This window comes from Zosterops lateralis (genome assembly GCF_965231275.1).
Source record: "Zosterops lateralis genome assembly, chromosome: 3".
Taxonomy (NCBI): Eukaryota; Metazoa; Chordata; class Aves; order Passeriformes; family Zosteropidae; genus Zosterops; species Zosterops lateralis.
This window is the reverse complement of record NC_139764.1, coordinates 12,040,507-12,111,639: the sequence shown is the minus strand read 5'-3', so window position 1 is coordinate 12,111,639 and position 71,133 is coordinate 12,040,507. Positions and strand designations below refer to the sequence as shown.

Sequence of the window (71,133 nt, the reverse complement as noted above, 5' to 3'; positions counted from 1 at the left end):
TGCACTGCTGTGCCAGTGCCTCACTGTCTCTTGCACTCGATTTTTTCATGGTTTGTGTTAGGACTGATCCTGAATACCAAAAACCCAGTGTTCATCTGATCCTTTGCAGCTGTCATCCTGAGGCAGCCTCTCACTGCTACCCCTACTTTGCCCACCTGGATGGCTTTTTAGTAGCTCTAACCCTCTGCAGCTTCCCTAAGGGTTACTTTCCAATGTGATAAGGCCAATTTAACCAGGATGGCCTTCAAAGAGGAGCCCAGACAGCTGACTGAGTCTATGCTTCTGAGCATCCGGGCTTTTCAGTTGGAGAGGGAAGGGATGGGAGGTTTTTCATGCCAAAATAAATAAAATAGCCACAAGGTAAAACATGGAGGGGTCTTCACATATGTCACAGCACCCTGCAGTGCAATCCATAAGCCATCTCTCACAGCAGCTGACAGTGCTGCTGGCAGATAAACTAAATAATGATACTATTGTTTCCCCTACCCCTGCCTCAGCTAAGTTTTTTCTGCTTCACATCTCTCCTCTAGAAATGTATGGTAACCAGATTATCCTCAAGCCTCCCAGACTGCTTTCATATTGGATAGATATTCAGAAGTTATTGCAGGTAGGAAAACAAAAAAAGAAGCAACTACATGAGCCTCAATCCCTTTGAAAATTCACAGTTCCTTATTCGGTGGAGGCACAGGGGGGTGTGGGTGAGCTGGCAGGAGAGGTAAGTAGACAAATTCTCTGGTTGGAGGTCAACCCACCAATTTCTCCCATGCATCCTCTTGTTACTGAGTACATGGACACATCTTCCCAAATGTGGCCACCACCGCTGACTGTGTGCTCCTTTCTCTTTTACCTCACCAAACTTACTCAGCCACACCCCTGCTCAGAAGGGTATCAAGTATCCTGTGGCTTGTCCACTATCCTGTGGTTTTCCACTAACGAAAGCTGAGCTGGTGATGTGTTCCTGCTGTAGGAAGGTAGAATGGCAGCTGAGTCCTCAACTGAATTCTTTATTCTGGTTTTTTTTCTTTAAACTATCCTTTCTCTGGACCTCAACATATATTACCCTTGCAAAATGCAGATCTCCAGTATGGATTTTCTTGCTCAGACCCTTCATTAAGGCAACACCAACTAAATTAGCTGCCCTAGAGATCTGGTGAAAGCCTGGAAAATGTTAAAAAGATTTAAAGGGGAAAAAACCCCGCAACTATTGACAGTGGTAAATGTGTCTTAATTAAAACCTTGGAATGCATAATTCAAACATGCTCCAGTCATCCTCCAACTCCCTGCTTGTTAATGAAAATTAACAAAGTTAATGAAATTAGTTTTTCTTGCAGTCCTCCACTGATCCACAAAGTACAAAAAGGGAGTCAGAACTGAAAATTAAATATTGTGGGTGCAGGGATAGATGCTGATTGCATTTACAGGACTATAATTGCAACAGGATCCCTTGCAGATCCTGCTGACATTATTCCAGGAAGCATGGTAGCAACTGCTGGGTTGTGCTGCAGGGACAAATGTCTAGCCCTAAATAAGTGAAGCAAAAACTGGTGATGAAGAAGTCCACCTCATGTTCCAAATGAAATTCAACTATCAGGTACAGTGGCTTTTCTGCTTCTTCAGTCCAAAAGAGGATATTATTACCCACTGCTGATACTCCAGGCTGGCAGATCAAGAAGAGGAGTGTCAAGGCAATTAAAAGGGAATTTAGGGCATTGGGTCATGTGGTTGATAAGACAGGGACCCAGGTAGTGTTCTGCTCAGTCCCTCCAGTGGCAGGGAAAAATGATGGAAGAAATAGGAGAACTCACATCATTAACAAGTGGCTTAAAAGTTGGTGTCATCGACAAAATTTCGGATTCTTTGATCATGGTGCAACTTTCACGGCACCTGCTCTGTTGGAACCAGATGGGATACATCTCTCTGTTAAGGGTAGAAGGTTCTTGGCTCAGGAGCTGGCAGACCTCGTTGAGAGGGCTTTAAACTAGGTTTGAAGGGGGAAGGGGATGCAGCTAGGCTTCCCAGAAGCAGGCCCAAGGATGCTACGCCTGAGTTAGGGGTGAAGTCAGTAGCCCAGCTGAAGGGCATGTACACCAATGCACGTAGCATGGGTAACAAACAAGAAGAGCTGGAGGTCATGGTGCAACAGCAAAGCTGTGATGTAGTCGCCATCACAGAAACGTGGTGGGATGACTCACACAGCTGGAGCACTGCACTCCATGGCTACAAGCTCTTCAGAAGAGACAGGAAAGGGAGAAGAGGTGGAGGGGTGGCCCTTTATATTAAGAAGGTTTTTGACTCCATAGGTATTGAAACTAATGAAGATGGAGTTGAATGCCTATGGGTGAGAATTAAGGGGAGAGCCAACAAGGCTGACATCCTACTGGGAGTCTGTTATCATCCACCCCACCAGGAGGAAGAGGTGGACAACTTATTCTACAAGCAGCTGGAGACTGTTTCAGGATCATCAGCCCTTGTTCTTGTGGGTGACTTCAACCTGCCAGACATCTGCTGGGAACTTAACACAGCAGAAAAGAGACAGTCCAGGAAATTTTTAGAGTGCGTGGATGATAACTTTTTGTCACAGCTGGTAGGTGAGCCCACCAGGGGAGAGACTATGTTGGATCTGTTGTTCACAAATAGAGATGGGCTGGTGGGAGAAGTGGTGGTTGGAGGACGACTGGGGCAGAGTGATCATGAAATTATAGAGTTCTCGATAATTGGTGAAATCAGGAGGTACATCAATAGGACTTTTACATTGGACTTCTGGAGGGCAGACTTTGGCCTTTTTAAAAGACTTATTCAGAGAGTTCCTTGGGAAGAAGCCCTTAAAAACAAAGGAGTTCAAGAAAGCTGGGTGCTCTTCAAAACAAGAGTTTTTGAGGGCACAGGAACAGACTGTCCCTGTGTGACGGAAGACCAGTCGACGAGGCAAACACCCAGCCTGGATAAGCAAGGAGGTTTTGGATGAACTCGGGAATAAAAAGAGGATGTATCGTTTTTGGAAGGAGGGCCAGGTCCCTCGGGAAGTATTTAAGGGGGCTGCTAGAGAATGTAGGAAAAAAATTAGGGAGGCCAAAGCTCAATTTGAACTCCAAATGGCGATTTCTGTAAAGGACAATAAAAAGTGTTTCTATAAATACATTAATGGTAAAAGGAAAGGTAAGGCTAACCTTTGCTCTCTATTGGATAAGGAAGGGAACGTAGTAACTGCAGATGAGGAGAAGGCAGAAGTGCTTAATGCCTTCTTTGCCTCAGTTTTCAGTGGGAAGACGACTTGTCTACAGGACAACTGTCCTCCTGGGCTGGTAGATGGTGTCAGGGAACAGAATGGTTTCCCCATTATCCAAGAGGAGGCAATCAGGGAACAGCTGAGATGCTTGGGCACTCATAAATCTATGGGCCCAGATGGGATCCATCCCAGGGTGATGAGGGAGCTGGCAGATGAGCTTGCAAAGCCACTTTCCATCATTTACAATCAGTCCTGGCTCACTGGTGAGGTTCCAGAAGATTGGAAACTAGCCAATGTGACACCCATTCACAAGAAGGGTGGGAAGGAGGATCCCAGTAATTATAGACCAGCCAGTCTGACCTCAGTACCTGGCAAGATAATGGAACAGTTTATACTGAGTGTCATCACACAGCACCTACAGGCTGGCCAGGGTCTCAGGCCCAGCCAGCACGGGTTTAGGAGAGGTAGGTCATGTTTGACCAACCTGATCTCCTTTTATGACCAGGTGACCTGCCTGGTGGATGCAGGAAGGGCTGTGGATGTTGTCTATTTGGACTTTAGCAAGCCTTTTGACAGTGTCTCCCACAGCACACTCCTGGACGAGCTGGCAGCCCGGGGCTTGGACAGGAGCACTCTTTGCTGGGTTATGAACTGGCTGAATGGCCAGGCCCAGAGAGTGGTGGTGAATGGTGCTGCATCCAGCTGGGGACAGTCACCAGTGGTGTCCCTCAGGGGTCTGTGCTGGGACCAGCTCTGTTCAATATTTTCATTGATGACATGGATGAGGGTATTGAATCTTTCATTAGTAAATTTGCGGATGACACAAAGCTGGGAGCGTGTGTCGACCGCTTGGAAGATAGGAGGGCTCTGCAGGGAGATCTGGAATGGTTGGGTCGATGGGCAGAGCTCAGCAAAATGAAGTTTAATGAGTCCAAGTGTCGAGTCCTGCACTTTGGCCACAATAACCCCCTACAGCGTTATAGGCTGGGAATGGTGTGGCTGGACAGTGCCCAGGAGGAAAGGGACCTGTGGGTTCTGGTCAGCAGCAGCTGAATGTGAGCCAGCAGTGTGCCCAGGTGGCCAAGAGGGCCAATGGCATTCTGGCCTGTATCAGGAATGGTGTGGCCAGCAGGAGCAGGGAGATCATTCTTCCCCTGTACTCGGCACTGGTCAGGCCACACCTTGAGTATTATGTTCAGTTCTGGGCCCTCAGTTTAGGAAGGATGTTGAGATGCTTGAACGTGTCCAGAGGAGGGCAACAAAGCTGGTGAAGGGATTGGAAAACAAGCCATATGAAGAACGACTGAGGGAGCTGGGGTCGTTCAGGCTGGAGAAAAGGAGACTCAGACTCTCTACAACTTCCTGAAGGGTAGTTGTAGACAACTGGGGGTTGGTCTCTTTCTCCAGGCAGCAACTGACAGAACGAGAGGACACAGTCTTAAGCTGCATCAAGGGAAATATAGGTTGGATATTAGGAAGAAGTTTTTCACAGAAAGAGTGATTGAATATTGGAATAGTCTGCCCAGGGAGGTGGTGGAGTCACCATCCCTGGATGTGTTTAAAAGGAAACTGGATGTGGTACTTGATACCATGACCTAGTTGAGGTGTTAAGGCTGGGTTTGACTCGATGATCTTGAAGGTCTCTTCCAACCTACACATTCTGTGATTCTGTGATGCTGTGATTCTGTGATATAATTACATACCTGATTTATGAATAATAGAAGTTTGGTTGGGCTTTTTTATTTTAATCTAAAGAGTCCCGGGAATTGCACTATTGCCAAAGCTTCTTGTAACTCAGGCCAACAGCGAGAGAGAGAATGTAACAACACAGCAAACTCCCTTGTAGAAAACAGAGCAAACTTGGTATCCCAAGGCTTGCAATAAACATCCCCTACTCACACCAAACAAGAACAAACACAAGGGTTCTTCATGTATGCAAGTCTTTCAAGATCTATATAATCCATCTTAATGCAGAAAGAGCACAAGTTTGATTTAGTCTGGGTCAGGGCTAGCTATTTGCTTAAAGCAAATGCTCTGTTTACCCTGGGATAATCTGTGACTCTTTTTGTGTCCACTTAGGCTCATCCTCTCCCTGTTCAAGATGCCTGAACACACTGAGAAATTCAGTGAGTGAAATCTACTCCATAAAATGCCCTACATGCCTTGGGCTGGTATAGAGGAGATCTGCACACGCTTTCCAGGGAAAGGGGATGAAACTTCTATCAGTGACTCTCAGAGATCTTCAATGATAAGAGTATCTGACTCATTTTCTGGGGTTGTATGTCAAACAAAACATCACACTGCTCCACTTCTGCAGATGGATTTGGGGCACAGAGCAGTATCCCAGGAAGTGACACCTGCTTGGAATAAGACCTTGCAAAGGGACAACTGTCACAGTCTCCAGCCACCAGTTTATTCCACAGCACAAAATTCCCAGGGAAAAATAACAGGTGTATGTACATTGTGACTTTAGAGGAGTTTGATACTGTTTGGTTCCTATTAGGGAAAGGTGAGAGGCAGGGTTTGCTGGGATTTTTGGCATTATTTCTTTGTGTTTTTTAACATAATACCACTTAGCACCATTAATTGTACTGCTCATTAGTGAGTACTCTGTTACTTCCTAGGAATAAAGAACTAGAGAAACTTCCTCAACAAAACCATAAAAGGGGCACTAGAAAAAGGAAAAGTTGCTATGGAAAAGTGTAAATGATCATTTGTTATGGAAAGAAGGAGCAAGAGAAGAAGACAGGAAAAAAATGTGCCACCTGAAGACACATGCTGCTTTTTTGAAATTGTTGTTTGGCTTATTATAGAATCAGAACGGTTTGGGATGAAAGCGACTTTAAAGGTCACCCAGTTCCAACCCCCCTGCCATAGGCAGGGACACATTCTACCAGGACAGGTTGCTCAAAGCCCCATCCAATCTGGTCTTGAACACTTCCAGGGATGGTGCATTCACAATGCCCCTGGGCAACCTGTGCCAGTCCTCACCAGGATCACAGGAAAGAATTTCTTCCCCATATCAAATTCTAATCTAATCTCATCTAATCTAATCTGCCTTCTGTCAGTTTAAAACCATTTCCTGTTGATCTGTCACTATATCAAAAATCTGTCTCCCAGCTCTCTTTTAGGCCCACTTTAAGTACATGAAGGCTGCTATAGGGTACTCTAAACATTTTGCCAAAGTACACTGATTTTCTAAAGATGTCAGTAAAGGGGTTTTTAGTGGTTTTGACCCCTTGAGAATATCCTTTAGTATTTCTCCCATACCTCTATCTTGGAGGGAATGAAAACCCATAAGCTCTTTTAAGTGTCTCATCAAGGAGTTTTGGTGCCTTACAGGATCCCAACCACCTCTTTCTTGCATGTTAGAGGACCTGACTATAGCTTAGAAAGATATTCGCCAGGACCTGTCAGTGAGATAGCAAATGTAGAGAACAATTTTCAGGAGAAAGGGGGGAGATGAAGACACTGATGGAGTCCCTACCTGTGTCACAGCCATGGGTCAGGCTACCATGAGAGCTCAAAAAAATACCCAAATGTAGGGAGAGTAATTAAAATCCCCTCAATGTAATCCTTCTCATTCTATGTCAATGTTTTCCATAGGCTTTAGGAGTCTGATTCAGCAGTCTATGCAAGAAGGACTGATGACTGATGTGTCACACCAGACTTGCCACATTCTTTCTCTGTGGGATATTTCAAAAGGGGATTTGTGCCCTGCATTAGGACTTTACCTCAGGCTGTAAGATGTCTCTGCTCAAAAAGGGGCATTGCTGAGGCAAGTGAAAGGCAGCCATTGCCTTTCTGCTCACCTGAAACAAAAGCACACATACACAGAGTGACATAACCCCTCTCAGCCCTTCAGTGAGACAGCACTTCATCTCCCAGGCTCTTGAAGCTGTCAGCTGGTCATTTCAGCTGCACCACAAAGTCTAGAAAATAAGCCCTTTCCCTGGTCTTTCAAACTGCTCAGCATGGGCCAGCACTGCCTAGAGAGGATCTTCTGGAAACCAAGAACTTACACTGGAGAATCCAACTACAGAGTTGAAAAGCTCTGCAAGCCACAGAGAGACAAAATACCCCTGTCCTCCATTTCTCGTCTTTCTGGATATCACCTAGAAAAAACTCATCTTCTCTAATGCAGCCCTTTCCTGTTGTCATTACACCTTTTTTTAGATGTAGGGTGTGATGTTCTCCTCTACCACCAAACCCAAAATATTTTCCCTACTGGTTTTGTTTCATAGAGTCCCCCTGGGGAGGTGCCCATAAAACTTCTCTGTCTCCCTCACCCAAACTCCACATCTCCACATCAGGGTAAGCAAGACACTGGACTCATCATCTCTGCCAAGCGTCCACACAGAGATGCACATACGCAAGCCAAGAGCCACATCCCCAGGGTTCATTACCTGTTTCTTAGGTATGAAGTTTCCCCATGATCCTTAAACCACATGACTGTAATTCTACTCACCCCCACACCCCTTTCCAGTGTTGTATCACATGTCCAGGCTTCTGCCCAATCCTTGAGGATCACAAAGCAAAAGTCCCTGTCTCATGCAAGACTGGTGCTGTCGTCACCAAACCACAGCTTTGTGGCTGGGCTTCGAGGTATGTGGTCATCAGCAGGAGACAAAGTATGCATCAGAGCTGTGATGATTCAGGGAGTTTTAGGGTGGTTTTTTTCTTTCCCACCAGCCAATAAGAACACTCACAGAGGCATTTCTTCTCTGGCAGGAAGCAGGGCAGTTACTCCTCTGGCTGTCAGGCTCCTCTTCTGACGTGGTGGAGATGGCAGTGAACTTCGCCTGCAGCTTCACTGCACTTTGCTGTTTGGCACTCTGGAGCTTCACCAGTACTTCAGGTGGTAAGAATGGAAAATAATTACTGTTTTCCTTGTTGTTTATGTTCTGTGAGTGCTGCTACGTACTGCTCTGGTAAATAACAGCCTTTCTTCAACTGCTGCCCATGCTGCCTCAGCACTGCAGGGTTCAGGCTGCAGCTGAAAACCCAACTGCTCAAAAGACTTTCTCTTTGTGTAGTGAACCATGCTATCCAGGGATATCATTTAGGGGTTTTAAAGTCAATTTATGGTTTTAACTCATTTGTCAGTGTTTAAACTCTGCATGACCTTGATTATTAAATCTAAAGACTGCAGGTAACAATCTGACTGCTAACTACATATGGACACTTGAGTGCTAATTAACTGACTTTTAATGAAGCATTAACCTGTTCCGTTTCTTTCTTTGCTGAGTAAGGGAACTCTCTTGATTGCAGCTTGCTTTAAATCTTTTGAATGGGAGCTGCAGACATGAGTGTTTTTCTCTGAAGGTTTTGGTTCAGTATTACGGAATATGTTTCAGTATTATTTTGGTTTGCATACACAGAAAGAACTCAGGAATATGTTTGGTTAGCCAGTAGCTTTTTGTTTCTGCTGTGGTTTCCTTTGGGGGCTGCAGAGGCATGCAGGAACTCTGCCACATCTTAAATGTAAAGATAAAGCCCTAGTCTTGCTAGGGGGAGGAAGTTTTTAAAGGAGGGAGTAATGGGGAGGAGGTTTTCAAAGCATCTGGTGGGAAAAAAAAAACCCAGCCTGTTGTAATCTGCTTATTTGTTTCACTGCAACCTGGGAGGGAGCATCCACAGGATTGCTCTCTCATACTGCAGGAACAAGGTCCCCAAAGCAGCTCTCAAGGAGGGAAGCACAAGAGAGAGCCTCAATACAACATTCAGTGCATTCTGCACTGCACATTCTGCAAGAACAGTCCTCGTTTGCTTAATAAGTTGGTTGCCTGTTAATTTTGAGCAAGAAAAGGGTATAACCCTACTATTGCCCAACAGAAGGAGCAGGAGGAGAGACGGCTTTTCCATTTCTCTCTTCACATTTCCAAATCCAAGAGCAAGGACGGGCTCTGAATATGAATTCTCTGGTCCTAAGTATCTTTCACTAGAGCAGCAAGCGTTGTCTGCTCCGATCATGAGATCACACACTCATGGCCTCTGAGTATTGTATGCGCCTGTCCAAGTTACGCTGTGCCTCTGTGCCCACACATGCCTGGATGTTTCATGAATGCTGGTATACCTAGAGTCCTGCACTGTTATTTGACCCTCTGACCCAAGTCTGCCTTACGTCTGGAATGGAGCCATCACCTTACACAAATTCAAATTTTTAGGTAATGGCACTCAAGCCAAGCCAGGGATGAAAAGGTCAGAAAAAGCTGCAGAGAGAAAATTAGAATTACAGGTACCTCTGAGGTTTGGAAATACAGTATTCCAAAATATTCCAAACAGTAAAAGTGAATTCAGACTAGTGTGTGTGCCATGCAGTGACTAGCTAGAATGGGAATGAAAGCACACAAAGAAAACCAAATTCTAGTCTTAAGCAATCTGAGTCCCCAGAGGAAAACACTGGGATAAAGATCTCCTGCAAGGGCTTGGTAGATTTTATACCCACTTTATTCTGCTATGCCTTTGCATTTGCAACACCAAGTTGCAACAGGTGAAGGCTAAAATGCCCAGAATCCCTTGGTGAAAGCTGGGGAAAATATAACCTGTAACCCATCCCCTGTTTACAATACATGGTATTTTGAGTCTATCTGTCTGCAACACCTCTCCAGCTTGCTCACCGCTCCAGGTGATGTATTTTGGAGGCCTGGCCATGTGTGACACTGCTGGATCTCCCAGGCACTGGAGTCAGGAACAAGGGCTCTTGGACTTTTGATTCTTGGTTTGAATAATAATCATAATCATTTTTTTCCCGTCCACACAGTGTGGTTTCAGCCAGTCTCATACACCCTACGCCTTTAAAAGATATCATGACTCAAGAGGTGTTGAGGGTTCTCAAAAGCCACAAAATGACATTATGTTAAATGGCTGTGGTTATCACCTCCTTCTACAAAGAACAGGATCTGATGTCAACACCCCCACTACTGCCACACCTGACTTTCCAGCCGGCATGAGAGCAGATATTCAAGCAAAGTGCTGAGGAGCAGCAAGAAGAGCAAGGCAGCAACCTGCTGTCAGCCTGGCAGAATGTCCCAGTTGCTAGGTGAGATCAGAACAGAGCTGGTCCTTCTGGCTGTTGAGTTGGTGGCACAGGAAAAAGCATGGCATTTCTGAGGAAGAGGACAGCTGGCCTTGTAGGCAAACCAGGCCCTGCTCTGCCTTGAGATTCATTTCTACCTGCAGACAGATCCTGCATGGCCCTCTTGAATCACCAGTGGATGCCAGTGCCTTAAACCTCTGTGAAAAGTTTTACCAGTGAGCTGGGCAGTGGGTAATGTGCTTGCCTGAGAAATACCCTCAGTCCAAATCTGAATGGTCACAAGCTTCTGTGACTCTTGAATCCCACCCTTGCTGCAGTGGGAAAATACCATCCCACGGAGAATAGTCTTGAGACCTACAAGTGGATTCTGGGCTGTTGGGTGAAAAAACACCACAACATTTGCCCAGTGCTGGCTGCACACCCAGTGCCAACACAGATCAGAGGCATGAGACAGGAAACCTCATCACCTCCACACCAGGCACAAAACCACCTGCAGAACACCCACTGCTCTCCAACACATGGCCTGGGTCTCTCATCTCCCACCTGCAAGAAAATATGGGGGGCATTAAGGTAGTTGGGGTATCAGCCAGGAAGAGAGATGGATTTGGATGTCCTTGGTTTGAGGAGGGATGTGGAATTGAGTCTCTTCTTTGCAGGTCATGGTGTAAATCCCTGAGCACTGTTACAAGTGGGTGCAGCAATTAACACCTGTGAAAAGGATGTGACAGTACAAGTAGGATGTGCATAAACAACATGTGAGATAAATTTTTGTCACCTTCCATGCTGATGATGGCATGCAATTCTGGTTTGGTTTCTATTTTTTATTTTTTAATAGACTTTGGATCATCAAGCTGTCTCTGTCTTCTACTTAGGTTTCTCAGTGCAAACTGACTTAAGTACACAGCCTATGCTCTGTGCAGCTGGCTGTGGGTGAGAGATCTATCTGTGAAAAAGGCTAGAAGTGATAAAAAGCTTGATTTTTGCAGTAGATTTATTACAACCTCTGTGTGTACATTTGTGCACACAAGCACACACAGGCTCACTGCCTGCACACACGCAGGGTCACCTCCTGGCACTGGCAGGCCTTGGCATTAGCAGTGGCTGGATGGCACCTGCAGGATTGGGGATTTTTTCCTCTTCTTTGATTTCAGAAATGGGAAAATGGAGTGGAAGGGAAATGTAAAAGGGGATGAAATAATAACATCAACTGTAAGCTTTGAGCTTCTTTTAAATGATTGAAAAATAAGTGGTGCATGGGGAAAGAGCTACACAAGCAAGAAAAAATATACATTAGATGGTTCTATGAAATGCTCTAACTCATCCTCCCTGACTCCTCTAAGAAACTGAGTTTTCCCTGGAATTCCTTTGTGCAGCCAGCCACTCCAGTCGCAAAATGGAACAGCACAGGCTTTCTTTTGCCATAGCTGGCAGCAAAGCATTCTCCCCATTTACCAAGAGTATCTGTTAACAGAGGAAGTCCCTGGAGATGCACCCATGAGCTACTATTCCACTCCAAAAACTTCCACCAAAGCCATCCACCAACAGGATGTTTACAGGGGCCATTTGAGTCCACATCCATCTTCAGACAATAATCTTCGCCAAAATCTTTACCAGCTCTTCATAAAAAGCATTTTGAAGAAGATTCCTGCAGCTAGCCCCATTCTCCCTGGAATGGTCACATGGATAGTAAAAGGAGACTTTCAGGACTCTGTAAAACACAGAGGAAATACTACAAACAAACCTTTTTAGACCCACTGGAACCAGTCCTTAATAACACAGAGGAAATGCAACTTTCACTCATCATCTGACCTCAATGCTATAAAGAAACACAGGAGTCCGCAGGCAACAATCCATTTTGATTCTGCATGTTGATTAACAGTTAATTGCAATGTCTGATGTTACTTACACAGGTTGGGACTGAAGAAACCCAATGGCATAACTAGATTTCTAGGCACATCCTGGATCTTGCTGCCTCTACCACAGCACCATGGTATAATATTAAAACACTAGAACTGTAATCATTCCTGGACAGGAGGCACTAATGTGAAAGGTCATGGGTTAACCCCCCACAATCCACAATTTCCATTTCCTACTCACCTTGCTTCTCCACTCCACGACCTTGGTAATCATAGAATTGTTTGGGTTGGAAGGGACACTAAAAACTATCTACTTCCAACTCCCCTGCCACAGACAGGGACACCTTCCACTAGACCAGGTTTCTCAAAGCCCCATCTAGCCTGGATTTGAAGACTTCCAGGGATTAAACATGTATCAGTGTCTTATCACCCTTTCAGTGTAGAATTTATTCCTAACATCTAAAGCCTTCTAACATAATAATCTCAAGATGCCATCAATGGTTTAAGGGTGGAGTGTGGGGAAAAAACTTTAAACTGCAAGATAAGATATGCAAATTAAGAGCAGCAGGCCTCTTGAGCCAGTGTTAGATGTTGTCCAAACTATGCTTTACTCTGAGCAACATGACCTATCTTTATAAGCAGATTCAAAGTTGGTCCTTCTAGAAACCAGGAGTTATACCATAGACATTTAAATATTTGTGATACTCTGGCTTCTTCTAAATCATTTTGAGCTCTGCTTTCCCTTCTGACAGCACCTCTTTATGTCACTTCATTTCCTAGGATTGTTTCACCATTTCAAATATATAAATGAAAATTACTTTGTAACAGATGCAAGCAGAAACCTTCTGAAGTACAAAGGCACTGGACAATAAAAGGGTTTAGCATTGGTTCAGAGGGCTTAAGCTCCCACCCTTTCATGCCCCTGATGTGTTTTACCCTGATGTTTTGTGTTGTTTCAGTTACAAATGTACCACCACACCACTCAACCATAAGACCTGGCTTCCCTGTCCCAGTGAACACCAACAACCCTGGGGTCCGCAAGGCTGCTCGCTTTGGGGTCTACAGATACAACAACAGCTCCAATGACCTTTTTCTGTTTAAGGAATCACAGATAAAGAAAGCCATGGTACAGGTAAGAGCAGCAGACTATTGATGGTCCTCCAACCCATCTTCTAACTGACTCTCCTATGGCACGTCCAAGACACAACATCTCTGATCTTCCTCAGGGTCTGCTAAAGCTGTTCCCTATAGCACTGCTACAGGTGTAGCACTTGATTCCTAGCCAAAGTCTTGGCATCTCTTTCCCTTGCCCTCACTTTAAAGGGGAACTGCTTTTTCTAGATTGTCAGAGGGCTGAAGTACATGCTTCACGTGGAAATCAAACGCACTGTGTGTGAGAAGAGGGATCACCCCAGCCTGGACAGCTGTCACTTTCAGAGGGAAAAAAACCTGCAACAGGTATGTGTTCAATTCATTTGGGGTGCCCAGGAACTGCAGGGGATTCTTGGCCATCTCTAGCTGTACAATCACTTTTAGACCAGCTCTGCCATGTCTTCATATGTGTACAAGCCTCTCCTCTGCAGAGGCAGCTGGGCTGAGGCCAGGTTAGCACCTTTCATGCATCCAGGGCCAGCTCCTGTCTGCAAGGAGTTGAACCAGACACATCCACCTGGCCCATGTTCCTGGGTGACTGAGGAGAGTGTGCAGAAATAGAGTAGGTGCTAAATAGATTTCCTGGGTGGGAGACACTTTTCAAAGGCTTTCCCAATAGACAGGATTACTTAGCAAATAGTAGGACCAAGCGGGCAGACAAAAGGATGCTGTTTTCTCCTACTCCATCACAGCCTGCAATGCTGAGATCTATCAGCAGACACCTGAACTTTCTCACCTATTCCCCTTTTATTCACAGATGCTGAGATGCTATTTTGAGGTCTGGATACAGCCTTGGACACATACAGTACATATCCCTGTTGACCACTGTCAGCAAGACCTTTCCCCATGAGAGCGTGACTTAAAGAGGATCTCCCACCATGAGTTTTTCCTTTTTCTGGACTGCTGAGGTCATTACTGAAGTGGGGAACAGCTGTACAGAACTGCCGCAGAGCTTTTCTCTCAAAGCACATGGTTGTTTTTTCCCATGAGAAAGACATTCAAAAGACAAGGCCTGCCTTACCTGAATGTCTTGCTAGCCAGTTGTGTATCTGTTTCTCCAAAACTAAAGTGCACATGAACGTGTGTTGTCATTCATTCACCATCCATCCTCTGGCTGAATTTCCAAGCACTCCCAGGAAGCTCTCTTGCACTTGTTTTGTGATGAACCTGCACAAAGCCATGATGGAAACAAGTCTAAACCACAGCATGTGTGAATACAACACCAATGAAAGGGATGGTTTGCCTGGGTACACACACACACAGACACTCACACACACACAGACACACACAAGTTTTAAGATTTTTCAGTGGCAGGGAAATTGTCAGACACATCTGCCAGGAGGGCAAGAGAGAGAGATGTTCTTTTCTTAAGACAGAGGTATGGATAAGGATGTCTTGGAACACAGACAACCCAAAAAATGACAGTCTAATGAGTGTTTCCACTTTAATGAGAAGCAAAGCTACATTGTTAAAGGGCATCGCTGCAAATGCCAAGGCAAATAAATCTAATCATATTCCCAAAGTATAATTCTGAGGTTAAACAGCATAGTTACGTTCAGGTAAATATACAACATTTAATCTCTGGAAAGGCCACAGCTTATATTCAGGTTCAGTACAATGATGGTCTTCTCTAGGTGGGCATCTCCCATTCCTTCAAGTCTTCAGTCTTCATCCATGGGCTAATTATTGCTTACAGTGGAATAAGGTCCTTATCAGGAAGGATTTGGGTAGCTGCTCCCTTAAAACAGCCATAAAGTCTGAGCCCATGATCAGTCATACACAGATCAGCACTTCAAAATCGGCAAGCCCTTGATCTAAGCCACAAAGAATGGATTTTTTTCCACAGTCCGTTTTTTCTGAGAGTTGTTGCCTTTCTGCAGCAATATTGTAATTCCTATTAGCAGTAACACCCCTACTTTCAGTCCTTATAACAACCATTCAGTCAAGAAAGGGAGTGAAGGACTCTAAGCCAATGTCCGGGGGATCTTAAAACAGATGATATTAATAGTACAGCTGAGTATCCGTTCCAGATTATCCCAAAGCTGGGCAAGTCTCATGTCCTGCTTCAGAAACACCACTTGTGATGAACAGGTGGCCCAGCAGCAGCTTGAATTCAGCATCCACTGCTGGAGAGGCAGCTGTGCTGCATCTATATCTTTGGGAACAGCATGTAATGTGATGCTACATTCAGCCATCATAAAAGCTACCACCAACAGCCTGGTGCCAAAGACTAGGAGAAAGAAATGCAGTTATGGTGGCTTGGGCTATCCACAAAGCAGGAAAGCCAAGCCACAGACAAGTTTGTAGGAGAGCAAGAGAAGACAGAAGAAGTTGCTCTTTGCATCTCAGAGGGGTTAGGAATGGTCTCAATCCCTCTTCTTCAGCTGCATGCTTCACACAATGCCAGGGGCTTCCAACCAGATTGTCAGCTTGTCCTGGTTTAGGCAAATTTGGGAGAAAACCTCCAAATGGGGTCCCTCTGGAAAGTAAACTTGAATGGCCCCTCCCCCAACTGGTCTGGGAAAGAATTTTCTTGGAGAAAAGTGGAAAAAACTATTTATTTAACAAACAAAGTACCCACAAGCACAAAAAATAAATAATACGAAACAATAAAACCTCTCATCACTCTGATGTGATGGCAAACTCAGAAAGTCCTTGCTGTGGGTGTAGCTCAGCTCGCTCAGTCTCTTATCAGTCCCTCCAGTGCTGGAGGTCCAGGTCCCAGTGATGCAGGTGTGAGGTCCAAGTGTCTCTCTGGGGTTTTCAATCCAGGACAGGTTTAAACAGTCCCAAGAAAAAGAAAAAAAAAACAGTCCAGGGAGCTTCTCTGCCTCAGCTAGCTAAACTAACTAAAAGCAAAGGAGATCTCTGTCCTGCTGTCTGTCTGAAGAAGACACAATCCAGGAGCAGAATGCAAAGGAGTGAGTGCAGTTTCTGCAAACAAACCCTGCGCTGCTTCTTTCCCCTCCATCACTCTCAGAACCTTAAAGGTACAGAACATAACATCCAACGTAAACCGAACAGACAACTGGGGATACAAACATCATAAAGTCACCCTAGGACACAGCTCTAGACAGTCTAGGCCAGAACAGGCTGGGCAAATCCATGTTCCTTCCTTCAGCCAGCAGAACAACCTGGTGCTCAGGAACAGATGTCATTTGCCTCTCACATGCTGCCAAGTGGGTGAGCAGGCAGCATGTTGTCACTTTAGGTCTGTGCAGAGATGCATGCAGGCAGTGAGCATGTCACACAGCAGTGTCCCCTGTCACTGTCCTCTCCAAGTCCCTGACACACAGTGCTTCATCTCAATCACCTCACCAAGCCAATTCTCCATTTGTCAGAGCAACAAAAGTTAAAGCCAGGTGAACTTGGCACCATGCAGGCTGCCAAACCCAACAGGCCTTTGCTGTTCTCCCAAGGAAAATGTAGCATGACTGTTCAGACCTCTCTATCCAAACAGACAAGCACCTGCTGAGAAAGACAGATCAACCTTATGTTCAAAGCTGCATCCAAGTGTTCACTGTGACATGTAATTCCAGTGTCTTTTACAATAAGAAAGGCAGATTGGAATTGTAGTATCCATCATACCCTCAGCTATGGTAACAGACCTTTCATCAGCATCAAAGAAAGGAGCAGAGCTGAAGTCAACTGAGCTCTTTCTATCACTCCAGAGCACTTCACTCAGGAAGGATTTGAGTAATTAAAGAGAAGGACACTGCCATCACTGCCCTAAAGAACTGCAGCTAAATACCATTTAATTACAATGACATGCAGCAGTCAAAAAGCCAATGTCTCTGCCCTCTGCATCGTGGCTACAATTTACACCAAGGTTAACAGTTCACCAGTTTGCTCCAAGGAGTTCATACCCTTGCAGACTTTGCTAGGTCTCTGACATCTATTTCAGGTTAGAGTGGCAATTCAAAAATATTTTTAGTAAAGATTTAGGGCATGAGGTGAGAAGGAAAACTTGTTTTTACCAGTCCTGTGTGTTGAAGAAGAAAAGGAACAATCCCAGTGACATTAAGAGCTTGTGGGACAATCCCAACCTGAGTTTTACCAGAGCTTCAAAGTGGCCAGTGATCCTCAAATGGAGATCCGCACTTGCTCAAAAGCTCTGCTCTGCAAATATTTCCTCTCATACTCCCACTTTTTAAATTGCACAGGAAACAAACTGCCTGCCAACAAAACATAAAGCATTGCTGACTGACTTCCCACTTAGACATCAGGAGCTCTACATTAAGGACCTGGAAGTTCTGCCTGTACCAGATGCTCCTGGTTTCACAACCTGACTGACTTTCAGATCCCATTGACAGGTGGGGGAGTCACAGCTACATGGAACCAACACAAGGTTTAGCTGGCAGCAGATAGATGAGGAGACATGACAGCTGCTGACTGCAAGGAAAAAGCCTTGCACACATGGCTAACTACAACAACTTACTGCTAAATTCTTCAGTCCCTACCTCAAACAAATTAACAAAAATCAACTGTCCCCGGTGCTCATTCTTCTGCAGCATTGGTTTTAAGCAGGCTAGATGAGAAGGCCCAAGTGTCAGCATCATCAGATCCCCGTTGTGATCACTGAGCAGACAGACCCAGAAGCTTAAGAGATCATTACCTCAGCTGTGAAGTTTTTACTGGCACAAAGCAGACAGAAATTTAAAGGAATTAGATTTATGCCAAGGCTTTGCAATCACTTTCATCAGCTGTGAGAAACCAGCCTTTGCATAAAAGTGGCAGGGGCACATAAGCTACGTTCCAGCAGTTCTAGTATAGAAGTTTGCTCCAGACAAAAAAACAGAGCAGTTAACTGTAGAGTAACATTTTAAATACTTTCAGCAAAATCTTCTTGACACTTGTGCCCTGCAGAAATATCAATTCCATCAAGGCAAAACCAAACACATCTTTTAAATGCACAGCTGTGGTGTACTCCAGCTCAGTTCCTTTCCTTGGATAGTTTTACTGCAGGACTTTACGTTAAATCAAAAATGTCTCCAAGCCTTTCAGGAGACAGGGCAACATTCTCTCATATGCCGTAGTCTGTCTCAAAAGAAACTTGGGTAAGCCACAGGAAGCAGCCTCAGGCTTCTCTGGGAGTTATGCAGAGAGGACTTCCTCTCTTCTTAGGGAACCACAGCCCCTTTTCTTCTGCCACCAAAAGTCAATCATGCTCTGACACGACCTTTGGATACTTCTGTAAATGCTCTTGCATCCAGTAAGACTTCTCTTTTCACACTAGGGAAGAGCCAGTCTCAGAGCTGCAGAGGTGTCATGTTCCTGCACTCATATCATCAAAAGAGAAGACTGGCTGTTTTTTCCAAACCTGACTTGTTCCAGGTTTCTCCTTGCTCAAGGCAGGTGTGACACCATCCATCTGAAATCAACACACCATTGACTCAGCCTCTGTGGAACTGGAACGAACCTGTAAAACCAGTCCTCACAGGAGCATCAAGAGGACTTTGTGCCAGCTTGTTTGTTCCACAGGCATTTTAGTGCTGCTGCTTTACTCTTTCGTTTGAAAGCCAATCAAAGATAAGAGATTTTTTTTAGAAAAAGACACTTTTTAGAAAAATACTGTTCTTAAGCATCCCTTATGCTGAATGAGACCTGTATGCCAGTCAACCTATTTCATCTGGGTTTTACTACAGAGCCTTTCACCTCTGCATATCATAGATGGATTATCAGGATCCAGCATAACAGCAGGAATGGGAGCCAGCTAAAATGAAGTGTTAAGGTTCTTACTAGAAATGGAATACCAATGGTTAAGGAGCCTGTCACCGTGCAAGCTTTGTTGCTTAGCATTGTACCACCAACCACAGTTAGAACTTTACAGACTTCAGAGATATTTAGTCTCTCAGACTGAATAAAGCCTGTCTGTCCAGCCTGTACAAATAGAGGGAGCTTATGGGGTACAAGTCCACTCAGTCTGCAGTACTCTTAAAAAAAAAAAAATGAACTGAGAACTGCACTCTGTTCAAAGGTTACTTGGTGAAATACTTTAGCAAATAAATCACTAGTGATAACTGTGTACCAAGAGGCAAAGCTGTGCTTGCCCCAAGGGTGTCAAAGCATCAACATAAAAGAATCACTACTGTAGATTTGCTTTTTCAACCCCAACTTGAGATGCCATCAAGTTTAACTTTGATATCCCACCAGAAGAGGACAAACAGTTTCAAGGGCTGGCAGAGCAGTGTTAACCAGCAGGTGCTGAAGCAGCATGCCCTAGACTGAGTTTTCCCAAAAAGAGCAGCCCCCAGCCTGTACAGGAACAAGTCTGTATCAGCCTGATCCGCTACTTGCCACAGGACTGTGGCAGCCTGGCAGTAACACAGAACAAGGTGACAGAGGCACTGACAGGGAAGAGTAATTTTGATCTGCATAGTCCTCCATTAATAGAAGAGTAGAAGGCCAATGAAATCCAGTGACATTTTTAGCATCATCTTCTCCTTTCCTGGTGCTTTTTGTTATATGTTTATAGCAAATCTCTTTCCTTTCCAAAAGTGAAGGAATGCAGCAATAGTGTAAGTTAAGGCTGGATTGTCACCCAGTGGCAGAAAAGGAGAGAGCAGCAAAAACGCCAGTTCCAAAGTATCAATGCAATAAATCACACAGCTGCTGAAGCAATTCCTTTAGTTCTTCAAGATGCAAAACCTCTTATTTAAAATCATAGGATGCTTTGGGTTGGAAGGGACCTCAAAGATCATCAGGGACACTTCCCGTGGCTTGCTCAGAGCCCCATCCAGCCTGGCCTTGAACACTTCCAAGGGTGGGACATCCACAACTCCTCTCAGTAAAATGTTCCAGTCTCTCTGCTCTGTGATTCTGCCAAGCACAGAGGTAAGACTGACAGGCTGTAGTTCCCCAGGTCTTCCTTTCATCTTTTTTTTTTCTTTTTTTTTATCGCCCACATACCTGCAGAAGCTTTTCTTCTTGTCCTTGATGTCCCTGGCCACAGTTAATTGTCTCAGAGCTTATCTCCTCTAACCAGATCCCCAGCTGCTCAACCTCTCTGTATTCCTGCCAGGCTACTACAGCCCCTGCTTCCACCCTCCATAGACCTCCTTTAGTGTCTGAGCTTGTCCAGGAGCTCCTTGTTCATCCACACAAGGCCTCCTGGCACTTTTGCCCAATCTCCTCTCTACTGGGATATAACACTCCTGAGCCTGTAGGAGGTGATCCTTGAATATCAACCAGCCTTCCTGGGCCCTTTTTCCTCCCAGGGCTTTATCCCATGGTATTCTACCAAGCAGATCCCCGAAGGTGCCAAAGTCTGCCCTCATGAAGTCCAGGGCAGCAAGCTTGCTCTACACCCTCCTCCCTGCCCTGAGGAACTTGAACTCTACCACCTCATGATCAAGGCTGCCCTTGAGCTCCACATTCCCCCTCCTTGTTGGTGAGCACATCCACCATAGCCCCCATCCTCCCTGGCTCCTCTAAGAAACTGAGTAATTGTCTGGAATTCCTTTGTGCAGCCAGCCACTCCAGCCACAAAATGGAACTGCACAAGGTTTCCTTTGCCATAGCTGGCAGCAGAGCATTCTCCCCATTTACCAAGAGTATCTGTTAACAGAGAAAGTCCCTGGAGATGCACCCATGAGCTACTATTGCATTCCAAAAACTTCCACCAAAGCCTTCCTCATCCACCAACAGGATCTTTACAGGGAGCATTTGAGTCCACATCCATCTTCAGACAACAATCTTCGCCAAAATCTTTACCAGTTCTTCATAAAAAGCATTTTGAAGAAGATTACTGCAGCTAGCCTTCTTCCCTCTGGAATATGGAGATATTCCAGGATATGAATAATGAACAGAAGACTTTCAGGACCCAGTAAAACACAGAGGAAATACTACAAACAAACCTTTTCAGACCCACTGGAACTAGTCCTTAATAACATAGAAAATGCAACTTTCACTCATCATCTGACCTCAATGCTATAAAGAAACACAGGAGTCCGCAGGCAACAATCCAATTTGATTCTGCATGTTGATTAACAGTTAATTGCAATATCTGATGTTACTTACACAGGTTGGGACTGAAGAAACCCAATGGCATAACTAGATTTCTAGGCACATCCTGGATCTTGTTGCCTCTACCACAGCACCATGGTATAATATTAGAACATTAGAACTGTAATCATTCCTGGACAGGAGGCACTAAAACAGAAATTAACACATGCAAGCCACCCTCTTCCACCCAAATCACACACAATTAAATTCCAGACATCACAAATCCTTCCAGTGTAAGAGGATATACAGTTGCATTAAAGGTGACATGATGGTGTCTGTTCAAGATGATTCCAAACAAGGCTGGGCACAGGAAAATCAATCAATTTTTTTGGAGGAACAAAGAACTGAATGAAGATGCCTCACCATAGTCCTCAGATATGAACAATAATACAGGCCAACTCCAGAGCATGAGCAGTTAGCCAAGACAGAGGACAGGTACAGCAAGCTGTATCTCTTCCTATGGCCACAGTGCTCCTGCACCTTAACATACTGTCTGTCACTTTTTGTCCTTGGTCACACACTGCCTCCAGCACATGCTTCCTTTGCACCTCTGGAGTAGTACAGGACAGTGGGACTTCATCATGGGTGGGCAGCTAAACATGCTGGAGATCAAGTCTGCCAATATAGGGGGAGCGGAAGGATCCCAGGTAAAGGTGTCCATTGTGTTCATGTGCCTCGCTGATGTAAGCTACTGTCAATCCATTGGGATCATGGAAGCTTCTTTTGTAGGATCCTGTCTCACTGAGTTCAACAACGAGGCTATATTTGGGTACAAACTTTGTCAGAGTTTCCTGACTCAGCAACTGAAAGAGAAGGATAAAAAAGAAAATTAGCAAAAGGTTTTGTTCTCCACAATTTGATCTCAGACATTTATACAGGCAAAGACCACGCCACGCTCCTCAGAAGCAGCAGCTAAGAACACAAGGACACATTTTGAGTAAACACTCTTACACAGGGTTAACACAATAATATCTGAAAAGCCAGCTTGAGAAGAAACAAAAGGATCAGCAGAAGCTCATTCTACTCCAGAGGCAGGCTGAAAGGCTGCCCACGCAGAAGACAGCAGCTTGCTCTGGCGCAGCTGATGCCAAGCTCCCCACAGCATCACTCAGTGCTCTTGTACTGCACCAGGAGAGACAGGGACAGCACAGAGCTAGTTCAGCTGGAATAGAATCCTAAGCACTGCTTGCTAGTTTTTATTTTTTTGAGGACAGAAGTATTTTCAAGTCTTTGCATTGATTAAAAAGCACCATGCTGTTTCTTTAGCCCTTAAAAAAACACATTATCCTTGCTCATCCTAAAGCAGGGTGACACAAAAACAGGCATAGTGAACCAGAACAAAATGTCACCTAACACCATCCACAACGTACACACTGTCTCCTAGGGTGCCTAGGGCAGTCATGGGAACAGCTCACACTTCCCAAATGCTCTTCAGACACCTGGCAATAAGCAGTTTAGGCACTTCAGGTGAAGTCTTCACATATCCAAATGTAGATCCTGTCTTGCTGCAGGGTTAGAGATAGTCTTTTTCTTTCCTAAGATCAAGATGGAAGGCAACTTAAGAGATGTGTACCTGCTACTCAAAGAAGCAAATGTTAAATTTTACTGCCTATTAATATATAAGGGCTATTCTACCAGGGGAAAGCAACAATAGTTTTAGCCACAGCACCTAATGTTTTTTAAAATCTTCCTGTGAAGAGGAAGAAACAGGACAAACAAATACTTATCACTTCCATTCCTCTACTGAAGGTGATTTAAAAAAAAAAAAAGTTTAATTTTTTTTTTTTTTTTTTACCTTAAATATCATCCTTTTAATCCATGGTTTTTCAGATAAAAAGTCCAACAAAGAAAATCCAGGATTGGGTCGCACAGCTGCCATAGCTACCCAATATCCTCCAGAGCTGCTTAACCTGATATTGTCTGGAAGACCAGGCATATTCTCAACAAACATATCTGCTCCACCTTTCATCAGCCCAGACACATAATACCTGAAAGTTATAGACAATAGATTAGAACATCTTAACTCAGTTTAAATAATAAATAAGAGTCACAAGATTTACAACCATCATTTTTTCCCATTATTTTGCTACAGGGAAATACAGCACTGCCACACACTTCTCCCCAGGAAAAAAGTCAGTTTACCCCACTGTGCACAAGGAGCCCATGATGGAAAGATTATGCAACCCAGATATTTACAATGAAATAAAAAAATTAAATATTGAGAAAGGTCACCTTCTTTGTCATTTTTAACTAGGCATAACTAAAGTGTAAGGTTCCTTTTGTCATTCCATTTGTTTATTTAAACAATCCCTACACAGATTAGTAATAATTCCAAAGTCACACTTACCTTCTGATTCTAGCCATGGTTGTCTCCTGTACCAAGACAAAGTCTTCTGCAGGAGAGAGCTGCACACCATTGGGAAACCTCAGTCCCACCATTAAGACTTTCACTTCTTTTGTCACTGTGTCATATTCAAGGAGGCTGAAAAGAAACCATTTTTGAGTGAAGATGAATATTTATGCATCTGTATTTTCATTTTCAGGCATTCTATCTTTTCTCACATGCACCACATTTAAGTTAAGAAGGCAGAATAGCCAAGAAACATTTGTTTATGAACACAAGAGAAATAACAAGGCACTTGAGACTGGCAGAATTCATGAAGGATTTGGGCTGAACATAATGCTAACACCTTCACTTTTAAAACAAATGCTCCATGCCAGTCCTCTTGAAGGGAAAAGGGGAATCTCATTTATTTTGCTGCAGGTCTCATTAGCAACATCCACACAATTCCCTCACCGTTCCCTGCGCAGTGCAGTGTTTGCAAAGGTGGGTTTACAAGGAGAAAAAAATGTGAAGATCAAGGAAGTGGTGAACTCCACTCCTACAACTGAGCTTACAGCAAGTTAAGTGCCTCGGGAAGGAGATACTTGCCGCCCATCATCTGTGCCTTCCATAATCAGGAACAAGTAGTCTTGTCTTTGCCATTTACTGCTGGAGTCAGTGAAGTAGATCTTCCTTCCATCCCTGGTCACTGTAAGATCATTTACAAATGACAACTTCTGGCCTTCTATCAGTGTTTTGGATGACACAAGCGGCTTTGTTTCACCTGGTTACAAAAAAATGAAAAAAAAAAAGGCACACAAATGTTGTCACACCAAAATGCATCTCTTTTCACTTTGTGTTGATTTGGGTTACAGGAAAGTGAAGAGCTTTTCAGTACCACAGTGAGACCAGGGCAGAAACAAAAGTACAGCAAACATGACAAAAGGTTTTGTATATCAATCTTTTTCCTTCCCTTTTATGAAAACCGAAACAGCTACAACAGAGCTCTATTCATGGATCCTGGGATATCAACTTTAACAAAATTTACCAATTTTAAGAAAAACCATGTAATGCCAGAAGATAAGTCACTGGTAGCTCTGATCCAGATAGCCAGATACAGAGAGGAGGCGATTGCTACAGGAAAACAAATATCAAGTTCTTGTATGACTCATTTCATCCAGACAGCTTCAAATCATTTTACAAAAAAGACAGGCATTGTTTTGCTTGCAGCATCTGGCAAAACTGCAAATGAAGCTCAGATCTGTCAGTGGAACAAAACTCTGGAACAGAAAAGTCATACCTGTATCAGGATTAACTTCATAGAGTCCATAATAAGCATCTGCTACAAACAGGGTGTTATTTGGCCCCACTCGCATGCCAAGTGGTCTTCCACATGTTGGCTCATCTTCACGGCCTCCTTAGGAAACAATTTTAAAACAGTTTTCCAAACAGAAATAAATACAAGGCATTCAGGGTACCTATGCAGGTGTGTTGGGTCTGGCTGAGATGAAGAGCCCTCCCAGTGCTGTGCTTTGCACGGGCAGCTAAAAAGGTGTTTTGGCTACTGCTGAGCAAGGCTGGCACAGCATCAATGCTCTCTCCAATATTCCCCCCTCCAGCAGGCTGGGGGTGGGTAATATCCTGGGAGGGGACACAGCCAGGATAAGGTGGCCCAAACTGACCAAGGGGATATTCAATGCCACATGGTGTCAGCTGAGATATGAAAGCTAAGAAAAAGGAGAAGCAATTATTATTTACATTTGCCTTCCAAAACAAACTCTATACATGCTGCACAACTGATTCCTGAGAACCAGTCAAGACATCACTGTCTGATGGAAAACAGAGAATAAAATATTTGAGGTTTTTTTTTTTTTTCCTTTGCTTGTAGATGTAATCTTTGCTTCAAACTGTGGCTTATAAAAACTCTATGGCATACATATGGGACATACACTCATTAAAGAAATGATTCCTACTTTACTAGGTGGGAGTGAAGCAGATATCCCCATGCCATGTTTTCACCAGTCTAGAGATAATCATAGAATCTACCAGGCTAGTAACTAAGAGCTGCCCAAATTAGGGTAAAATCAGAGAATTTGATTTAACAAAATGCTTCTTCTCAGAAAGAATCAGTTTTACTGCAGGTTTGGGGAGGAAGGGGAGGGGGGGTTAATTAAATATTTTTTAATTAAGAAAATCCTTTCTTTTTCTGGAAAGGTCCAACACTGTCATGAAACAGCTAGTTTCTCAAGACAAAGACACTGAAGACTTCTATGTGAGGAGGAAGGGGAGTTCTGCAAACCTGAAGAATTTAGATAAATTCAAGGAGATATTTGAGTCCTGAAGAGCTAAGAACTTCAGAACATCATCACTCCGAAAAATTATCCAGAGAAATTTTTTGAGAAGGCAGATGACTACAGTCTTTCCACTTCCCAATTTGAGGAGTGCAAAAGTCCAGGCTCTGGCCCCAAAGAAACAGGGCAGCACAACATTCCCACTTCTCCCAGGCTGTTCAAGTCTAGTGCAAACAAGCAGGGCAAAGGTGATTCTTCACATCCGCCTCCACCCACATTTATGCCTAAATCCAGCTTCCCATCAGCTGTCCTGCCAAGGCTGTTCTACCTATCAGGCAGCCAAGAGAGTGCTACTAAATCAGCCCAGAGTCTAATCCACATAAAATTACATAGAATAAATGCTGAACATGTCAATGACAGCTACTAGGGACAGCAATAGTTCCTGACATTAATTCCTAACTGGCAATCAGCACAGGGCTGCAGAACCTCAGGTGAATTTCTGTATCATTACCACAAACAAAACTCTCATCAGTCCCAACAAACACCAGCCAGGCTTCTCAGACTGCCCAGGCACTGCTGAGATAGACATTAAGCTCCCCATAGAGATGGTTCTGTAATAAATATGCTACTACCAGTTTTCCTCACTCAGTTCCAGAATCCCATTAAATGAAGCAAATAATTAATTCAGAAAGAGGTGCAGAATTCCACAAGAAATAACTGCAATTTACCAGTGAGGAAACAAAAATACCATGACCAATGGAGTATCTCTGCTAATGCAATTGCAGCCACAATGCCCACAAACAGAGGAAGGAAAAGAGGTACAACAAAATGCAAAGCAAATTTCTGTAGATGGGGAACATGATATTTATTTTCAGAAATCTCTAAGTAAGTTGCTATCCTTCTGTCCTGGGTAACCCCAAAAATGTGTATTGTGTTCCATATCTTCCCTACACCAATCTGACCAAGATGATCACTGCCCCTTTAGAACCCAGAAGCTGGAAGAAGAACTGGCATGTTTTACCCCAGGCTCATGGAGATGATCTGGGGTCCCTTTAAAAGAGAGGGAACAGGCACATGGAGCTCCTCTGTTCTCCCTGTGGCTTTGGAGTGAAGGCTGCAGCTTTTTTTGGCCAGGCTGCCAAGAAAGTTGCCTGGAGCAGGTTCTCTGAGTCAAGGCAGTGCAAGGCAGCCTGGCAGGTTTGTTCATCTCCAGGCTTTGGAGAATTCTGCGACATCTTTTTGGCTGCTCCTGCCAGGGGCAGCCCCGTTTCTGGGCCAGGGAGGATGTTTCCTTCAGACCTTTCTTTGCTGCTGCCACCGAGGACAGTTCCACCAGCACCATTCCCTCTCTCCAGGAGTCCCAGCCACTGTCCCAGTCCCAGCTGCCACTGTCAGGAGAGCTCCTGTCGGATGGTGTGGAGCAGATGGATTGGCAACATTTGAGTGGTTTTGGACAGGAACAGTTCTCCAGGATTCTTCTGTTTCATCCTTGTTCCCCGGTGGCTGTTGTTTGGGGGATGAGGGGGTTCTGTGACCATGGAGGCTTGGTTGCTGTGTTGATTTTTCTTTGTCAACAGGATTCAGCATCTTTGTATCTAATGGTTATTACTGTTATCTTGGTTGTTGCTGTTTTATTTTTTAGTAAACTGCTATTTATTTACTTATATCTTCTCAGATTCATCTCTCCTTATTGGTGAAAAAGGACAAGTTAAAAATACCAGCAGAGATAACTAATTTTGGTGTGTCCTGTGTGTATAATGGTTTTAAACCAAGACACTTTCCCATTCACAAATTAGCTTGAGTTCATTCACCCACACTTGTTTAGAAGTCCTCAGTTTTTATGAGGTGGCCCTTCAGCTCAGAATCTTGGTGACTTCAGCTTCCATAAATATTAGAACTGGTTGCTGCCCATTTTTTTCTTAACACAGATACTTTTTCTGGATGGACTAATGGGAAAAGGAATGTTATTTGTGATGCACTTCACTCTTATCTTTCTCGAGATGTTAAGATGCAGGATTTTCCACCAGCACATCATCCATGTTGAAGGCCTGGTAGTCATGACACAAAACCCCCTTGCATTCTTAAATTTTACTGCTGCAAACTGTATGCTTTCTTATCAAAATCTCCCATTTCCATTCTTTTGGCCCTCTGTTCTACTCTTCCTTTCAGCGTACGTATTTTCACTCATACTTCACTGATACAAATACACTGATATTTCTGCTAAAAATTTCTGCAGAGTAAGATATGCACCTGCAATCCAGACTGAACACAGTTTAACCTACACATGCCCTTGACCCAGACACTTTCAGGCGCACTATGCTCAGGAGCTGTAACTCACCACAAGGACCGTGGCCAATTCTGGCTATTGTTTGTATTTCCCCATCTTCAATTTTGATAATCTTCCCATCAGCTGTCCCAGTAAACAGAACATCTGCAAAAACAACTTGTGTTAGGTTCATCACAGAACAAGACCGGTAAACATCCTTCTACTAGCATGAAGTAGGGAATAAGGAGACTTCAACACTTATCTACAGAAAATTTATTCCCAGTCAGGTTGATTATTTCATTCATAGGTCACCTCTCCCTTGCAGGAAGGTTTCCATAAAGAGTTTCCAATGATACTGATGAAACCAGGCAACATAAAAACTCAAGAGCAGATATAGGTAAAAAAGTGTAATCTGAGGAAGGAATTTACAATAGCTTCTTACTGGATAATGTCATTTCTTACAAATATTTTATCAATAAATTAGAAGATAAAGTACCTACTGAGCACCTCTTGCACTGAGGGATATTTCAGTAAGGGTTAAGAGTAGTTCCTAACCTTACCCCTCCTTCAGGAGGCACAAGAAACAACCACTGCACAATGCTGGGTTCCCACTATGAGGATGTCATGGCATGAGAAAGACAAGGTAACTCATTAAAAAATTTCTCAGAGGTGGCATGGGTTTGTGGTTTGGGAAGAACCCATCTGCCACAAGAGAAAAGTACAAGATGGCACCTCTGTTGGTAAGATTTCTTGCAAGAAGATTCTAAGCTTTAAGAGTTATTAATACGGAATATGAGGGAGTTATGAATATGGAATATGATATTATGCAACAGCATTAAAATGCAAATATGCTATTTATCAATTTGAGATTTGTTTTCTGTCCTAAAAAAAAAAAATATGAACACCACAAAATTCAGCTCCCTCATCAGCAAAGAGCTTTAAAAGAACAGGTAGTAGCTTCTAAATATTAATTCCCAGTTAAGACCTAGCCAAACGAAAAATGGGACCACTTACTCCAAACATAAGTAGCCCCTGACTACGTTCCTGATGCTGTCAGTCCTGGAAGACAGGCGGTTTTTTATCTGACAACAAGATTTATTTCAAACTCATGAAAGAGGGGAAAAACAGTATAGAAAACCTAGGTTTTTCTGCAAAATACATTCACTTTTAGAAAACCTGCACATCGAAAATAACTACCTGAGTTTGTTATCTAAGAGGTGTACTGCTGAAGAAACTCTTACACCAATGGAACAACTTTTATAGAGCCTTCTTTAAAAGCTGGTTTTGTCAGTGCTTACCCCCAATATTGACAATGGACTCTGGTCCAACCAGCTGGTTTTCCCACAGCCGTTCAGCTTTTCGTAACTTGGTGTTGGGCTCTAAAACACCCGTCAGGAGGGGAGGCTCCTTCAAACTACAAAACACGAGGACCATGTGATCCTTTGCACAAAATGCAAACATTCTTGAGCAATACATTTGATCATTTCTTCCCCTAGTTTGCCAACTCCTGCACACCTGACTTATGCCTTACATAAAGCATATTTCAAAAGTGTTGCAGTAGCTTGAGCACCTGGCCTTTAGTGAAAATGCAGTTCTTGTCTCACAGAAGGCAAGAGTGCACCTGTGTCATTACAAGCTCCACTGACAGCTTGGGTAGCAAAAAATAATTTTCTAGAGTAATTCAGCAGGGATACATAACTGCACAAGATGGCTCAGAAACAGACTTTGTGTGCAAAATATTGCAATCACTCCCCAGTTTCTCAATCCAGATAGAACCACTTTGCACCATTAACTCTTGTTTGCTGAAACAAAACAACAGAGCACACAGAAGTTATGCTTCCAGAATGTTTGCTCTAAAACAAAGCAACCACTTACCTTATGGGCTGAGGGTCTATAGGACAATCCAGGAGAACAGTCACTCCAAGCAGTGGCACAGCCACAGACACAGCCAAAGTCAGGAAGGTAACACGGAATACCTTGCTGCTGTAAGTACTGCCAAAAACAAACAAGAAATGGGATTAACAGTGTTTTTCAGATACAATTGTCCTTAAAAAATCTGTAGCAGGCTCTTCAGAAAATGAAACAGTAACTACCATCCTCACCTTCAAGGTCCATTTTGAACATTTTAGGATAAGAGAAAGCTCTCAGGATACTGGCATAAAAGGCTGAACATTTTTATGTGAGGGTTTCATTCACAGTGTAAATTACAGCTGACTAAAATAAAAACAAACAAACAAAACCAAAATAAAGCAAAACAAACCACCTGAGCAACATGGGGTTTTTTTGTTGGGGTTTGGTTGGGGATTTCTTAATTTGATCTTTAGTTTTGCAATGGTGTCTATCCAGCACAAGTTCTGAACAAAAATTTCCACTAAAACAACAAACACTGAGGAACCTAAATGAATGGCTGCTTAACTTAGTGATCATTGGTTTAAAACTCAAGCCCCAGAACACAAAAGAAATTAAGTATTTTCTCTTTACCCATTAAAAGACAATAAAATAAGTAAAAATTTCTTCCTCAGGAGAAAACTGTATTTAGCTCTCTACAAGTTTCAGAGGAATCAATCAGGCATTTACAGAGAAAAGCAGAGAGCCAAGCCCAACAAATCCTAGCCTTGAACTGGAAAAGCAGCATGTATAATTTTAGCTGTGCTGAATCATTCACTGGCCCAGCCAGACAGGCTCCTTGCAAGATCAGTTAAATAAAGACAAACAGTTCCTGGTGGTTCTGCACTAATCCTTGGATCACTTCCACTGTTTTATCCTTCATTAGTCAATCATCCAGACATTAGGAAATATGAACCACTGTCCAGAGCACAAATATCCCAACTGGGGAGGTAAATACATGCACTTGTGGTACTGATATCAGCATCAAGGTAACCTTTGTGATTATCAGTGAGCAAAGACAGAACTAGGAATTAGGATTTAGGTAAGATTTAAGCACTTCCTGCTTTAACAGTAAATGTGTTGAGAAACCAAAACCCTCCCAGTCTGTGTCCCCTTGGATCTGGAATCGAGAACAGGGTGTAAAGATAAAAGACAATCCCCAAGTTTACATAAAGACTTCAGCCTTTAGCTTGGTCTGTCCACTGTCCTTCAAGAGATGAAAGCTCAACAATATAAGATTAAAAGTACTGTCAGCAGACACCTGACCACCTCAGTGACAGCTGAGAACAGCTCACACAAAAGGAGTTGGGAATGAACAGGAACAGAATGGCAATTCATCTGCCAAAGCCAACCTAATTAAAATTCCTAAAAGCATGATTTAGATAAGGGTCATATCTCTGATCCTCAATCAAACTTGCAAGGAACAGACAATAAAGAAAAAAGGCAAGAAGAATAAGGTGACAAGCAAACTCATACTTCAAACCCGCAAATTGCAAGACCTAGTTTAGACACTGCTGAAACCACAAGAATTTAAATAAAACCTAAAAGCTTTACAAAAAATCAAACTAGAAAGTCATCTACTCAGAGTCCTTCTCAAACTACAGAATGCTGAACAGTGACAACTGTCAGCCACTGGAGCAAATCACTGAGGTAAAGGTTCACCAACAGTGAAACAGAAAACCTTAGTTAATTGTGTCTCTCTGATAATTAATCCTACATGGCCTGCGGCCACAAATCTCAATAAAGCAACTTACCAGGACTCCAGCTATAATTACAGCAATTTAGTTGTTATTATGAACTGAAAAGCGGAGCCATTAAACCACCTCTTGAAGACAACAGTAACATCCTACTGTGGGTCTCCATAGACAGGAGGCCGGGCTATCTCCTCCCCCTGGCAGAAGAGCCGCTGGGCTGGAGAGAAAAGCATCTGTCCTGAAGAGTTTCTGCCACGGCTACCAGCCAGAAAAAGGCCAGGCGCAGGATTTCCTCCACTGTTTTCATAGAGAACAGCCCCTCTGAATACTCTGGGCCAGTGACAGAGAGAGGAGGGGAGGGCAGGGGAGAGGAGGAGAAGACTCTATCAAACCAATTTTTTTTGTCGTTGTCATAAGCTGTTCCTGCAGATCGTTAGAATAGGTGAGTAAGCGCTGTCCCAGTTAATTCCTCCCCAGCGCCAGCCCCGCTGCAGGAGGAGCAGGAGCACTGCGGGTACCCCGGGCTGACACCCGCGGGGCCCGGCACCGGCCGAGCCGGGAAACCGAGGCCTCGCCCCGCAGGCCCGCAGCGGCCTCTGCCCAGCGCCGGGGCGAGCCCCCGGCCCTTCCCGCTCCTCCCCGGGCACCCCAAGCCCGACCCGCCGCTCCTAGGCCCGGCCGCGCCGTGCGGGCGGTGCTGTGCCCTCCCGGGGCTCTCCCGGCAGCGCTGGCCGGGCCCGGGCCCAGTGCCGGCCCTGCAGCCGCGGTGTCACCGCCCGGGGCACCCACCTGCCCTCCTTGGCCTCCTGCGCGACACTGTCCTCCGTGATCACCTGCGGGCGGAGCGCCCGCCGCTGCCGCAGCCCCTCCGCCTCATTCATCCCGATCCCGATCCCGATCCCGACCCCAATCCCGATCCCGATCCCAACCACACGGCTGCCGCCGCCGCGCACCGGAATCGCAGCCCCGCCCCTCGAGCCCGACCCCGCCCCTCCAACCCCAGGCCACGCCCATCACTCCTAGCCACGCCCACCACCTCAGGCCACGCCCATCACCCTGGGCCACGCCCGTTGCCCCGGACCACGCCCATCATTCCCGGCCACGCCCCATTCCAGCCCCCCGTGCTCGTCCCCACGGCGGCCGCAGCCCCTGGGATCACGGGAGCCTTTACAGAAACCCCCTTGACTGTGACACGTGCCTTGCGTATGCCAGAAATTATTTCCTTCCATAAGACAGTTCTGGGGTTTTTGTCATTTGGATACACAGTGTTCCTCTCATTCATTCACTGGGCCTGAATTACAGATAATTTTTGGGACTTTTACATATATGTGAGCTTTTAAAATAGATTTCACTGCTTAGGCAGAACAGTGTTACCTGCCCCTTTTCTTTGTAACTACAAGAAAGGCACGAACGAATTTCTTCTCTAATATGAAAATGGCTTCAACAAAAATAATACAATTTTCTGATTAAGCAAACGTTCACTTGTTCTCACCATAGCCAAGTTACTTGGGTTTCCTTTTCCTGCGTGAAGCCAAGATTCAGCCTCAGACTAAGTAAGCAGCTCTGACTGCCATGACTGACAGCACTCAGGGCAAACACCTTCTGCAAGGAGCCATCAGTGTATAACTCCCTGCTAGTCCAATGGCAGGGAGATGGGAATGTGGACATGGGAATGTGCTCAGTAAGTTTTTGAAAGCGACTGTTGAACTGCCTGCACATCTTCAAGTAGAAAAGGCAAATTCCAGTGTGGGAAGAGCTGCTCTTTCCATCTCCTCCCGCCCTGGTCAGTGTTGGACTCAGGATTCCAATCTGCAGCAGTTTGCAGGTGGTGTTTTACAATGCACTGAAGTGGGGGCACAATTTCACTCCTCATCCTGTGCACTGGGAGATGCTATTGGTGCTCTGGGCTTGTGTGTTCTAATTTTATATGTTGCCCCCACAAGGTTGTTGAAATGTTATTTAGAACACTTGTCTTTCACCAACAGATCTTGGCCAATGATAACTTCAGCTTATTTACATGCTGAATTTTATGTGAATTTGATTTTGATATAGTTGCTTTTAATACAAACAAGCCTATGAACTAAAATTAAAAAATTGCTTAAAATTAAGTAGTGCTCTTTTTTTCCCAATGCATGGTGGTGTGTGATAAAAAAACTACATTGATTTATCCTATTAAGTACAGGTGCAAATTTGCTGAAGTTCCTTTTGTATAATTTTGCTTGCAGAAAGTTCCTTGCCACAGTAAATAAAATTTTGCTTAAATTACATTTACCACAGCTCATGAAAACCTTATGAGAAGCACAGTTCCTGTCTCTTGTGGCGTGAAAGGGGTTTTCGGGAGTGGGTGTAAAACCTCCTCAGTGTGTGGATAGAGAACATATTGCACTGTCTGTATGTAACTATTCTCTGCTGGGGAAGATCCTCAGTATTAAAAGAAGATACTGCAATAGTACTTTTACATTTTTAATATTTCATGAAATTTTAATCAGTGAAAAATTTCGAGAGGTTTTGTTTTCAAACATCTGTCCTACCTTTTTCCATATAACAATGGAAGGCATAACAATGTTACGCTATATCACGAAAAAAATATTTTGTGCCCCATCATGGTACTGAGGAAAGATTTAGAAGAAAAACCTGAAATTGTCAAGCTGGATTGGTGCTCCAGTTGCGGTTTTTTGAGCGGTGTGTGTAGGTACCACATTCCCATTGTGACAACATATAATCCGTCTTTCTTCTCAGAGCACCATCCAGCCGTGTAGCCAAATTGTATCAGTTCCTTTGTGGTCTGCAGATGAACAGGCTGGGAATCAACAGCCCATCCCGGGACGGGCAGCGGGAGAGCGGCAGTACCTCCCTTTGTCCACACGGGGGCAGCACTGCCGCACGGCTCGGCCCGGGCAAAAAAGAACGTGGCCAAAAATCCCCTTCCAAGCATCCTCTAAAATAAATGCCCCAAAAGACCCCCAACCACAACAACTACGAGAACCCTGCCATCAACCAAAGTGAAGCAAAAAAAAAAAGCCTTTATTTTAGGCAATATTTCAATATTTCTTATATTTCTTATTTTGATATTTATATTTAGCACTACCATTTATCTTTTCTATACATCTCTCTGTCTTCTATATATCCTATATCTATATATCTTGTATCATCCCCTGCTGATGACTCATTAAAACCACTCGTCCAAAAAGAGGCAGGATTGATTCAATGCTCACCAACCCACCTGGCCAAGGTCAGAGTTCTCTGCCCACCGAGGACGCAGCAAGCTGCAGGGACCTTTCTCCCGCTCTCCAGCACAGGCTCCCTCTCTCCCCCACGCAGGGAACCGCAGCCACCCAGGGAATACCGACTGAGTCCCGGGCTGGCAACAGGAGAGGCACAAGGAATATTATGAAGTCATTCCGATCTCAGCGCTGTCCGGACCTGGGAGAAAGCGCTTCCCACGCCACCCTTGGAATTGTCCTTCCTGTCCCTTCCAGCCTCGGAAGGTTTTCTGTGGGAGCCGGGATTCTCGGTGCACTTCTGAAGCCACAGGTGCCTACAGCATTCCCTCAGGAATGGGCAGCTTCCCTTGTGCCCTTCAGTTCTTTATCCCAAATAGTCTCCCCGATGCTCTGCAATCCAGAAAGAGAAAAAGAAAAAAAGGCAGAAGAAGGAAGACCAGTTCCTTCTGACATTAAGGGAGGGTTTCTTATCCCAACACACTTCCAGGCAAAAATCCCTGTCTGCCACTCCAACAAATCGACTCGATCCACTGTCTCAACTCAACGGTAACTATTTAAACACGGTTTTGACAATCCTAGGGGACACCAGGCTTGGAATTCTCAGCTCACTCAGCTTGGCTACTTCAAGGATTTTCCCATGCAGGGAAATAGGTCTTGACTATTTCCCAGCCCTTTTGCCCACCATTTCTTCAACACCAAGCGATGTGCCCCAAACCGCGATTTTCGGACGGGCATAAAGTAATACTCAAATCACTACAGTAAACTAGACAAAAAGGAATTTGGCGAACGTAACACGCTTCCACTATCCTAGACCGAGGCAATATCCCAGCAGCAACGGCATTTCAGGAGCTACCTCACAGCAATCCCTTTTCAGCACTACACCCCCTCTCCTGTTTTCAGCCTCAAAACCCAGCCCCAACATCCATATCACAGGCCTACAGTCATTTCAGCACACAAATCCTATGGGCTCTATGGTACCTCTACATTTTAAATGCCACACTAAAATTGAGCTCCAGCCCCAGCATCCCCTTCCCGGCGCCAGTGATTTCAGCTCTTGACCCGCAAGCTTTATTTCACGGCCAGCTCGCTTCTTTCAGGTCCAGATCCTCTTTTCTCCCTGTCTCAGCCAGGTTTTGCTGCTCCAGGTTAAGACACCAGGGTCTTTTGTCTCTAGTCGTGCAGTTTCAGCTTCAGCTCTAAAAGCACTATTGTACCACCATCCCGTTTATCTTTATTCCATTACCAGTCCCTCAGCATGTGTCCTATTTGTCATTTACTTCCCAGGTCTACACTCACTGTCCCATTTGTACAGTGATTGCAAGTGCAGCAGGACAGTCCCACATTCCAGCCCATGATTTCAGCTTCAGTCCCACAAGCTTTATTTCACTGCCAGCTCTTCTCTCTCGCTTGTGTCTCCACATCTTCTCAGCAATGGTACATAATGTTGCTTGTGGTTCTCAGGGTATGCTTTTTGCTTTTGCTCTAGCTCAATGTTATTTCAGCACAGCTCTTGTACCCATATTCCAGCCCCAACCTGCTCATCCTTACTGCAGCAACAGCTCTACCATCCCTATCCCAGCCCTTACAGTGATTTCAGCTCCAGCCCGCAGTTCCCGTCCCGGTTCCATATTCTCTATGCCAGCCCCACACGGGTTTCACCCCAAACCCTACCATCTTTGTGTCTCCTCCAGCTCTGCTGTCTCAGCTCCAGCTCCTCAGCTTCCTACTGCCTGCAGCTAAAAGCTGCTACAGCTTGTCACTGCAGCCCGGGGCTGTTGATAAGGCCACAAGTCAGCTACTGTCATCACTTCAATGTCTTTAGGAGCTGTACCACCCACCCTCCTGGCTTCCCAACTTTGGGGACACTTGAAACCCAACATCTATCTTCCCCTCCTCCTGGGTCTCAGTCCAAAGGCCCCCCTTCACTTCCCCCATCAGCACCAGGGGCTGGGAAGAGCCACTGGGCCCCTGCTCCCCCATCCCAAAAGGTGCCCTTGGGTTGGTCTGCTTTGTACCACAGGGCAAGGACTGGTAACCCCCCAGGCCCCGAGCTGCAGCTCCATCCCCTTCTCCCGTGGGGAGAACCCTCCAGCCCCAGCACTTCCATTGCTTCACATTGTTTTGGGACTCCCACTAGTGCCAAGATTTTATTCCACACCCCGGGGCTTTACGTCTCCGCCAGACTCACCACCACTGTTTCAGCCCTAGCCCTACAACCTTTATTGAACTAACACCAGGTATCTAGCAACAGAAAATAAAACTAAACCAAAATAATGTATTAAAACAAGCAAAATAATGAAAGAACACAATAAATAACATAGTTACTTCTAATAAAAGTAAAATAAAATAACAAAAAATGGGGGAAAACGTAACTTTATTTCCAATATTTTAAACACTACTTTAAATCCAGAAACCACAAAAGCGCTTCCCATGCTCACCGATGCTCTCCAGATGGGCAGCTGCGGCGCTCCTCCCACTGCTCCACCCACAGCCTTCAGCTCCACCCCCGAACTACCGCCCACATCCCCTCAGGTCACGCTATTTATGCCCCAAGGCCGGTCCACCCAGCCAATCACAACCTGCGGCAACGCCGGCCGGGCCAGCCCAACCAATCACAACCTGAGGCAACGCCAGCCGGGCCAGCCCAACCAATCACAACCTGAGGCAGCGCCGACCTCGCCAATCCCAGCCCGCCCGTTCCCACCACCCTCGGCTCCGCGACCCCCTCGCTGTCCCATCACGCCCCGCTCCCGCTGTTCCGGCCGCTCCCCGCCGTCTCCCCGTTTCCCTGTGAGAACTCCCGGCCGGGACCTCAACGGGGAGCTCCCGCCGCCCTTCCCGGGCCCCAGCAGCACCTGCCGAAGCTGCGGCAGCGGGGGCACGGCTCCGCCGGTTCCCAAAGGGGCAGTGGCGGAAGCGACCCCACAGGCCAACGGGGGGGCGGGGCCGGGCTGAGGGGCCGGGCCGTGACTGGGCGGGCTGATCTCGGCGGGACCGCGCCCGGAGTGAAAGGGCGGCTGTGATTGGATGGGGCGGAGAAAGGCGGGCCGGGATTGGCGGGGCTCGGAAGCGGAGAGGCTGCGGCCCATGGGAGCGCGGGGGCGGAGCCAGGGGAGGCAGTAGGGTCTGCGGTCGCCCTGGATTCGCCCCCGGGACCCCCGTCCCCTTCTCCGGCCCTCTCTCGTGCCCAGGCCCCGTTAAGAATACTACCAGCCTCTTCTAGTAGTAGTAATATGCATAGTAAGTGTTATTAGTACTATTATTTAGGTAAGATTTGTTAGTGTTAACACTGGGAGTGAGTGTATTAGCAGGTGTTTACCGCTATGCTCTGATCTGCTCTCCCACAGTCTGACAAGATCCCGAAGCTGACCTTAGATGCAAAGTTAGATGAGCACTGCTGTCCTTACCACGAGCCCCTGATGGAACCATGCTCCAGGCATGGGCAGCAGTGCGTCTGGGGATGCCTTTCCACGGTGACAGAGCTCACCCTCCCTCCCATCTGCAGAGTCGGGGGATGTGAAGGCGACGATTGCTGTTCTCGGCTTCATCTTCTCTAGTGTAGCCAAGCGCAGTGTAGATGGTGAGTCTCTGTCAAGTGAGCTGCAGCAGCTGGGACTGCCCAAAGGTTCCTCAGAGGGGCACTATGAGCCAGGCACGCTGGGATGTTGCTGGCAGTTCCCAGCCTTGCCTTCACACCCAGACAGAGGGCAGGCTGGCTGCTGTGCTCTCCTCTATCACCTCCCTTCTGTGCCGTCAGTCCCTGGGGGCTCCTCAGGTGCTTTGGTGGAGTTTGGCAGCTTCAGGTCTGGTGTGAGCAGAGGGGTTTTTCTCTTGTCTCCCCTCAAGAGCAGAGCATGCCAGCACCTTGTGCCGTTCCTAGGAGGAGAGGCAGGGCCCCCTCCAGGACTGGCTCAGTGCCTGCAGCCTGAGATGTGAGTGGCGTGTTGGGTCTTAACAGGAGTGTGGGGATCAGTGTAAATCCATGCTGGAGTGAGCCGGGGTGCTGACACCATTCCACTCCCCATGGGATGTTACTGTCACGGCAGACATGGGCCAAACCTGGGCCAGGAAGCAGAGGTACGGGCACATGGCATCCAGGATGACCTCCTGGATTAATGTGCTGCTTTTCCTGACCTTCAGGGAGAACCTCACACTTCCTTGCAAGCCTCCCAGCCAGGGTGATTCCAGAGGCTTCAGCAGCGTTGTCACTGGCTTCCTGGAGAAAGGAATGAAGCAGGGATACTCTCAGCCTGGTAGATCCAGGTTCCCAAATCGCAGTGCAGGCACTCACTTCTCCAGAGTGCATGCACACTTACAGCCAGGACTGACAAGGAGGCAAGAATCTCAGGGCAAAGCCATAATCCAAGTGCTGCGTGCACTGCTCCTCTGCATGGTTTCCAAGTAATAATCCATCACATCCCAGGGATTCCAGTAGAAGGGAACGTCATCCAGGAGTGCAAAGCTGTTGGCATAGCAGCCATCTGGGAGTGACTCTGAAAGAAAGTTTGCCTCAGAATCCCAAGGCCTTTTCCTGTGCAGAGTTGGGAGGCAAAGGTTGCTTTAATTTGGCTTGTTTCTGGCCTTTTTTGGTGCTGAATTAATCTTTTGTGTGTGTTCTGTGTTAGTTTTCCTTCTTGCTTGTGGCTTCCCATGGCTCAGGTGGAGCGTGGGGGTTTTTGCTCCGTGCTGAAGAGTTGTCTTGAGAAGCTCTTCTATAAATCAAAGCTGAGCCTTGGGGTTTTTGCAGGTGAGAGGGAGATGTGTACTCTTGGGGCGTGTTGTCCAGGGAAGGCACAGAGATTCTCCTGCCTTTGTTTTTTCTGGACTACATATGATACTGAAGATTTTAATTAGCCTTTAACTTGGAAAGAACATGGCAGGAAGAAACAACCTTTTGAGGTTTGTATTCTTGGCTGATTTATTAAGTGACTTTAATAAAAAAAATTCCATGGAAGTTGCCATCAAGTTTGTAAGAGCTACTTATTGGAAGCAGAGGCAGCTTTTGAGAAATGTGAATTATTTTTGCTAGCTTAAGCTTTTCTTTTCAAGGTACTCAGATGGCCTCTGGCTCCCTGTTTTATGTTTGGTTGATACAATTTTTACTGTGAGATGGCCCTCTATGGCAGATAGATGTTTGGGTTAAAGGTTTGTTGAGAATTCCTTTGGCTGTGATAGATTGAAATGCAGGACAGCTGCTGTGCTTGGCTCCTTTATTGCTTTCTGTGGGCAACTTAAAAGGTATCATGTAACTTCCAGTGTTTTTTGGAAAAAGCAAGACAAGAGAGTTGCTTACATAATGTGCAGTGAAAAAATGAAACCTGGAATCTGACTATTATCAGTAACTTCTCTCCATTTTAAAATGAATGAGTAAAGCTCCTGTGGATGGCAGTGTTGTGGAATGTAGGAATGTCCTGCTGAGGGAAGTGTTAGCGGAAGGATGCCTGCGGTGATTCCCTCAGGCTGTCTGCAGTAACAGAACATTATTGTGTTTTCATTTTCTTCTCTCTGTGGCTCACAGCACTGAGGCCTGGTTCTGTGTGCACTCTGTGGCACAGCTGTGAATTTATTGTGCTTCTGCAGCTTCCTGGTCAGCCTGAAACCTCCCTGGCATCCACAGTCCCTAAGCCCATGCAAGCTGAAACAACAGGGATGCAGGTGAGGGAGTGCACCCATCTCTCGTTTTCCCTGAGCAGAGGAACTGGATGACGAATGTCCCAATGCACTAAAGCACACTGCTCCTCACACAGTGTTTGTGAGACAGTTCAGATGAATTAAGCCATGGGTCTGTGACCACTGGGACAACATGCAGGGAAAATTCAGGTCAACTAGACAAGGAAGTTCTATGTCCATAACATAAGAAATGCTTTCTCTATTAAAAGCAAAGTGTGTAATCTTGTTCAAAAGTAATTTTTATTCATCCACACTGTTATTTCAGATTGTGTGGAGACAACGTGTTTAAATGAGTGTATTTTTTCTGTCAAAAACATTAACTCTTGCCTGCTTCCCACTTGAAAATTACATAAGGAAGCAGGTTGGGTTTGGTTTTTTTTCTATTGCAGTGGCAATAAAGTAGTATCTATCGCCTAAAATATTAACACCCTATCACCTCTATCAAACCTTCTGATCTTCAGCTTCCCAGGAAGTCCACAGGTGTCTACTTATCTTATGTAAAAATGCATTTCAGTCAGAAGGATGGGATATTTAACAAAGCATGGTATTCCTTACTGCATTATTCAGTTCCTAGAGACATTTTAAATTTTTTTATTATTTTTATTATTTTATTATTAAGCAAATGCAGCTGGTGTCCTCAAAGGAACTCTGGGATCTAGGACAGCACACCTGTCTTTGAGAACATATCATACTTCAAGCAGCCTGCTTCCCATCGTGGTACCAGAATCTCTGCTGGCCAAGAAACTCCCTATGCCTTTCCCAGTCCTACAGATCATCTACCCATTTCCCTCCTGCCTTTCCTGCCTCCAGTTAGGTGCACATTTTGTCTTTCCAGTACATAGTCCCTCTGAAAAAAGCAATGTTGCTTCAATTAAATTCAGGAGTAAGTAGCCCTACTAGCAAATTCTTCTGTATAGCCAAAATATAAGGAGTGCTTCAACTGGAACATGGTCATGACAAAATGAATGCAGAAATAAAATATGGACTACGTTGATTGCAATTTTGAAAGCATAGGAGAAACAAAGGCTGTTCTTCCCTGCTATTCTGAGGTTGCTCATCTGGAATGCTGCTATCACTTTCCACAAGGCATCTAAGAGGCACTTTTTTTAGTGGACTATGCAGTTTGTGGGTACTCAAATGGCATTTAACTCTTTGGTAAATCAGCATGGCAGCAATGCACTGAGGACACGTAGGAAGTCCAGTCATTGGCTTTGTGGCTTCTTTTTGCTGTTGTAAGTGCTGGTGCTGAGTTGCCTAGGTGGGACAGGAAGGTTCACAGGCTCACCATCTCTGGGAAGTCTCAGGACACATGGTAGTAGGAACAAATCCATATGAGAAAAGCCAAAGGAAATATTAGAATAATGGGTGAAGTCAAGGAAAAATTATCAGCCTAGCCATGTCCTTCTCATGTCTGTAGTAATGCATATGAAACATATACTAGAATACCCAGAATTGCTGAAAAGGCACCACAGTTGTGAAATACAACTGCTTGGACTCAGATATCAAAGCTGAAGGAATAATTGAAGAAGTGTTTTCCAGGGCTTCTTTTAAAACAGGAAGAAGTATTGTATAAGAAACATTTCTATGTACAGTAATATTAAAGAGAGGAACATTAACATCTGCATCTTGCTTCTGTTCATGTTAAATTTCAGCACAGCTCATGCAAACCACCAATCGCTGCTCTACAACAACCCTGAGTGCAAGGAAAAGGAGTTCACTGATGGGGGAAAACTGCAGACTGCTCCTAGCCCAGTGCCCTCTCAAAAAATGTGGAGTGGAAAATCTAGTTTCCCTAGAAGGAAACATTTAAAAAAAATACTAAGAGAGAACTATGTTGTTTGCCTGGTTATTTGAGACCTTCTACATTTCCAAAGGAGAGAAATCCCAGAGCCGCCCATTATGAAGAACTCTTCTCCTTATATTTCTGGTAAGCATCCAATATCTCCTTGACAACACTTGGATCATCAAGTGTGGTGACATCTCCCATGTTGCCTGATTGTTCAGTGATTACTTTCCTCAACAGCCTTCTCATGATCTTCCCTGATCGGGTTTTAGGGAGGCGCTTTACCACCTGCAAATAAGGGAAAGACACACCTGTTGGAAACCACAAGGAGATTTGGCTGGACTATCCTAAGCCTGGCACACTATTTCATGGCCAGAGCTCCTTTGAGGCTCCTAGGAAATAGATCATGGAGCACACTAGATTACATCCAAGGAAAGGAGTGTCACTAGCTATACATTTTATTCTTATTTTAAGTGAACTTTTTTCCCCATTTGCCATGTCCAGACTGAGTGCTGCAGGACACACAGCTCTTTTAGGAATCAGGTTCTGAATATGCTGTTAACTATTAAGATCTAATTACACATGAAAGATTTGGCATCAGTGGTGACACAAATCTTAATGCATTACCAGAACAGACAGAAATATATATATTCAGCTTTACAGGGCAGGAATATAAAGCAACAGAATTCTGCACACCAGCTGCAGGGTGTCCTACCCAAGGGATATCTTTTGTCTGATGTTTCTCTCTGCCTGGTATCTGTCAGCCTACACACCTTCCTTCATAACCAGAACAATCATAAATGCCTTGGCTATGCCTCCTGGGAAGGACTTAGCAGCAAATTCAAAGGCTTTAGCAAAAATGTGAGCCTGATGAAGAGCTGGAGCAGAGACACCAACAGGTGTCACATTTAGCTACATAATCAGGCCAGTAGGCTACAAAATTCTATAGTATTAACTGACATGCAAGGAAAGAATGAGAGGACTTTTCTGTGGGACTACCCCAGAACACAGGGAAATGGAGGCATTTCCTTGCACACCTGCAAGTTCTGAAGCTTCTCCAATCCACTGAGGATATCCTGGCCTGTTCCAAGTTGAAGAAACCATTCTTGCCTGCTCCTGTTGTATTCTGTTGCCTATGCCTTGGTGTCCACCTTACATGCATATGGCTAAAGCAGGGCCCCTCAAAGAAGTATCTGGTCACTGCCTCCAAGAAAAGAGAAATGGATGCAGGCAGACCTTGGGGGACAGCTAAGGGGCAGCTTTGTGAACTCTCCCCTAACATACAAAGGGAGCTGCTGAAATGTGAGGAAGCTTGAGACAGAGCCTGGAGCTCATCAGTGCTTCCAGGGCCAGGCCTGTTGTGCAACAGAAACAGGAATTTGAGGTCTGACGTTCATGCTAATTATCACTGCAGGCTAGCTGGACAGTGTCACTGTCTCTCAGTGCCTCTCTCACATGCAGACAGATCACTGCACCTGACCTCCCTCTCCCTGGATCCCTCCAGTCAGTTCTGTTTTCCTGCCTCTTTATCCTGCAGGACAACAGCAGCACCGCAGGCAGGATGGTGAGGGTTGCTTGATGTGATTGATACCATTTTCTGTTGCTGGTACCAGTTTCAGTCTCCCACTTACCAGAATGTGGTCAGGCACAGCATATTTTGCTATCTTAGAAGCCACTAGGGTTTTGAGCTCTTCTTTGATATGGTCTGCATGAGCTGTCTGCTCCTTTAGCACTATGAAAGCAAAGGCACCTGGAAGACAAATGAGCAGAAGCCACAAACCTCGTATTAGATACTGTCTGGAAAGACCTAGGATGCTTCCTTGAATGCCAAGGAAGGTTTCAAATCATTCCTATGAGACTGACAAGAAAATCACTGATCTTTTTTTTACAAAATCAAGTCAGACTCCATCCCTCAAATGATGGCCCAGCCTTTTCTCAGTACCTGTGACTGATCTCAGTGACAATGACAAGTCAACATAAATTACCAAAGTGTTATTGGGATCAAAAGCCGGCCAGTGTAAATGATCCCATTCTGTTCAAAGGACATTTCTAAGCACAATCCTATAAAAAGAAGCTCTACCATATACATGAACACTATGTATGAAAACAGTTCAGGGAGTAACACCCAGGTTAGGAACATGTAGCTATTTTCATGGCTGTTTTTGTCTTGTGGGGCTGCAGTACCAGTCAGCCAAAAGATAACTGCCCTCCCATTCCCTCAGCATCTTCTAACATACATCCTGGGTTAGAATTTAAGGGAAGTATATGCAGATGTCCTGTGAGGACACTGCTTTTCACATACCTTCTCCTTTGATCTTATGTGGATACCCAACCACAGCTGTCTCAGGGACCTCAGGGTGATCAGCCTTCACAAAAAGTCAAGCAAAAATACACAAATCAGAACTGCTTCATGCCCTACAGATTTTGTGCCAGTTGCTGTACAAACAAAACAACTTGCCGTATCTCACTCTCTCCTTGACAGATCCTGCTGAAAGCACAACAGGAAAGCTGGATGCCAACTTCCTACTGCAGGGTCAACTGGTGGCCATGGCCACTGCCACCTCTCAGGGAGTAGTTCTGTCCTGGCCCCACTTTTATACACAAAAATAAGTACTCCTACATCCACTGCTAAGCCCACTGTACACCAAGCAGATTTTGCAACATCTGGAAACCCTTTTTCTCTTTCTTTGTGCATGACTGTGGTCCCAAATGGTGACTGGCCACTGCCAAATCACAAGCAAATGCAGTCTTACAGTGCTCAGTGCTACACAGAACCGTGGCCAGCAAAGGTAAAAAGCCAAGTTGCCAACATCGTAGTTCACCCTGGGCTTGTGTTTGTAAGTGCCCAAAGCACACCAGAAGGCAGAAAGAATCAGATTATCAGATTCCTTCATTTCCTAATCCAAATGCATTTTTGTTGTTATGCTACACAACAGTAATTACTTCTGTTGCGCTGCAGAGTTTAATTTAACATTCTTCTGCAGTAAGTACACAGACCAGAAGAAACAATATATCTGCATCCCACACTAAAGAATGGATTATGTTACCTTAAAATAGATTAAAGCATGAAAGTAAACATCACAGAGTAATCTAGGCACAGGAATATATTTTCTTTTACACATGCATACACATACATAAATTGTGAGAGGAACTGGATACTACAGCCATGATCTGAAAGTTGCACAGACAAAGGAATTACTCACAGACGATAAAGTAGGATCCTGTGTTCTATATGAACACAGCTCAGGTTCATCAGATGTTACATTTAAGTGCCATTTGGAAGCAAGGTAAATGACATAGAAATAAATATACAGGTGAAGTTTTAAATAGAAACACTCCTGAGGTCTTTTTGTTTTCAATTCCCACAGATATTATTATTTTCTCTCAAAATGACAGGCTAGATTTGCAGCTGACATAAATCAAGGCTGCTTTATGTTTAACACTGCTCAATTGTGAGCATCCTCAGGTAGTTCAAATAAGCAGGAACCACAGGCTTAGGAAGAAGAGGTCAGGTGTTAGCAAAGGGGAAGGAATAAATAGGACAGGCCCTTAGGGAGTGTTCACCAGCATCCAAAACACCAATTGCAACAGTACAACATCACTGAGAGGAAACTCTGACAGCTCAATTGCAGGGACTGCCCACAGTGTGGCTCCCCTCACTTGCTCATTTGTTGTCTCCTCAAGAAGGGAGCTGTTTCCTCTTGCACTTTTGCTATTCATTGTGCATCAAGCTGTGTCTCTGCAGGAGCAGGGGTTTGAAAGCAAGAGACAAAGCTGCTTTGAAAGGGTCACCCTACCCCACAGATATGCCCTATCAAGGGACCTCTACCTGCTTGGAACTTACCATTGCATCTTCTATTTCTGCTGTCCCCAGCCTGTGTCCACTTATGTTAATGATATCATCCATGCGCCCTGTTATCTGGTAATAGCCTTTCTGGCTCCTGTAAGCACCATCCCCTGTGAAGTAGTAACCTGCAGCAAAGACACAAGGCTAATCAGCAGCAGCAAGTGGGCCAGTTTTGGGCTCTGGTGTAGGACAGACCATGCCATAGGATGGCGAGTAGGGCAGGGTGGACTGGGCAGCTCACAGGCCTTCGCAAGCTCACAGCTGTGTGACCTGCCTAACACCATTTCTCACTTCCCTCTGCCATCCCTGGCCCTCTGCTGCTCTACCTGGGCTGTGCTGGCTCCTAATAAGCACCTGAATAGCACCAAGACAGTGAAGCTCACGTCTCTGCCCAGATGGACAAATCACTGTAGACAATCAGCAGCAACCAGTGGCTGACGTTCCTATAGTAAAACCAATTCCAGCAAAACAACCCAGTTGGATTTACAGAACCAAGAGGGGCTCTCTGATCTCTCTAGGCTGTGCATGCCTACATTTGCACAGCAGCTGTGTGCTCAGACTTCTTGGTGCACACAGTACTAAGGCAAAAATACTTCAAATGGCATTTGCCATCATGCCACAGGCTACTGGTCAAGCTCAGAGCTACTGCTGGCTACACCTCATCACACATGGAAAACCACAGCTGTTCAGCTGAAAGGGAGCAGCCCTATTACATTTTGTACATGGGAACACTGCCAGGTTTTTTTAATCACTTACACTAGGATGGATGAAAAGCCATTTTCCCTCCCAGCTGACGAAGATTCAGATCCCAGATAACAGTCACTCTCTAGCACATGAATGTGGTAGAAACAATGCTATCAGATTACCTAAAAACTCCAAACCACCCCATGATAGGCATTGAGGGTCTAAAACATTTGATGGAAACTGAATAAGACCCAGGGTTTCCTGGAAACTCCAGTGTCACTGAGGATACATCCGGTAACACAGATTGTTTGGCTCTTCACCAAGGCCATGTCTGCATCTCAGTTGTTCCAGTGGCACATCTGAGAAGCAGCAGGCAGCTACTGCTGTGAAATCTGAAAGTGGTTCTTGCCAGGACCCATTATTGCTCTATTCATGGACTTTCAGTGTTTTTCTGCCCTTCAAAATCAATTAAACAACTATCAACTAAATATGAACAAAACATCAGATGCAAATGTAGTGACTAATAAGGGACTATGGGGTCATTCAATTTCTTGTACTAGTTTCCCATTCTTATTATCCAGCCCATTTTGTACAATTTTCAGGATTGCCTGTCTAATTCTTGCCTACCCTGTAGCTTTCAAATCCCTTTCAGTTTCTTCCCCTGAGTGAAGACAGTTATCTTGCCCAATGTCCTACAAAAAATGTTTCTCTGCCACTTCTAGTTACTTACCAGACATTGTGACCACATTTTAAAATGGAAGGTTGTAACACAGGGTTAAGATTCAGTGATGCAGGAGGTATTTCCCATCCAATATGCCTTTTTCCAAGTGAGATACAAAGCTCCACAAAAGAGATATTTGGACTTTAAAGCTTGGGCATTAAAGTTTTCTAGAAAATACATCCCTTTTGACAGCCACAAAGGTCAACACTACCTAAAACCATGAGGGCATGCTTGCAACCTGTGACACAGACCCCAAGTCACCATGGTACAGAAATAGCAAAAAGTACCGCTGAAAATATTCATTGTGCTTATACTTGGCACTTTCCTTACCTGGGTAGGCTTTGAAATAGGAATCAATAAAGCGCTGGTGATCTCCATGGATTGTTCTGGCCATGCCAGGCCACGGCTGGGCAATGCAGAGGGCACCAGACACATCATTGCCCTCTATAACCTCTCCCTGCCGGTTCAAGCATAGGAAGGATGAACAGGTGAACAAAAGAGGAATAATAAAGAGCTTCTCTGTTATTGATCCTGTTGCTCATTGCAGACTGCCAGTGGAGGGTCACAAGTGGAGAAAATAAATGCAAACAACTCTTCTAAACACTTGCAATGCCCTGTTGGCAAATCTGTATGAACAACTGAGATATGCTCTCTCTATATTTATTTAAATTGCTGATCTATTCTGCCATTTTTAAGGAGAAACAGGCATCCTTCTGGGTCCTGTTCCTTTGCTGTCCAAAAGGTGATTAAAGCAGAAACACACACCAACTACTCGCTTGGGCACCCAGCACAGCTCCAACTCACATTCTCATCCATGAGCACAGGCACAATCCCAAAGAAAGGTCTCATAGCCATAGCTGGAACAATCTCAGCTTTCTCCTCTGAGGGCCGTGGGGCAATGCAGATGCCACCAGTTTCTGGAAGAAAAATGAAAAACAAAATATAGGTAGTCCATCCACTACTGGGTGAAAGCAAATTCCAGCTCTTCTTGGGTCAAGAGGAAAACAGTGAAGCCACCTTGCAAGAAAGAGCCACAGGGAATGACTTCTGTAGGACCAAGGAGCACAGACACCTGAAAGCAGCAGAGGCCTGGCATGGGCAGGACTTGGCAGCCCCACTTCCTACCCAGAAGTGATTTTACAGGGAAAGCATAAGCATGTTAGGGGATTTATCTCCCTCTAGTGTTTCTACAGCTGTCTAAGGTTAGCAGGAAAAGCACTTTAGGAGCTGAATTACTATTATTACAGAGTGTGAGATTAACCAACCCCTTACAGGGAGGTTGAGCTTTATCTTCTAGTCAAAATTGAACCTTTTAATCATCCATTTTTATTCCTGCTGGGATGAGCATTAAATCAGACTCCAGCCTTAATGAGGTCTTTTCTATTCTAAATCTAATTCAGAAACACAAGAGAGAAACAAAAACAAAGAAGAATAAGGCTTTTAAAAATACAACTCTATAAATAAAGGTATGTTCTGTCACACAGAGAATGCATTCCTCTACCAGCTTTGCTGAGCTTGTGAAAATTGAATCCAGGGGTTGGAATGGCTGAATTTGACCCTGAATTTGCCTCCAGCTATGAAGGAGGGCCTCTGATGGCCTTAAGCTTTAAATACGTAGCAAATGGTTTCACATGTGGCTTACACACAGTATTTACCATTTCATTGATGAGCATGCATTCACTTCATGTTTCTGTTAATTTTGAAAAGGGGAGCTTGAATAGTTCCAGAAAGAAGCACCCCAGACACCTGCTCTTCTCTGTTTGCACAGATAAAACCTGCATCACAACAGGGACCCTGACTAAACTGAAGGTTGCTCTTGCTAAGCCAGTATTCATCCTAAATACAGCACTGAGAGCTGTGTTTCAACGTGGCGTTTGCCACATCCTGCAGCCACCCGCACACAAGGCAGTAAAGTCTCACCCCTGAGGGAGCTGCATGGCAGCAAGGGTGCCTTAAAAATTATTTGCATGGTGAAGACCTATTATAAATTGGTTTAGAAGTACCAGTTTTAGCCACTGACAGATGACATCAAGCAAAACTTCTAGACTCTACCCTGCCCTTATGAAGCCTTTCTATTCAAAGGCAGAACTGGCAGAAAAAAGCTGTTTCTGCATTACCTGTGCCCACGCTGTGAACACAGTACAAACCCACCCAAACCTTGGGCAAGGACAGCAGAGTATGAGCAGGGGATGAGTGCTTTGAACTAGGCTCCCCTCTGCCGTGGAGAGATCCCATCTGGCAGCAGAGTAGAGCAAGTGCCCTCTGTCACCACAGACAGATTGGAGTGACTGCTTTGGGGGGAATCTGTTTCAAAAGCACCAGTCTAAATCAATGTGAGATGATGCCAACAACAAAAGCTTCCAGAGCCTATTCAGGGATGTCTTTCAAAACCAGCTACTGTTCATGGCTGTTCTTTTTGGTTTTTTGTTGGTTTGTGGTGGGTTTTTTTTGGTTTTTTTTTGTTTTTTTGTTGTTGTTGTTTTGTTTTGTTTTTTTGTTTGTTTGTTTGTTTTTGTGAAATCAGTGACAAAAGTGAAAATACCTAGTATCTCCTCTGCATCATGAAGAACTATACCTAAAATTCAAACACGGCTTTGATTCTATTACTGTCAATCACAACCTGGTATCTTTAGAGCAAGAGCCATAGGAATTTTTCATCTGCACACACCACACTATTAAAATTGCTTCTTATAATTGCTCTCTCACTCATTTGCCTCATCCAAAGACTTTAAAGTGGATTCTTAAATCACCATTTGCTGATGCCTGCCAGGCTTTATTAGCTGGCAACAGGTTGCTGCCTTAGAGAGCAGTGTCCCATAGAGGACACTGCACACAGCAGCACAATTAACCAGCTATTCTGAAACTGTATAGGGAAGGTGACACTGCAGGACCACAGCCAGCATCCATCACATTGTTCCTGTGATCTCTTCCCACGCTCCTTTTACATTTAAATGGCATATATAATCTTTCCAAGATTATATTGGTTTCCTCTTTATTAAAGCATCAACTGTAGAAAAAGATTGATTCCACTTTCTAATAAAATCAATGTCATGAATATTTATCATTATATTATGCTTCCAGGAGCTGGTAACTGTTTATTTGCAAAACTATGCCTGGTTCAAGGTAAGACCAAGTAGTCTGCACTTGGTCTAATGGACTGTCCAGTGAGTGTATTTTAACCTCTCACCTGACAGTTGTTGCTCCAAAATCCCAGGAGAAATACAGTTTAATACAAGATTTAATGCCGTACTTTGGAGGAAATAGGTAACACAGCATGAACACTGCATGCACCAGTTAACAAACAAACCCAAAAAGTGTTAGGACAAAACTGGATTCTTCTCAATTACATCAATGTGCAGCAAATAACTGCTTCTCCATGGTGTTTTCTTTCAGAGCAGTGAGAAAGAAAGCACATGATAAGGAAAGACCTAGCCAGTCATCCTTCCTTCTGCTCAGCATGCAGGAACCCAAAAGATTTAAGAAATCAGTAGCTGAAGCAGTTAACATTTGAATTCTGAGGTGGTTTTATTTCAAATCTGAAAATTTTAAAATAAAGAGCTTGCAAGTCAGGCCTAGATTAAATGGAACTTGGTTGTGTGCCAGAAGAAAATTTATCACACCGAGATAGGTAGCCTGCTAGCAGGAATAAGGACAAAATCAGGAGCAGCTTGACTGGAAAGGGAATGAATATGCTGCTCAGTGGCAGTTTAAGACTATTTTTCAGAGGTTTAAGACTATTTTTCAGAGCAGAGGCAGAATGCCAGCAGCTGTGCTCTTGTCTCCATGGCAAACTGGATCTCACAACTTGAGAAGGACATATTGCAAGACATCTCTAGCAAATCCTGAGTGCTGGTGCAGCCAGAAAAGAGAGGACTGGGTGATGAGGAAGGAGCCAGGAAGGAGCTGCAGGACTCCTTTGAGCAGAGGGCCCCACCAGGCAGCACAATCCCAGTTTGGGTATAGCACGTGGCCTCTCCCTGCTGCTGGCCAGGGAGGCCAGGAGGCAGAGACCAGCTCTGCTGTAACTGGACTGGAGACAGCCAGTCACTGTGTCCAGCAGCTTGTACACAACAAACAAACCTCAACTGATGCACACAGCTGGGCCAAAAGCTGCCAATACACAAGGGCATCCCTTCTGAGGCATCAAAGCCCCAGGGCCCACACAGCTACAGAATATCATTTCAATCATGGGAGAAGGTGCTCCCCAGCAGTCCTGCTGGGTGATGGCCACTGTCCTCCAGCCACCTGATGGGCAGCCAGCAAGTCTCCACTCCAATGTCCTTTCTAATCTGCCAGAGGAGTTGTAGTCAAAGGTCCCTTTGACTACACAGCTTAGTTTTCCATCCTCCCCTGACCCTTCCCAGAAAGGAAAACAATGCACACCTAAGTATAGGTTGTGGCTGTGTGGTGCTTGCAGTGCTTTTGCATGATGAGACCATAACAAGGTCAGAACAGTTAATAAACTGAAAATGAGTTTTGAAATTCAAGCTGACTATTGCCAGCTTTGCCCAGAAATTCAATCCCTGCCTCATATTTCTAGCAGCAATTGGCATTTTCCAGCACTCAAAATATCAAAGAACATTTAGAGGAAAAAAAAAAACCCAACATTGTTATTGCTTGTACATGTTGTTATGCTGCTGTTATGTGCAAAAACTTCACAGAGACTTTCAAAAGGTGATCCAGGTGCCAGGAGGGTTTTTTTGACAGACTTGTTGGATAAATTGAAATGTGTTAATCCCTCTCTCCCCACCAGCAACCTGCCAATGGTCAGGGTCCCCTATGCCCCTCAAGGCTGCCTCTTACCTGTCTGCCACCACGTGTCCACAAGGGCACAGCGCCCTTCTCCCACCACCTGGTAGAACCACTGCCAAGCTTCCTTGTTGATGGGCTCTCCCACTAGACCAAAACAAGAAAGAAAATAACCTGAGACCCAGAAGACTGCAGGAGTTCATTCTTCCTCTTGTTGCACAACAAGCTGGACACATGATCTCCAAGCAGAATGGTTACAGCACTTTTTGCTGGGATGCACAAAGGACTGTGATGCACTCACGTAACTGAGGACTGACTTTTTCCAGAAGGACCAAAAGGCAAGCAATGAATATCACTGAAAGTAACTAATCAATGCAGGTCATGTAATAATAACCTCTAGATTAGAAAATAATGCAGGAAAATGCTGCTTGGGTCACCTATGCCAGTAAAATTCAAAGTGATGCCCTTTAACATTAGATAAATCTTTTAGCCACGTGAAGAATGTGATCCTGAAAAATAATATAGGAAACAGGCAATCACACAAAAGTTCAATGGACCCAAAATGTGATTTTGTTGCTTCCTGTGCTGAGAAAATATTTGAAAAGCCAGACATAGAGCCTGCTTTATAATTTTTTTTCTAACCACATCCCATGTGGTTAGCTGAGCTCCTCTGCCATCTTCATTTCACCAGCTAGAACCCTTTGTCTTTTTCAGATGAAGATTTTATGCCCCTTACCTGAACCCAAAACCTTCAAGGAAGATCTGTCATATTTCTTCACCCACTCTTCTCCATAATTCAGCAGCAGGCGTATCGCTGTAGGTGCTCCGTAAAACTGATTAATTTTCAACCTTTGCACCATTTCCCAGTAACGACCTGCAAAATCACAAACTGGCTTCTTACCCTTCCAGCACTGACATACTGCTGCAAACGCCCAGCTGAAAGGTTAACAGCCAAAGCTGGAGCTGTTACTATTGTGAGTACAAAGCAAAAGCAATGGCCACTTTTTTTTTCCTTCCTTGGATTCACAGATGTTCCTGAGTGTTGTATACACATGATCCAAAGCAATGGAGCTTACCTTTCCTTGAGCAGGCAGGTCACACTGGACAGGTCTCTAAGCTTCTTTTGCCATGTCTAGCCAAACCTTTTCCCACCACTTCCTCACCTGGGTCAGGGTACACTGGAGTGCTTTCAAACAGGACAGAGGTGGCTCCATTGCAGAGTGGTCCATACACAACATAGCTATGTCCTGTGATCCACCCAATGTCGGCCACACAGCCAAAAACATCGCCTTGCTGGTAGTCAAACACATACTGCAAAGATAAACGTAAGGCCAGCTGATTTCCTGTTGGCAGGCTCAGAGGAAAGGTGCTGGACTGGGCATCCAGACAGGAGCAAGAGAGTGCACGGGGCAAGTGGAGCCAGGCGTGTGGGGCACAGCCACATGAAGAGCAGCCCGAGGTGAGGAGGCAAGTCAGAGGGACCAGTACCAGGGCTCCCAGGCCTCCTGGTACATTTGCAAACATACAGGAACATGGCTGTACCAGCAGCTGCTCAGCTGGAGCAAGAAAGCTACAACCAAAGCTCGGAGCCTTGGATACCTAAGGTTGCCTGCTCCAGGTGGTCCACGTGGTAGAGCTGATTCTGAGTCACAGGGAAACTGCAGACCACAGAGTCTCAGACCCTTCACCAATATCAACAGATTTCTATGAGAGATCTGGAGGAACTCATAGGTGTCCATAAAACATTTACTGAGAAATATTCTTAGCTGCTTAGCTTCTCTATATGAGTGCATCACTTTCCAGATGCTACTCTCTCCTTGCTCATCAAATTCAAGATAAGGATCTTAGAGAACTCATTGTCTTGGATATGGAAAATGCTTCCCACTGTAAATCTAACTCCTCTACCATAGAGTGAAGAGGTCCTGACTCATAAGGAGTCAGGTTTATGGATCAGAACTAAAAAAAACCAACCATAAATGTGTGACAAGAGTGTCACATGTGAGTGTGCAAAGACCACAGAGATCACACAGGTCAGCTGATCCTTTACTTAGAAAAGACAATTCTCACCTTACTTTTCCAAGTGCCTTCCCCTCTCATGCACTCTGCAGGTGGACAAAATGCACCAGGGTGCAGATCTACCTTCTGGACTAAGAAAGAGATGCCTTGGTGTTTATGCTGTCACTTAAAAAAGCTGATGTTAGAAATGCCCTTCATGCAGAGAAGTCTGATACTTGAACATTCAAATCTTCTAAAAATTCAACCATGTCAGCCTAAAGAAAGAAAACCTTCACATGAATTGTGTGTGATTACAAACAGGGTGCTACAACTAAAGCCAGATGGAGATCTTTCACCACAATCCTCTCCTCATTTCACTGTTATCTTTTAATATGCAGAGCTCAGACCAGAAGCTTCAAGAAGCAGTGCCTTGACTCTTTCCATTTTCATGAGAAAGAAGGTTAAAATATTTTCCCTAGATCACCCAGAAAAGCAGAACAGAGGTGCAACCACAAGAAGAGAAATACAACTTTAGTTCTTCAGACAAGTACTATGCAAAGAGGCTGTTTTAAGAGTCCAGATACTCTCTGAAATAAACAAGTCCAGCACCCCCATGCAAAATACTACAGTAATATCCACATTACCAATGTCAGTAAGATACTTTCCAGAGTCTCCTCAGCTGCAAATTCTGTGTAGCCAACATTGGCACATTTTAAATGCAAGAGCAGTATTGCCACTTCCTTGCTTTCGTAACTCTGTATTCAGGTTTGCATAGTATCATATTTCTCAGAACAAATCCTGAAGATTAATTACACAGTTCAGGTGTTTTCCCGTTTGTTTACAACCAATAAGCCAACTGAGCAGCAAGCAGAGAACACAGCATTCCTCCCTGAAACAGGTCTCTCTTATTAGCCCTCCTGGAAGGTAAGTGAACCTTTCCCAGAGGAGGCAGCTGAGTTACCTTGTGTGTGAGAGCAGCATAGAGCAGGTATCCAGCCTGGGTGTGAACAATTCCTTTGGGTTTCCCAGTGCTGCCCGAAGTGTACAGCATGAAGAGCATGTCTTCACTGTCCATGCTCTCTGGAGTGCAGACAGAATCTGCCTTGGTCATCTCCTAGGAAAGAAAAGGTGGTAATGACAGAAGGATTTGGTTACATGGAGCCAACCATCACTCCCCTCTGTAAGCATGGCAACAGTATCCAGAGACAAGAGCCACCATTGCTGCTGCCCCTCACAAATGCCCATAGATATATCATAGCTTATATGGGCTCACCTGGTAGAAAGGTTCTTCCTGGGGGTGCATAGCATCTAACATCTGCACCAGTACTTCTGGTGGGCAGAGAAGTCAAGGAGAACTTGCCAGATAAAATAACATTTCAGGAGAAAAAACGCTAAGTCATAGCTGCTTACATTTGAAGCCTTTGCAAGCTGCTGGCAGAAATCAAAAATGTGACTGCAAACACTTGACAGCAGCAGCAAGGCTGACTAGGTGCTGCTTAGTACTTTCCTTTTCCTCTAAAAACTGCAGTGCTACAGTTAAAACTGTGTGTTCATCTCCCTTCCCTGACCCCAAAAGTGGATGACTGTCCTATCCATTTGATCCTCAAATTTTTGTTTTTCTACTCAAAAGAGGAGTGCTTTACTTTCCTGCCTCAGTCACTCTCTTCATACTCCTCTGTTTGGCCAGTTGGGTGAGATTTCTCCTCATCCCTATAGTCAGAACCACAGGAAGGAAGGATGCAATGTCCTGCTAGGTCAGAGCTTCTCTTGAGCTCTGTACTGTCCTGAAGAATGATTCCTGCAAGAGTTATTAGGTGGCTCCTTGGAGGAATTTCTTGGTACTGCCTTTTTATGAGAACACACTGTAAACACACTGTATTTACAAGTGAAATTACCATCAGTAGGTCTGGTTGTTTAAAAGTGTCTGACAAGCAAAGCTTAACAAAACATGAAGGGGTCACAAAATGTAATTCTTAGCCTCTGAGTTACAGCACTGCTGCTCATCTCAGGTATTTCTCATGACAATTCAGCACTGCCAATTCAGGCTGACTTGTCAGTTTTTAAAACAAGAATGGAATCTTCATATGCTCCACTACAACATGAGCTTAAATTTTGCAGTAAGCCATTGCACAAGAGCTGGAAAATACAGCTGCTGTAAAGATCAGTAAGGACAGTTAACACCTTTAACTGTTTAATTCTTGTTTTACTTCAGATCTCAAAACTGACACTGGGATGAGCACAGTTCTTGGATCACTGAAGTACCTCAGGCTGTTTGCAGACCAAAGAAAATTATCAGAATGTCCTTTGTGGAGTAAGGAGTAAAACAATTTCTGAGTAAAACTTGTCTTCTCTGTTTAACTTATACTAGTACTTCCTCCTGTCTCATGTGACCAGCACAGAGACTCTTGAGCAATTATCTTGCCAGAGGATTATTTTTCCAGGCATTATTAGCATGAGTAGTTCCTGTTTACTGCTGCCAGCAAACTGATTAAACTACTTCTGCATTAAGCTGGAGTCCCATGTGTGCCAGCTAAACACATAAAAACAACTGCTGTTTTCTTTCCCAGGAAGTACAGGCTCTAAATATTCCTGAACCATCACTATTCTCCCACCATGGGACAACCAGAACACTGTTCATGGCTGGATGAAGCCTTTCTAGGAACTTCATTATTTCTGCACTGCCTTTGAACAATGTCCAGTTGAAGTGCACACACAATCCGTAACACTGTGTCTGAACACAGTGAAATAACAACAGTCATGATGGTTTCCATGACCTCTGAGTCTCAGGAAACACTCTTTAAATCTCAGCACTGTTTGCAAGACTTCTGAAATGGAGCAGTATAACCTCTGCCCATGCCGAGATAAACCAGACATAGATTGAGCTGCTTCTACTCACAATCCTAGCAGACTGTAAATACAGGCAGTCCATTTGAGGATGAAGATCCAGATGCTGTAATGAGCAGAACTCAGGTCCCAAAAGCACTTGTAGAAAGAAAGATTATCCTAGCTAACACTCAGACCCAAAAGGAGTTATCCAACAACAACATACCTCTTCAAGGGGAATATCACGGTCACCCATCTGGACTTTCTTATCTGTCCTCTGAGCCACAAACACATGTTTGATGCTTGGACAGTTCTTCACAGCTTCATCCACAGTTGCCTTCAGCTCTGTGGTTCGGCCTCCCCTGACTCCCTGGTTGTATGTGATAACTGCTTTGCATCCAGCTAAAAAGAGAAAGAATTAGCAGACATGCCAGCCTGTCTTCCAGGCTAGTATGCACAGCTGACATCCACCACTTTGGGTGTGATGTATAGAACAACGTGTGACAAATACTCAGAACTGCTGTCAGTCAAAACCAGTCAGTGTCACTGGTGAAAACACTTTAAAACCTGAGACACAGAGAGATTAAGGGTAGTTGGGACCTCTATAGGTTATGCAGTCCATCTCCCCCACCTCAAGGCAGGGTCTCTGCTTCAGCTAAACCACTTCTGACAGCTATCCCTTGAATCTTCCTAAAACACTCCAATGGCATCTACTCTACCCTTTCCCCAGCAGTCCACTCCAATGTCTATCACATACGTGAGGAAGTCTTTCCCAACATCCAGTCTACGTATCTCTCACTGCAGTTTAAATCATCCATCCATGCCTTGCAAAGCTGACATGCAGAGCAGCTTCTTCCCAGTTCTCTGTGTGAGGGATAACTAAAACATGTACTTGCTCTGTGCAGATCAACTGCACTAAACAGAAGAAAAGAACATGACAATTTCTCTAAGACTTATTCCCTGACATTAGCCACAAAGAAACTGATGTGACTGCTAGGACATGACCCACTGGCTATTTCCCTCTTCTGTTGCTATTTCTAGCATCACTTTTAACCTAATCACAATATACAAGTAAAGTACTTTGGGGGCTGAGAACAGCTCTATCTTCTGGTACAAGGGCTCACAGAGCAGAGGCAGGCTGCCAACATTTCCAGTACTGTACATAAATCACAGGATCCCAATTGAGAATGCAGAATTAGTACCGTCCAAGAGCATCAAAGAAACACTGCAATTATACTGCAAAACAACTAATCAGGCCCTATCCTTAAGCTCTGGTTTTCCTTCCAGCTTCACTGCTGTCAAGCAATAAGCCGGTGCACACTGAATGTTAAGCAATTTATTAAGTGTTCTAAGGCCAGAGGACACTGCATGTGTCACTCAGGGAAAGGCTCCTCACTGCACTCTGCAGGGGAGAGTGAACTGTCCTGCTAGGCAAGAATGAACCAAGAAAACTCTTTCTGCCAAGAAAACACAGGGCTGGGATATGCCTTGGAGACTGAAACAGAGGCGTTTGTTCCCCAGTCTGCATCTACTCACAGTCCATGATTCTCCCAGCCAAGGACTCGGCGCTGAATCCAGCGAAGATCACGGTGTGAACAGCACCGATCCTGGCACAAGCCAGCATGGCTGCCACTGACAAGGGGGACACAGACATATAGATGGCCACCCTGTCCCCTTTCTGGATCCCATATTTCTTCAGGGTGTTGGCAAGGCGGCAAGTCAGATCCAGAAGTTCCCTGTGGCACAGAAGGAATGTTGTCATGTGACTGCACAACCTGATTTACATGGGGTGAACAAAGAAAAGATGAACTTGGGCAGAGTGAGGCTTTACGATCACCTCTGTAGCTCATCTCAGCAGTACAGGGCATCTTAAAGAAGGGTGGCCTGGGGCATGCTGATAGCCAGGCTGCTCCTGCCACTGTGGAGAGGAGGAAAAAAGGGCAGAGTGGTACTTGCTGCAGAAGGACAGGAGAGAGAGCTGCAGGCGCTGTCCAGAGCTGCCAGGCTGTAATGTGGCCACAGCAGCCAGCAAGCCAGGTGCTGTCACACTGCCTCCAGAAATCAGGGTTCATTTCAGTCACTCCTGATGCCTTTTTTACTCATGATGCTCAGCCAGAAGCTACTGGGAACACAAGCGGGATAAACACAAGACAAAATGGAAGTGTTGCTCAAAGACTGGCCACACTGTTTAAAGAACAGCAACAGCTGGAAGAGCTCCACAACCAGGAACTTCTCTTTAAATTGCAAGGGTAAGCAACACATTTGCATGCACAAGGAAAGAAAGGAGAAGTCTGGAGGCACTTGTATGAAGGGCAGATTTTACAAGATTCTCATCAAAGCTGGACCACCTGAAGCCCAACAGCCTTGCAGAACATGGGTACTGCTGCCACTCTTGCACAGAGAAACTCAGGAATACCAAGAACAGGAACAGAGTCTCTTTTCATGGGACTCTGCTATGACATGGTGAAAATAGCAAAAATGTTCCTCTAAGGAATGAAAAAGCACTTTGTGGGCAGGGCTTGCACATTCCCTTATTCTGATGCCTCCCCAGAGGATAACACAACTGCAGGTGCACCTGGGACCAGGATGCTGCCATGGACTGAACAGCTCTGTATGCCTGCAGTGGAAGGGCTTTGGGAACAAGAGATACTGTGCCAGGTGAGGACTGGTCCCATGCCAAGGGAAGAGGTGCAGCACAAGGTGCTGATGAGGGGCAGCAGAGCACTTCTGGTGCCAATCATCAGCTTGGAGCAGCAGACTGGCAGAGTCTGCCAGGAATGACAATTGTCCTTTGGGCTCAGGAACTCTCGGAGTACCAAGGCCCAGAGAAGAGAGACATCTTCTACTCTCTAGCATGTTCATCATCAACCTGGCACCAGTGAACCCTTAGGGGTTCTAAGCTATACCACCAGGGACCCCCATAACTCTTAACAAAGAAATTAATTGGGGGGGGGTTGCGTTCCCTAATAAGCTGTAAAGCATGAATCCTTATCATCTCAAGTATCCTCTTCTCCCAGAACTGGCCATAGCTACAAAACAACCCAAATTTTCAACTGGTTGCTAAGCTGCAAATAAAATGAAAAGTTATTTCTGGTTCATCAAAAATTATTTTGTTCCTTTTTTTAAACCCTTGCAAGTTGGAAATAAAAGCTGAAGTGCTCTTCTTTGGAAATATCAAAACTATGGGCTGAGAATAGGTAATTTTTGGAGTGTCCACCCCTTAACTTGTCTTAAACCAAGAAAAAAGACAAGGAAAATGAGCCTCAAATCCAATGCACATCACTTCATATTATTTATTCTAAGATTATTCCTGTTGCATCAAGTAAAAAGTCCACTTCTGAACTGAGAGAGGTGGCCAGAGGTGTTCAGTGCCTGCTCTCTGGCAGTAGCTGGTAACAGCTGCCGTGCAGAGAGACCACAAGCCTATAGAGAGCAGGGATGGAGTAGCTGCACCCCAGACTGAATTGTCCCTAATCCCTTATAGTGAAAGAACAGCCTAAACTCTAAAGCACTACACTGAACACCTCTTCCCAAGCCCTTCAGACCATGGAAGTGCACAGTCAGTTAGATTTATTATTTTGCTTTTACTGAGTTCATGAACTGAGCGACTCTGTACAATAATGAATTCCCACCCAACCATTGGTTTGGTGCCTTGTCCTAAAAGGCCACATTTTCTGGACTGGAATTTATCTGATGCTGCATTAAACAAAAATTTCCATGTGGATAAATAACAAGGAGGCAAAACAAAAGCTGCTCAACTACAAAGCACATGAAGGGAAACAAACTCCAGAGAGACAGCTGTGAGAAAGTAAAATGAAAACTACTTGTTTGCAATGGAAAATACTCAAGTGCTTTCGAAGCTGCAGCCTCTTTCTCTTATACAGAAATGCCAGAGTATCTCTGGCTAAGGTGTATTTTCTGAGCAACTCCATGATCCCTCTTGTTCCTTTTGCTTATTCAGGACTCGGTGACTACGATGGCAGCAGCTCTCATTATTTTTATGAATAGCCCCCATTTAACATTTGCTTAATGAGCGTGTGTAAGCAAGGTGATAGACAACATGGATCAGTCTTTACCCAGTCTTTATCATCTTTAGAGGATCTATTTGCCTCTTCTTTGTATGCTAAAATGCTGGAATAGAAAGAGCTTGGAGGTCCCTCGGAGCTGCAGCACATGGGGGAATGGACACAAAGGCAAAGAAAAGGTGAAGCAAGAACTCCAACAAAGAACTCCACGAATCCCTGAGCAACAGGTATTATCTTTTGGCTCCTGTGGCAGCAAGTCAGGGCTTGCTCTCCAGTTCAAGAAAGCGAGTTAGCAGAAATACTGTGTCAGGAATCCTCCTCTTGACTCCCTCACTCCTTCAAACACATTTTGTTATCTAACAGGCAGACAGCTGGTACATGCCAGCGTGGTACACACTGCCAGTCCTCAACCCCGACAAATCCTGGGGAGGAATAAGCACTATGCAGAGTCACTGCACCTAAACAAACCGAGCAGGAGGAGACCACAGCCATCGTCACCCTCCCCATCTGCTACTACTGGCACGCTTTGTGGCATTGTAGTTCCTCCGTCACACAAGGTCGCAAGAGTCAAGAGTAACTGAAACCCTGAAACCCAGCAGTACCCCACCCCTGACACAGAGGCAGTGGCATGGAATGCCGGCCAGGAGGTGTGTTGGTAGCACAGCACATCCACCAGCTGCTTGCATTCCCAAGGATTTCAGTGCAGCCACTCAGAGCAGGGCACTGCACTCAGCAGAGGGAAGCAGGAATAACCACCAGAGAGGAACAAAGCCGTGGGGTGCACAGAGGGTCCTGGAGCACTCAGCTCCCTCTGTGCAAGCAGGGCAGACAGCAGGAGGATCTCAGCAGAGCCACTGCTGGAGAAGAAAATGTGCTACAAGCACAAGGGAGTGCCCAGCCCCTCCTGACAGAGACAGAGGAGTTCATGGCACGACCGTCTGAGGATCCTCTGCAAAACCAAATTGTAAGAGCTGAGAGCAAATAAGAGAACAAATTGGACAGCAGAAAACTACTCCAGTGAGTAAAGTGTCAGAGCAGAGCAGAGCAAAGTGGAAACAGCAACCAGCTGGACCCAGAAGGGGAGACCATTTGGAAAGGAGAAAGAGCAATAGATCCAGTCTGTGCATTTAGAACAAAGCAAGCCAGGGAGACAGCAGAGGCATTAATGAACACTGACAAAGGACCAGGAAGAGACATGTGGACCTGGTGCTGGACAAATATGGGTATCAGCGGTACCCAACAGGATGTATTACTTTCTGTATGATGTAAAATTTGAGTAAGATTAGAGCATTAAGGGCTAAAACTAATAATTAACTCCTGTGTCTATATAAGGTGTGCTTCCATTTTGCCCATAGGTAAGGCTTTGAGCCTGTTGTCTTCCAGACTCATCACTCGCTATGCAGCCATCGCAGCTACCACAGCATCACTTCTACGCACAAGACCTACAAGGCTGGCCCTCCAACAGAGCCAGCAGATCATTGTTCAGCCAGTCCTTCTGTTTAATCTAACAGACAGCACTCCTCTCCCTGTCCTTACATCGCTGTTCAGGAACTGACAGACCATATTTCTCCCAGATCTCTCCCCAGATACAGTCGTCCCTGTGTTTCCAGAGCCCACTGCTCAGCACAGTGTCTGGAACAACTTCTGTAAAACTCATCAGCACCACGTGACACTTCTCTGACACATTTCAGGGATGCTTTGCAGAAACAGCCTTCCAGTGAGTCTGATGTCACCTTTTGCCACAGCAAGACAGTGTACAGCTTTCTAAACAAAGGAAGCCAGTTCCTTTTACATAAAAAAAATTGCATCAGGACATTCTTTGGGAAGCAGCCTGTTGCAAAATTATTCTAGACTTTTTTTTAATACATTCAATGCCATATATAGGCTTTGACAGTGCCTGGTTTAGAGCCTTAGCCCAAGCCACGTCCTCTGCTGTCATGGCACAAAAGCTGGGTTGAGTATTTCTTGCAGCAATCAGTTTATTTCCTGGAGCCATAGTTTGGATTAGGCTGAAATGGTTTGAAAATTCAAGTCAAGTGTCCAAACTGGACATTAGAGCACAACTGCCCACCCTTCCTGCAGACATCCTAAACCCAAGGCAAGAGAAACCCCTTGTAACCTTTTTCAGGTGAGAAAGTGAAAAATCCATGAGCCCTCTTGGATGAGGAAAGCTGAAAGCCTAGGAAAGATTTACTTGCAACCTCAACTTACAAAGGCAGCTCTGGAAAGATGGAAAAGAGTTTTTCTGCCAATGGTAAGTTTGCTGCCATGGCTTCCAGCTACAGTCCTCATTGTGATCTCTAACACAATTTCATCTATTTTAGCTCAGGCTGAGAAATCCATTGGCTTTTTAAAGGCATAGATGTCGTGTTGCTCATGAAGATGTCCAACCACTTCTCTCCGACCTACCTAGGACCTTGATCTCTGGTCCTTTAGCTTTCCTCTCTCCCTGTTTTGTATTTTGCATTTTGAACTTTCCCTCTGGCAGCAACATTTTCTGCACCAAAGTGATCACCATTGTTTTGAGACCTGCAACTCTTTTGAAAAACAGGTTAGCTAACACATTCTGCTGCCCACTTCCCATAGCTCCCACTGACAACAGCCATGGGACTTTGCAGATCCACTGGGTAACAGGTGGATAAATTGTAGAGACCATGGTAAACCAGGGAACACCAGAGAGAATAAATAACTCCATGTGAGACAGGGGGAGGGCTGGCATAACTTTAGTTGATGTCTTCAACACTTCCTGTTGCCTTACTTAAGAGAGGCCGCAACTCGAACAGCTCTGGCCACCAACTCCACCTGCTTTTATAAGGCACAGTACCTTTAAAAACCCAGGCTAAGCAATGCACTGGGGAATTCCTCTGCAAGGTTTCAAAGGCCCTGAGCTCTGACAATACTCACATAGCAGTTCAAAACACTCCTGGTCTGGTTGGACCCTTCTGACAATAAATTCAGCCGTCAGCTCACAGCACCACAAGTGCTGCTAAGCCACTGCCCTACCAATGAGTTTTTGGTGGCTTAGCCTCTGGAGGGCCAGAGAGCTTCTTGATAACTGATTTGCATGACCTGTCCCCACTGTGCTGACTGCAGCCACCAAAGCCCAAGAGGCTTTTATTCCCCGTTGTTACAAAACAGTAAAAAACCAAGTCTCTTGCCTTCCCATTCAAAAACAGAGATAATTGGAAACTCAGCTAAATTTCTAGTTGATAGAAATGAAACCCACAGAGAGGAAAATGCAAGAATGGCCAGTGAACTTTTTCCTCTGAAGGGCTGAGTTGCATCAGCTAGAGAGACAGGACAAAACCCAGCAGTGAAAAAGATCATCACAGCTGAGTTTGTAAGGGCAGCCATCATCTCTTGGTGCAAAACAAAAATGTTCCACCTACCCAATGGCTTTGGGTATCTTTGCCCACCAGCAGATGTTTGAATTCTTCCCCTAGCACACAGCACTTGAACTCTGCTGCACAAATACAACCCACCTTGCTGACAAGTGTGCACAGGGATGTGGGTGACTGATGGCACAGCCCACCAGCTCTTTGCCCACAGCAGAGGCAAATTGAGGCTTTTATTTCTGCCAAGGATGAACTAGCTGGGACAGCACTTTCCAGTGTAGCTGTATTTCCTGCCAGTGCATGGAGAACATCCCACTGATGGAGGTTTTTCCCTTCCTCAGGGAGGAAAAAGCCTGTTCCAGCCCTTTTTCTGCACAACCACCTTCTTTCTTTGCAGGCTGTGATAGGAACAAGGCCAGCACTCAGCTGTTTTCTGACAACTCCCCAGAGAAGGCCAGCAGCTGCATCTTTCCTTGTGTCACCCAGGGCTTATCTCTGAGGAGAAGCAACTCAGAGCAGCAAGCTTTGCAAAGTAGATAATGCAAAAAACTGGTGCCTTGCAATATGTTGCACATAAGTCCTGGACAGCTCTCTCCCAGCTGAATCCATGACCTTACTCAAAGCTGGTCCATAAGGCAGTGCCCACATTAAAGTCTCTGGCTTCTTAGAGTGCCAAGTCCTTACTCTAAGGCCTCTATGCCATTAACAGGGCATCCTGATCCTAAGGAAAAGGGCATCTCTTTTCTGCCAAGACAAGTCCAGCACCCCTCTCATTCCCTCTTCATGCTGAAGCTGATGTCCTACAGAAGTCTCACCAAGGACTAATCAACTGCATCCCAGCTCCTGGGCCACTTCCTTCTCTGATATGCTTTCCATCACAAAATTTCTAGCTCAAATTAGGCACTATTGCAACAGGTTTTCAACTAACAAAGGAAGCCACAAAAGCTTCCTGTCCCATTTCAAACTTGAAAAAATGCAGCCCAAAGACCACAGAAAAGGCAAAATACTCACAGAGTATTGCTGTTTTCAACAAAGCTATTCCTGCCTTAATGAGATAAGCAGAGAACCAAGTGACCTGTTTTACCACGTGGTAGGACCAAAGTTTCTTGAGAAACTCAAATGCAGTCAGAGGTCTCCCAGAGTATCAGGCAGAAACAGAAACATGACTCTCAAATACAGGCAGAAAATAGAGATTGCCAGTACATCTTTCACTTGGGTGTTCTCCTTTCTGGTACAGTTACTACAGTAAGGCTGCACAAAGAAGGGTCCAGTTTTCAGATATGGGTTACTTGTCTTCATGTCACAGCAATCACAATTCCAAAGGCTGAAAATATACTTTCTTCCAAATGCATTTTGGCATTGCCAGGAAAAAAAACCAGTCCTGTTGCTGTTCAGAAAGGCTGTCCCTTATCTCCAGAGATTGCAGATAAGATGGTGGAGTGTCTGTAGCAGCTCAGTACATTTCAAGTAGCAGCCTAAGGGGGAGGTTAGAGTGGCTTTCAATGAGGCTGTGCTGTCTGTTGGGCTGCTTCTCTTATCAGGTTGATCTGAGCACAACTGTCACCTCTTTCCTACCCCTAGTTTCCATGCCTGAGGCATAAAGAGAGAGGTAAAAGCGCACAAACCTGGGAGAAAAACATACCGTACATAAACTCTGGGAGAAACCTTTGGTTCCATCTCCATGTTTACCACCACAATGGCAAAATGCAAAAGCACTTAGCCAAGCCACCTGGTTCATTAAAACATATTTATATCATAACAGGCCTAAACACCCTGCCAAATAACAAGATTAAAACCAATGCACTCCTTTCACTGATTCATACCAGATAGTGTTTATTTCTGTTGCATGGAGCACTAACCTCTCAAAGTTATTTTTACACCCACTCCTCCCTGCTGACCACTTTGCTCACTCCAATGAATAATGTTTCCAGGATCTTTAATAAATTTTGGAGATGAATCAGACCACCTATTCAGACCCAAGGAGCTCTAAGAATCCCAACAAGTTCCAGAAAACATCCTGTAAAGGTCTGATGCTAGGACATTCTTCATCTCCTCTGCTTTCTGACCTAGCAGAACAAACATCTGGCTCCCTGAGATTCAGCAGCTCAAACACTTGTCTCCCTAAAACATGCACTGAGGAATGTGCAAGTCTGGGAAGCATTTAGATCTTACTAGAGACAGAGATGATGTAAAAGGCAGGACTGCCTCCTAAATGCGGGCACATACCAAGGAGAAGAGAAATATGCTTAAATCTGCTATATTCTAGCAAACCTTTCAATCTATAGCATCAATTACAAGTCAGCCTCACCCAGAGCAGCCTCGAGGTTGCTCTAAACTACACTGAGGATGGGAAAGAAAAACATGGAGAGCTTAAAATCCCCTCCAGCCAGGGCTCAGTATCAAGCTGTTGACCATCAACACAAGACATTTGCTAGTCTGTTGAAACCAGAAGCTACTCACAGAAATTTTCCCGTGCATATCTCCAGCATGCAAAAAGGGAACTGTCAGGTGAAAAAATCCCATTTCCCGTTCCCCCATACTGCCAGGCATAGTGAGAATGTGCCATACCTGTATGTGACATGCACTGCAGTGCCAGGTTCGTCTCTCTCCCAAATCAAAGCCACTCTGTTCGGAGACTTTTCGACGTGCTGATCCAAGCAATTTACTGTAAAAAAACCCCAAAAGTTTAAACAAAGCCTGATCATAAGAAAGGTGCTTTGTAAATCTAGCTTGGTCAAGTGCAACAGCAAGCAAGTGGAAGATGAAACATCAGTTTTTGGGTTGCTAGGCACGCACAGTATAACAGAGGAACTGACAGCACTTCCAGTTCTAGTAAAGCTATACAACAAATGCTACACTTAATTGGCACAGTGGCCTTAGAGATACATACCCATGAGAGGCCATGGCCAATTCAGCTCAGCTTGCCTCCACTGGCTAAACTTAAGCAGTCCAAATCCTTCTCCTGCTTCCAGCAGCACAAAGACGAGACACCCTTTTGATATTTTTGCTCCCCAGAGCAGCATTTCACTACAGAACTCGGACAGTCATTCCCAGCTGGCATATTTAGCACTGCACCATTTGGATTTTCTAATTAAAGCTCATGTGAAACATTTTTATTCTGGGGTATAACAAAGAGCTGAACCTCAGCTAATTGAAAATATCTAAAACTGTAGGATCTATGGCAAACTCAAAGTTCTGACATCTACAAATTATCAGACCGATAGGAAAGATTAACATGTCTCAGGTTGTGTATTCCACCTCCTAAAATTTAAAGGTCTAAAATTTCCTTTTAAAGGTGCATCTCTCCCCCACAGCAACTTGAAGTGGAGGACTTAAGGAGAGCACCCAACCTGAAGAAATGCATAGAGTCCACAAAAGAAACCTGCCTGCGTGTCCAGATGCAAATTCCCTGATAGTAAGAGAACATCCTTGTTAAGTATTAATTCCAAGCCTATATGACACACATTTACTGCATTGTAATCATTCAAAGTCAGTTACTTTATTTCAATAGGAAACTAGTCAGGGACACTGCTGCATAACACAGAGAAAACATTTTTAAAAATTGATGGATATCAGATTATATTTCCTGGAAATATTAATACTGATGGGAAAGGATTTCATTTTTCCAGATAAATTTAAAAAAAGCTGTCTGCTGTAGTAGCTTTGGTTGTTCTGTGATTACACCACAACACGGAGTGGGAATGAGCCCCTAAAGGTGCACAGAGAAATAAATCCCTCAGAATTTAACACATTTCATTACAAGACCGAGTGTTTAGTCTCAAAAATTTGAAAAGGCGTTCTTCAGCTGTTTGAAGTCTTTAAGTCTTTTTTAATGCAAAACCCTGCAGCAGTACTATAAAAAGAAAAGAGACAAAGCCATTTCTTAAGCCATCCTAACATGATACAAGAGGACAAAAGCTCTAATGGGGAATGCTTTAAGCAGTTATACACTGGTTTCCTCTACCTGTGTTCATTGTTGTGGCCTGCTCCACAAGAAGTAGCAACTCTCACCTCCAAGCTCCTCGCAGCTACACTCTCACATAATGTGCCATGCTACAGTGAATCACATGAAGTGGCATTCATTGCCCAAGCAACTTTTCTTACTTCTGAGCAGCCACACCAGCCTTCAGAGGGAATTTCTGCTGCAGAAAGCCCTGGCTGAGCCAAGTGGGAGCTTTAGCTCTGTGCTCAGTAAGAACCAGCAGGTGAACTAGAGCCAAATGCTATTATTTCCTTCCTGATCTTAGGCCTACGAGAGCCTTTTGCTCATTTTACAAAATAGAATTTAGTGACCTCCCCCTTACTACTACACCCTAGTGGTTTCTCCAGACATTTTCTTGCTTCCTAGGCTGCTCAGAAACAACTGGTCTCAGTAAGACAAACTCCCAAGAATGTGTCCTGGTAGGAAATGCAGCAGTTTGCCAGGTTATTCTCCTGGTCAGGAGTTATAGTGCAAGGAATCCAGAAGCCCTGAAACTCACAGGTCCCCAAAATCCTACTGCAAGGGCCCCCAAACAAAAAGAATCAGATGACTCAGTTGCTGATGGTTCAGCTGTGCTGGAAGACGTGCACACAGGATGTTCTGGATCAGGGACCTGAACTGTTGCCATGTTTCTGCAGCCAGTGTTCAAATCAAGAGCTGAAAGGACAAAATCAGTCTCCTAACAGAAAAACAGCCACTTGGCTGTGGCAAAGTACTTCCTTCATCACGCTTGAAATGAAAACCAGCAACAGCAAACCGGTTTAATTCTGTGCATCTGTTTCAAAGCCCTATGATTTCCTTTTATGTATGCAAAGAACTAAGTGGCATTTTCTGTCTGCTGAGGAACCAGATCCAAGGCCAAGCAATATCTGGATATCAAAGATCTAACACAGGATCTGGAAGAAAGTGTTGATTCCACTCTTTCCTACAGAGGAAAGAAATAGATCCCTGATAGGCTGTGTTCAAACAAGATCTTCCTTTCAACAGGGATTTATGAAAACAAAATTCTGCCTAGAATCCTCTGATTGCTGGGTGCTGGACACAGGGCTGTGCACACATCTCCATAAGCTTGGGATCCACTGCTGGACATCAACCCCTGGGAGGAGACACTCTCTTATGTTCTCAGGAAGACCTGAGGAGGGTTTCTTCTTTTGACTATCAAAAATAAAGTGGCCAGAGATGTTACAGTTACTGCACTACTAAACCTCCCTGAAGAACGGGAAATGAAGGCCAGAAATGTTCATGCCTGTTAAAAGCCATCACCACTGAGTGGTACCCTGGATGGGGCTGGGGCTCACTCCCACAGGATGAAGCACGGCCGCAGCACAGAAGAGCCTTCAAGGCAGATATGGCATGGACAAAGCTCAAAGGCAGTCAGGGCAGGCACGGCAAATTTTACTCTTGTTTCATGCTGAGTGGTGAAACTGGAGGAAAAGACCAAGATCCTCTAAAAAAAAAAAAAAAAAAAAAAAAAAAAAAAAAAAAAAAAAGGCTGGGACCTTTCCCACTTGCGGATCAGCCTGAGCGACCTCGGGGCCGGGCAGGGCCGGGCAGCACCTGGCGCGCCCGCAGCGGGCAGAGTCCAAGCTGGGCATCGCATCCCAGGGATGGGTCTGCGGCCAATCTCCGCAGGTCGAAGGGCAGCCGCCCGAGCGAGAGGCTTAGCCAGGGTTATCACGGCTTCGGATTCTCTCCCCCCTTCCAGCATTTCGCAATTCCCGGCTTGTTTCCTCCCAGCGCCGCCCAACCGAAATCCTCGTTTTCGTCCCCAAAGACGGGCCCGGCGAAACTCTGCCCCGCGGTTCTCCTCCCTGCGGGGCGGGGGATGCGCGGCCGGGACGATGCCTTACCCGAGACGTTGAGGCGACCGCCGAGGAACCAGCGGGCGGGTCCGGCGGGCGCCCCGGGCTGGCAGGCCGTGTGGAAGGGACTGTCCCAGCGCAGCCAGCCCCGCGCCACGTCCGCCCAGAACCCGGCGGGGTCGCGGGCCGCCCGCTCCTGCCAGGCGCGGTACCCGCCGGGCGGCAGCGCCCCGGGGGCTCCCGCCGGGCTGCAGCAGCTCCGGGCCGCCGCCGGGAGCCGGCCCGGGGGGCGCGGGCGGCTGAGGGCGCGCAGAGCCCGCACCCGGGCTGCCGCCAGCGCCATGGGGACACAGCCCGGGGCCGCTGTCCCCGCCGCGCCCGCCCCGACCGGAGAGCGGGAGGGAGCGAACAGACAGAGAGACAGAGAGACAGAGAGACAGAGAGACAGAGACCGCCTGCGGGGTGGGGCTGCCCCGGCGGGGCGGCTCCGGGAGCGCCGCATCCCGCACACCTCGCACCCCCGAGAGCGCCCTGCGGCCGGGACACCCTGCACTCGGGAGCACCCGGGCCCCGGGGAACACCGCGCCCCCCTCCAGGGACACCCTGTCCCCTGAGAGCACCCCGAGAGACCCAGCACTCTCCTCTGTGGGGATATCACCTGCACGGATGGGCACCCCTGCTGCACCCCTGTTCCCATCCTCACCACCACAACAGGGATGCCCAGGCACAGACAGGCACTTTAACATAAAAAGTAA

The 71,133-nt window shown here is 45.3% G+C and overlaps 3 protein-coding genes across 4 annotated transcripts; 1 reads left to right on the top strand and 2 right to left on the bottom strand.

Annotated features, from left to right (window-relative positions):
- The first annotated feature begins 7,796 nt into the window (after positions 1–7,796).
- Positions 7,797–14,391, top strand: CST7 (cystatin F). Of its 2 annotated transcripts, none has more exons than XM_083857776.1 (5): positions 7,797–7,835; positions 7,938–8,084; positions 13,081–13,253; positions 13,463–13,579; positions 14,031–14,391. In XM_083857776.1, exons 2-5 carry the CDS (start codon positions 8,012–8,014, stop codon positions 14,121–14,123), a joined length of 456 nt encoding a protein of 151 aa, XP_083713902.1. In that variant the 5' UTR covers positions 7,797–7,835; positions 7,938–8,011; the 3' UTR covers positions 14,124–14,391. The 2 variants fall into 2 exon arrangements, with proteins under 2 accessions (XP_083713902.1, XP_083713901.1); XM_083857775.1 differs by having other exon boundaries at positions 7,938–8,087.
- A 6,295-nt stretch (positions 14,392–20,686) lies between these two features.
- APMAP (adipocyte plasma membrane associated protein) lies at positions 20,687–32,665 on the bottom strand. Its single transcript, XM_083858168.1, has 9 exons — positions 32,528–32,665; positions 30,033–30,149; positions 29,456–29,571; positions 28,230–28,322; positions 24,901–25,017; positions 24,210–24,384; positions 23,625–23,759; positions 23,073–23,265; positions 20,687–22,080 (listed from the first exon to the last, which is right to left on the bottom strand). Exons 1-9 carry the CDS (start codon positions 32,617–32,619, stop codon positions 21,871–21,873), a joined length of 1,248 nt encoding a protein of 415 aa, XP_083714294.1. The 5' UTR covers positions 32,620–32,665; the 3' UTR covers positions 20,687–21,870.
- A 7,454-nt stretch (positions 32,666–40,119) lies between these two features.
- ACSS1 (acyl-CoA synthetase short chain family member 1) lies at positions 40,120–70,721 on the bottom strand (the record flags this gene model as incomplete). The annotated part of the gene is made up of 14 exons (XM_083856516.1): positions 40,120–42,703; positions 44,047–44,165; positions 44,718–44,781; positions 46,260–46,387; positions 47,998–48,124; positions 48,472–48,584; positions 52,471–52,563; positions 53,153–53,290; positions 53,580–53,727; positions 55,373–55,525; positions 57,461–57,636; positions 58,771–58,970; positions 67,163–67,259; positions 70,427–70,721. 14 exons carry the CDS (start codon positions 70,719–70,721, stop codon positions 42,530–42,532), a joined length of 2,025 nt encoding a protein of 674 aa, XP_083712642.1. The 3' UTR covers positions 40,120–42,529.
- Between the last annotated feature and the right edge of the window lie 412 nt (positions 70,722–71,133).

Excerpts from the sequence above, each read along its gene's own strand:
- CST7 (XM_083857775.1), top strand. The coding sequence starts at position 8,012 with ATGGCAGTGAACTTCGCCTGCAGCTTCACTGCACTTTGCTGTTTGGCA. Across the intron at positions 13,254-13,462 it reads TAAAGAAAGCCATGGTACAG|ATTGTCAGAGGGCTGAAGTA; the intron begins GTAAGAGCAGCA and ends TGCTTTTTCTAG. Across the intron at positions 13,580-14,030 it reads GGGAAAAAAACCTGCAACAG|ATGCTGAGATGCTATTTTGA; the intron begins GTATGTGTTCAA and ends TTTTATTCACAG.
- APMAP (XM_083858168.1), bottom strand. The coding sequence starts at position 32,619 with ATGAATGAGGCGGAGGGGCTGCGGCAGCGGCGGGCGCTCCGCCCGCAG. Across the intron at positions 24,385-24,900 it reads TGAAGTTAATCCTGATACAG|GTGAAACAAAGCCGCTTGTG; the intron begins GTATGACTTTTC and ends TTTTGTAACCAG. Across the intron at positions 22,081-23,072 it reads TTAAAAGGATGATATTTAAG|TTGCTGAGTCAGGAAACTCT; the intron begins GTAAAAAAAAAA and ends CTTCTCTTTCAG.